Genomic DNA, 72,089 nt, shown 5'->3' with positions numbered 1-72,089 from the left:
CTTGTCTGAGCTTGTGAAGGCCTTTGTTGGGTTTCACCTCCTCTCCCCAAGGACATCTCCTCACCCCGCATAACCCCGCTGTCACATCAACCCCATCCTGCAGAATGGAATATTCCCTCCCATTCCCATTTTGTGTTACTATTTCATTTCCCTGCTTTTGTACTCTACGCTCAAATCCCAGCTCTGGGGCGGATCCCGACATAACAATGAGCCGTGCCGCTATCTGTGTTTTAACTGGCTCTGCCGGAGGAACTCTCTGGATCGCAGCCAAAACAATTCATTCACTCGGAGTTCCTCGCACGCCCATGTTGTTTCACTCCTTTATTTTGGAAACTCAACGGAACGGACTCATTCATCACCGCTGGACGTGGTACAAATATTGTCTTTTCTTTTTAAGGACACAACGCTGGTGTATATTTCACAGCACCACCTGAATATATCACACATAAATAATTTAACCAACAGCTATTACATTTGTTGTCAGTAGTTGGGGATTATGACAGTCATCACGGCAATAATGGTTATTTATTTTTGGAGTCACCATAAGTTCAGTGTGGGTTTATGTTTATCCTCTGTAGAATCTGTGATAAGTTCACTGAGTTCAAGCAGTGACCGTAAACACTGCTGTCTGTTACCCAACCCTTTCATTTTTTTAATCAAATCTCTCCATCCTCAGCTCTCGGCTTCCGCCTGTATTTCTACTTCTGTGGGAAGAGAAATACATCTTGATTTCATAATTAGTTTGCTGTCTCATTCTCAGTCTTCACCTTCCTTCCTGTCCACACTGAGCACTCAAACTTTATCAAGCGTTGATATGCTTCTCAGTGGAATCTAATATTACTCATCTGTGTACTTTTATATGACTGCTGACGTCACTGATGAGCCACAGACTGTCTGGCCTTCATCCCAAGATAAACTCAGAGATAAAGCAGTGTGTGGGAGTGTTTGTCTCTCCACACACCCATACAAAAGTCACACGGCTATCAGCGTTAAAAGGTGGGATGGCTCAGCCTCCCGGCAGATCGCCAACATTACTGACATGTTCAATATTTTATGCCTTTTCTGATTAGATAGCATTTAATTGACCCTTCACTCGGCCCCACCTTTCTAAATTACTGTGGCTACATCTGTCAAGCTTTTGTTCCTAACAATGCACATATTCAGGTTACAGTGCTGACAGTGGCAAAGAAGTGATCTTTGATATAACACAGTCAAGAATGTAAACAGCTACAGCTGAAACAAGACCAACTGGTTATACAATAAAAACCACGTTAAAGGGTTTCAGACACTAGCATCACATACATGAATGCTAACTAAAATTGTGGCTAAAGCTACATGTGCCAAGCAAAACATTAAAGCATCCTCGACTCGAAAACAAAATATTCACTGTATTGAACTGTGTACCAACCCTAGCTCTGCACAACACAGCTGATGGTCTCAAACACATTGAGAAGGCCAGAAATTCCACGAATGAACTCTTGACAAGGCACAGCTGTTATTGAAAACCATTCAAGTGAAGTGTGCAAAGCTGTTATCAAAGCAAAAGGTGGGTTCTTTGAAGAACATAAAAAATAAAACATTCTGGTTTGTTTTACACTTTTGTGTTTACTGCAAAATCCCATATGTGTTCCTTCATAGTTTTGATGTCTTCAGTATTAATCTGCAATGTAGAAAAAAATAAAAATAAAGAAAAACCATTGAATGAGAGGGTGTGTCCAAACTTTTGACTGGTGCTGTTTATCATCATGCATTGCACTGAAGGTAAAAAACAAATGACCCGATCAGTGTCCAAAACTGTGTTTCACCTGTATACTCCCTAGGTGGTGAGTAGGGAGCAGTGAATGAGTGGGTGATTTCGGACACAAGCCTCGTCGGGGACCACCTGGACACGTCTCTGACTCCAGCAGGGCTCATAAATGTGTTTCATTCAGTCAAAGAAATGTGGTGCAAGCAAGAGAGAAAGTAACGAATGTACACGAATCCTGTAGATTATATTTCATGTTCTGCTGGACAGACACATAATTATTGTATAACCCATTCCTCCTGTCGTGTTTTTGGTTTTGGAAAGGTGATAACATATACACCATTCTGTAGGATCTTGAGAAGATAAATATTGATGTTATAACAGAACCGTGCACACACCACTTCAACATATGGAGAAATCCAAAGTTTGACAAGCCTGCTGTGCCCAGTTCAACATCAATTACAGTCTTATCTTGCATATATTCAGACCACAGAGAAGTCGGAGCAGAGCTTTTCTCTGCTCTCTGGATGCATGTGAAGTCAGAGCTGGTAGCCGTGTGTAAACACGATATTGTAGCCTGCATACCAGACTTCATACCTTCTTTGCACTGCAGTGCTAATTTAATCTCTGTTACTATGGAGGTACAACATGAAGACAGACCACACACGGTCATTCGCATGATATGGCTTCAGGCCAAGATCTCACATATTGGACTGACATAGATTTCCTTGTTTTCCATTAAGCGAAACCCATTTTATTTAGTAACATCACAATCCATGCGTGACAGCGGTGCTACCTAATTTAATTTCAGAAGTGAAATCAGTGTGAGATATGGATCGTCACCTCGGTGTCTTTGATCTCGCAGAATCTCACATTTCTGCGGTCAGATTCTTATTTGAAAGGATAATCTGTTCCACAGGCACAAACCTTCTCTCAGCATCCTCTTTCAAAAGGGCAAAAGTGATCTTAAAACTTCCAGTGTTGATTGGTTTTAATGAGAGTATGACCTTTCAAGGAAACCCAACAATAAGTGGGATGGCTGATTTAAACAGAATCCATATCAAAGAAGCCCTGGGTTGCAACAGTGAGCGCGGCTCACCGCAGGAGGATGAGGAACTCATTATTCTGTGATTCTGTGACTTACACAGACAGAGAGGCTGAAGCAGAGAGAGAGCTGGAGAGAAGAGAGAGAAATGGGAGGGAGAGCGGAGAAAACAAGTGTGAAAGAAAGATTTTAAATGATCAAAATTCCAGTCACAAAACATTAGGGCTTAGGCCGTGTCTTTTACTTGGAGCAGACAAGGCTCTGCAACTCTGCCAGCTGCCAAGCATGTTGCATCATGAAAACACACTAAAGCCTCAGAGGGAAGTGTTGAACAGCAGGAGGGATCTGAGCAGCATCAAACCTCCGTCCTACTGTTCTGTACAGTGCGCTTGCTGTTTTTTCCCAACAATAGACTGTACACAGTACATATGTTGCACTGCAGGTTTACGTCTCAGAGATCTCTGGCAGTAATGAGCTGCACAGGTGATCATGAATGATAATAATGTAGCAGAGTATCGTATAAATTAGCCGTTGCTGTGATCCTCGTGCGCATCGGTGCACACGGCGCGGCTCGAAGTAGGAATGCAAATGGCATTTTCTGCATTAATCCGAGACACAGTGATTGAATTGCAAATGCTCTAAAGTAACTGTTTTTAAATTCATTTAAAGGCTTTGAATAGTAATCGCTTCTGCCTCCTCCTGCAGTGCGCTGTTTAACACAAAGAGTTGATTTTACCTCCGTCAGTGCATGAACCATTGACCACGACTGTCACAGTAAAATGAGAGGAGCTCGTGGGACGCTGCATGCAGCACTTTGATGGAAATTAAAATACCGGCCTCTGCACTGCATTTTACATACACTGTATCATTAGAACATCAGGAGCACTCATTATGTCTTTGAAGAAGAAGCATCTGACTGAACAGAACAACATGTTTTAGGTTAACTGCAGCTGGTTTGATAATGCTGAAAAATATAAATTCTTTACTGCAGTATATAATCTACCCTAAATGTTAACACTATCATGAAAAGATGCTTACAGTGATAATGTTAAAACAACATGTAGCACATGTAGCTTCTTTTTTGGCATAAAACGATGATGGTACAGTGTCTTGTAACAGGGTGAATGGTGTCTGTCTCAGCCACTCCACCCGCCCATCACTTGTTTCTGCGCTATGTAACTTCAGGGAGAGCGCCGGATCACAGCGTTACATACATGTTTACTGCTAGATACATGCTGTCAAGACATAGCATTGTTATGATATGAGCTGTGTTTGTAGTTAGCAACTATATTAGGTCTGACATGTTGTTACAGATCTGGGGTTTGTATTTACGACAGTAGTGTTCCACTCAGAAGCTGTAGGGGGCGTTAAATCGCACACAAAATGCCAATTTCCATGTCGTGTTGCTTTGAAATGCTGATGTCAGGCAGGTACGGTGTTTACCAAATTCACTGTTTTAGTTTAGTGTGTTAGCATGAGCAACATTTGCTAATTACCACTAAGAACATTTGTTAATTAGTAATAACCACAAAGCACAGCTGAGGCTGATTGGAATGTAATTTACTGACCAATTAATGGGCAGATTTAAAGGTTCAGTGTGTAGAATTAATTGGCAGAAATGGAACTTAGTATTCATAATAATGTTTTCATTAGTGAATACTCACCTGAAACAAAGAATTGTTCTGCTTTTGTTATCTGAGAAGTCCTCCATGTTGCACTGCCACGTTTCTACAGTCGTCCAGAACAGACAAGCCAAGCACTGACTCTTAAAGGGTGAATCCACCAATTTTGCACGTTAAGTCTTGGGGAGTACTACTGCATATGTAGAGAAAAAAATATATAAAGCCTTTTGAAGCTCCAGAGGAAGCTGTAACTTGCCTTACTTGCCTCCAGTGATGTCAGTCAATGGATAAGTTTGCGATGGGTAATGTAGGCACCAGTTCTGAAAAGGAAGAAGAATGGTTCTGCTGTATCTATTTTGATCTGTAACTGTCCACAATGAGTCCGACCGTGTTATAGAAGTGCAATGCTAGACCACAGGACTTCTTTTCAAAACTTGGTGCCTACATTACCCATAATTAATTAGCAACTTAGCCACTGAGTTACATCACTGGAGGCAATTTATCAGATTACATGCAGCTTCCTTTGGAGCCACAAAAGGCTTTATACGGCTTTTTCAGATATGCAGTAGTACTCTCAGCAGCACACACACTCTAACTAACTCTAACTCTAAAAGGGATTTACCCTTTAACGATGAGAAGAGGGGTATTTCGTTAGTTCAAACCCTAACCGCTAGAAGCCAAATAATTCTACACACTAGACCTTAAATATGTGCATCATATCTGCACCAGATCTGATGGCAATCATTTGAATAGTTATTTTTCATTAGTTTAGGTGAAAGTGGTGTCGACCAACAGACTGACCAATACTGCCTACGCCACAAACATGTCTAAAAATATGCTGCATAGTCTTTTTACCTCAAACATTAAATAATTCTCTGTCTTTAATAGCATCTAATCCAATGAGCGTCACCAGGGCAACCAAGGATAATGTATTCAACAGTTATATAAACATACAGTGAATATTAAGTCTTATATCTGTGACATCTGTTAACTCGTCACCATGACTGGACCTCGTTTTACCTGCTGTAAATGTCACAGTGTGCGTGTTTCCCTGGCAGTGGTGCGCAGTGTGGACATTCTCCACCTTCTTAAATGATGACACTAGTCGGCCCAGGGTCTATATCTGTCCTACGCAGAACTGTAGCCCCACAGGAGCTATTTAAAGCAGCTCTCTGTCTACAAATTACATAACAGACATGAAAAAAAAAAAAAGTACGTGCTTCACTTACATCTTGTATCACTTATAGAGAGAAGTCAGCTGTTGGAGAATGTACATATGTGGCTGCTTACAAGCATGATGCAGTGACAGTGTCATATGAAACCGAGTCTTTCATCCTCGGTGGTCTTACATGGCTCTTTGATGATCCTCAGTTATACAGTACCTACCTTAAGCAATGACTCTTTTTTGATGTTCAGGTACAAATCACCTCCAAGTCGTTGTGAGCCACTTCTTTCTCACATTTCTGCTCTAGAGGTCCTTAGGATGTGAAAAATGCCGCATAATGTTCATCACTTTTCCCATTGTAGGTTGATAGCACCTCAGCATGAGGCATCTTTTTGGCAGGCATATCTATAAATGTAAAATGTTAATTAAATCCAGTCAAATTTCAATTTAAGTTTCAGGCAGGAAGAGGGAAAACTTGGCTTGATATCAGGTATCAACGGAAATCAGCATTCACTTCAGGAAATGATACTTTTAAATATGTGAGTTTGAAGATCGCACCCCAAATTCGATCATTCATCCTTGGGATGGGAAGGAGGAAATAAAAAAGGCAAGAAATGTGATGAAGTGAATGAGGGGAAAAAGCGACAGCCAGTGCTGGTATTTTCCTTTAACAGACACTTAAATCCTCTCACGTCTTCTTGGATGATTTGATTCCACACCTGGCAACTTTTATGACCTTTCCTTCTAACCAGGCAATATCCTGATAATGTTCTCTGTCTTTAGTTTTCTAGCAGTGACATAAACTCAGTCTGTCTGCCCTTTTTTTCACCTGACCTGTTCTATAAGGTGCTTTACTTTTCACACAGGTTAAACAGAAGCAACAATAAAACTAGCCTATACAATCTACCGCACAGTTTAGTTTGACTGTGGCCGTCCTAAAGACTGTAACAGAAATAATCCAGGGATTCCTGTCGTGTATTCTTGTGTCAAAGGTTTCTTGTAAGGGAAATCAGGTGCAAGGAGTAAATGTTTGCCCTCTTGTTGACTCTAAGAGGGAAAAGAGAAGCTGATTAGATATAACAGGTGAGGACTTGAAAAATGGGCGAACCCTGTGACTTATGGCAAGTCAGGATCTGAGGTTATCTCAGCAAGCTATGAATACAAATATTTAAGAGGTACAGTGTGTAATATATCGAGCATTTAGCGGCACCTAGTGGTGATGTTCTAGATTGCAACACTCCCTCGCTCACCCCTCCCTTTCCGAAGACGTTGGAGAAGCTCCAGAAGCTACGGTGGCCCCTCAGGGACAAGAAACTCATTTTCTAAATATGGACTCGTCCACGACAGCATCAACCATTTCTAGAAAAATATTCACAGAATTTATTAACCCTGTGGTGAGCAGACTTATCCTCAGTTTATCCGTCACACTAATCATTACTTCGACTGTCTTTTCGACTGGCACTCCCAGCCCGAAATATCTAGTTAGTTATCGCTGCATTTGTTGTCTTACTGCAACAGACATGAATTAAATCGAAATAAGATTGATGCAATGAGGCTACCCACAGCTCTGGATGTTAAATAAGCTTGGCCAAGCTGATAAGCTAACTGCTAACAGGCTAGCCAGCTGAAGTCTGACGTGATGAGGCTGCCTGTCGAGCTGGTTGTTAGACCAGGCTTACTGTAGCTAGTGAGCTAACTGCTAACAGGCTAGCCAGCTGATGGGAACTTGCTAGTTAGTCACAATACTGTAGCTGTCTGGGTTAACTGGCAAGCTAGCTTGCTCCAATTGCTAATAGGAAGTATTGTTTTATCGACTCTTGTGTCTTAATTGCCAGTGTTTTGCAACACAGCAAATAAACTATGCTAGCTACCTCTGTTCTGGACTTTTAAACTAGGCATACACATATTCCCTTAAAGGTCAGGACTCGCAAAGACAACATGCTGTTGATCAGTACAGTGTCAGTATGTACCAAGAGAGCAAGCAGCAAACACTAAAACACCTTTGAAATAAAAAATACAACCCCATTTCTTTTTTTAAAATGGACGCTGTATAAAACACAAGTAAAACAGAATGTGATAATTTGCTAATCCTTTTGACATAGACTCAATTGAAAACAGTACAAAGACAATATATTGAATGTTTTACCGCATCAACTCTTTTGCTTATTCTGAATTTGGCGGCAGCAACAACGTGTTCAAAACAGGTTGAGACAAGCGACAAAGGACCTCAGAGGTTGAGGAATGCTCAAAAACACCTGTTTGGAACAACAGGTTCATTGGTAACAGGTGACAGTATCATGTTTCTGTACATGTCAAGCCATAAATCTTCCAATGCTGTGACAATAACAAGGAAAAAAGAAAAAAGTGGCCGTATTCCCATAACCAAGTTAGTTCCCAACAGAAACTGACTCAAAAGTAATTCATAGCAGTCCTGATGTGCTACAGTAACACCACCTGCTCCTATTATGTGGAGTAAATACATACTGTATCGCTGTGATTGAACGATAAAAAATATTTATTAACCTCTTTATAATGCCGATGTTCATTTAACAGCATTTGTTGGTATTTTAAAGGCATATTAAATGTTATGCAAATGCTGCTTGTTTGGTTTTATTCCACTTTATATGACTATCTTGTTCATTCTCCTCCAGGGATTGGTCGATCTCGATATTAAGTATTCTTTCTCGCACTTGTGTGAAGTTTATATAACGGCCTTTAAGATAACAAGGGAACATAAAAAGGTAAATAAAATGAAGGCCTAAGTTTCTCATTTGCTGAGTTTTATTTATCAGGTTTGGATCTCATGTGATTGCATATGTTATTGCTTATAACATCTTGCCCGGCTATAAAGAAAGATATTAGTTTTAATCATTATAAATGGGACGTCTGGGTGTAGAGAAATAAAAGCACCAAATCAACTGAAGCCCTTCTGGTTAATATGCAGGAGGATATTTTTCCATATACTGTACAACAAAAACGATGGAATAAAAGGAAAACTTCCAGCTCTGCAGAAAGCATACCGTAGCACCGACACATCTCCTGGATGTCCCTTTTTCCAGCACTGGGGAATACAGGCTACTATCAAACCTAGCCTTGGGCTATAACCTTTGTTCTCTGATATCAAACCCATACAATAGTGCTGTATGGGATCAAAATCTGAGAGTAACATTGATATTCAGCCAAAATAGCAGCAGTGGCCTTTGAAATAATGTTTCCCATGCAAGACCATCCCTTTTCATTCCAAATGCACTATATTAGGACACACTATATCACAGAGGAAAACAGTGGGGAATTCAATCGATGTTCACTTTGAAATCCAACCCAGTAAAATTTCTACTTTGCCTCAATTCGCCAGGCGCGCTGGTGATCTGGCATGTGTGCGTGCACGTACGCGTGGTGTAAGCGTGGATTGTGTATGTAGAGCGTGCCGTGTGTTGCAGTAAATCATAGCAGATTCCTCCCAGGGGGACATGAGGATGAACCGAAGGGAGAGTGAAGCAGGATTGGGGGGGCTGGTGTGTGTGTGTGTGTGTGTGTGTGTGTGTGTGTGTGGTGGTGGTGGGGGGGTAGTAGCTGAGAAGCTGACAGAAACATTATTCAAATGATGCTCCTCTGCTTTCTTTTTGCTTTTTTTCCCCACTGCACACTAAAACCTGACATTTAGTCGCAGCGAGAGAGCGAGAGCTGAGACAATTGACGAGGATTTTCCACCTTCCTCGTCTTTGGCTCTTTAACATCGAAGGTCCCCGAGTCCTCCAGCGGAATTACATGCACCTCGGCCCTCCTCGACTCAGGAGGCCCCGGTGTTTATGAATCAAATATTTGATTTGGAAGGACTCCCGTCCTCACCATTGCCAACTACCATCTGAACAATAGAAAGGTCATAATGAATCCGGCTTATCAGGGCGACTACGTGGCCTGTCCACTCGCAGCCTGCTTGGCCAAGAAGCTGCTGGTGGTGGTGGTGTTGGTGGTGCTCAAGGAGGGAGAGGGGAGGCAGGAGAAGGGACGGATGGGGAAAAATGGATGTGGAGAAGAGAGGAGCGAGAGTAAGACATGGGGGGATGGGAGGAGAGGGGGGAGATGATAGCATGTGGGTGAGGCGGCGGGAAGGGGGGGGGGGAGCATTCTGCAAAGCTGTCGCCTGGACATATTGTGCTTTGATGGGTTGGCTTTCATTTTTACTGCCGTTTTTCTTTGCTGTGGAGGAGCAGTATTAAAGTCTTCAATCTTTAGCTGATATTACAGGACTCACGGCAGATTGTGATAAACAGCACTGCGCCTTCCTGGGCACTTCCTCTCTGAACATCTGTTGGAACATCACACGGTGACAAAAGCAATGTAATTATAATGTACCATCTAAACCTGCATACCACACAGGACCTCATGGGCTCTCTTTCAAAGTGGGTGTCACTTTGGCAGACGTACACTCAGGCTGGTAGTGTGTGTGTAGGTGGGAGGATGCACATAGCAGTGTGTCTGTGTTTTTAGGAGCTCACAAAATCCCGAGCGACTGCAGTTCAGGTTTTACATGTTGCGCCATGAAATTACAGCACTGTACTCCACATTCAAGTGGGCTGAATCATGTTCTCATACATGCAGGCTGATGTTACACAATGGAGCGTTGTGGTGTTTCAACACCTGCGCTCCATTTGCTTTACATACCACGGCAACAGGTAGGGATCTTTTTAAAAGTGGAATTCAGAAGGTTTCGCAACACTTCTTGCATGATAAGCATCATGTTCTGCAGTAATGAGCTGGTTCTGTGGCGGAGTTTCATTATCCCTCTGAACATTAATACAAAGCATAATCACCATTTTACCAGACTGCGCTGTTGGAAATTCAGGCTGATAACTTCAATATTGGACCTAATTTAAAACTTCAACTAGGTGAAATGTTTCATCTGGATTCGCCCGTGTGATCAGCCCGACTCACAGAGTGAATGCGCAACGGAGAAGAGCATCCCAACCTCAACCCAGTCGCCAGAATAAATGTTAGCAAAGTACGTTTCTGTAGGTTTAATTTTCTATTTCTCTCTTGGTACAAAGCTGTGCTTATGCTCTGGTTAGGTTTAGGAAAACATGTTTTTTTTGGCTTACCTGTTTTTAGTTGCAACAAACACAGCTGGAAATGTCCTGAGGCCTCTTAAAAATATCTAGGTGTGTCACGATTACAAATTTGGAAACACAGATACTGTTGTCCCAGGTTTGGCAGCCTCGTCACCTGAAACTTCACCACTGTCCCCTCCACCTCCTGAGACCAAAGTCAGGTAATAACATGTAATGTGAACATTATCTGATGGACATGTACATATGGATGTATCTGTGGTTTTCAACAAAGACAATCTCTGCTGCCAGTGTATCACACTCCTTTCTCACCCATACTGTTTTATCTTGTCAGTGATCAGTCGTGGTGTAAAAAAACACAACGATTTCAAGTTTCCCGATTACAAGACAGACACAACAACAGGATCTGTTGCCTCTATTTTCTTTGGAATAGGGAGAACTTTCTCATAGCCGGACTCCTAAACATGAGCTTAAAGCCTCCCCTCCACTCAAACGTGTTTAGTCACTTCATTTGGATGTTTGAGCTTCACTGTGAAGAATGATGTGTGTGCAGGACATCAAAAGGCTGTTTGCACACTCTTCTGCTGAAAGAGCGAAAAACTCGTGTACGTACCTGCAGGATTTTGTGACATCACAACTTGCCCGGAATGGTTCACTATGCAGCTTACACAAGTGTGATGTGGAAACTGCAAACCCCCACTGCAAAAACACTGAGAATCAAGGACTTGACAGTGAAGTGGGAGACATCCTGTTCAGGAGTTAAACCTTTGAACGACAGTCGCATATTCATAGATTCAGGATGTTTTCAATGACGGCGAAAGAGAAAATGTAATTCTCATAACTTTTAATTTGTTTATTGAGTTTCAGGTATTTTTATGTCCTCAAACACTTCAGGAAGTAATCATTAACCTTGGTTACTATAAATATTACATCTTAGTCAACTTTGATTACTCAAGCTTATCTTAATTATAATTGACACTTTATTCTTGCACTCACTCTCATTTAATTTCAGTATTTTTTACAGCACAATATTTATTTGATTTGGCACAAACTTGTGGAGTCCATACCAGCTTGAGTGCATACTGTCATTAAGGCAAACGGGGGACCTGTGACATTTTACAAGGGGTCAACTTTTTATTCAAATTGTGAAGCTTATATTATCTTTTGTAATCAAATAAATTAGTATCACATTCAAAACAAATGCAAAATGAAAGTATTGTCAGTGGTCGCAGACTTTTAGATCTTACTATGTGTAACATTTTCTTCATGTCATAGTTCTACCTGTTAAACTTTTACAGTTGTGAGCTCCTGTGCTGTGTGTGTGAATATTCTGGCTAAAAAAATAATATGGTGCTGCCGTTGTGCAAAGCTGCATCATCAAGCTTTAACAGTGAAGTACAATGCATCCATGGTGACAGTGAATTCCTCACTGACATATTAAGGAATGAATCCTAGATACAGACGAGATAGGAGAGCGTGGGAAACAAAGCTCAGGTCAAAATGTATTAAAACATATTGTCCAATCCCATATGAAGCAATGATGAATTTCCATTGATACCACATACCTACGCACAGCAACTTCCTGTCTGTCTCACGCTGACGACACTGTACACGTACATGAACTGTATTTGGTGTACAGTTGTGCAGCACTTCAAAAACACAATAGCTTGTGGCTGACGTTACACAACCCAGTGCCCTAGAAGCCTGAGTCAGCCCACATGGTGCAATAGTGGAGATCGTGCAGTGCATCATTTCCCAAACAGGAAGAGGGTGTGGACCCGCATTTACATTCCCAGGTACGTGATAAGTCCAGGTCCCCTCCTAGGCCACAAATCCTTCTGAGAGCTGCCAGGGTTCATAGGTCAACATGTAAATGCACAATGTAATCTGCAGACAAACAGCCCGGCCCTCAGTACAGTCATCAAGGTAAATATCGCTGTGCTCATTCGTCTCGTCTCGCCGAGCGTCTAGTGGCCTGTGTTGTTTGAATGTACATTTCATAAATGCTGGTGATGACTGGCCAGTCGATGACTGTTACACCAGCAGTTACATGTCTGGGCCTATTGTTTGCGATGGGAACACCCGTGATTAATTCAGTCACACACTCAGCCACTTGGAAACGCCGTGTGGAGGAGGATTACAGTCAAGGTTGTTGGCCCGGTGGCTGGAGGCCAGGAGTGGGAGACAGATAGAGAAATGCAGAGGAGAGGGCAAAGAGGGAAAAAAATAAATTACCACGGACGAAAAGAGAGACGTATAAGACCCCCGCAGTGAATGAGACTGCCTACTTATCAGCCGTGAGCGTGATGTGCAAACAGAGGCCTTTCAGGGCTGCCAGGCACACAATAGCTTTGTTTGCTATGCAATAGAAACCAGTTGTTCGCTGCTGAGTCAATATTTACCGCCTAATGGAATGTGTGCTCTGCTACTACCCCTGCTCAACAACACCAGATTGGAAGAGGGACTTATTGCCTCCCCTCTCTGTCTTTCACCCCCTGTCATCCTCTGTCCCTCTTCGTCCTTGCCTCCCTCTTCTTTATCTCCCCGGCGTCTCATCCTTTACTTCCTTTACTCCCCCTTTGAGTTTTGTCACTCCCTATTCCCCGTCATCCTTCCTTCCCCTTTATCATATCTCTTGCATCTGCACCACCGCTCGTGTGGCAAAGGAAGAAAAGTCTAGTGGAAACTCCATATAAGGCTCCGGACTGAGAGCATTGAGAAAATCAGTGCTAAATAAAAGATTTGGAGCTCAATAATCATGAGAGGTTCACGGAGGAAATCCACAGTTGTGAGTGTTCTTTAAAAAGAAAGAGGTGAAAAGAAAAACAGCGGAGTGGACAATCTTCTGTTTATGGAGGCCAATATCCTACCAAGGCCGTACAGAGGGAGAGAGATAGCTCAGCGATGAGATCACTTTGCTGACAGAATGATCCCTTTGTGCCCGAGCGCAGTGGTTGGCAGTGAATGCATTACATGTGGTATTTACACCGTGCCTGCTGATAAACTGCAGCTGATCACAGGCAGTTTTCTTAAAGGATATCTAGAACGCTTCTTCACTTTCCTTCGGTCTTTTTATTTTATTTCTTGTGCATTTAAAAGGACTTGAAAGTTAAAAAGCTCAAAGTCCACCGAAACAGGAGCTCCTCTCTCCCACAGAAAACAATGCTCCTGAAGTAGTCAGTAGACTCGCCTTTAATTCCGTGACTTTGTGACATCACATATGTCATCATGTCACACATTTGCATCATTTATGCCCAGTAGCTAGTTTGGCACGTAAGAATTGATTTTTGTTCCGTTGTTGTTAGTTGTGCTTTGTCAGGTGTGTGGAAGACGACCAATCAGAGCAGACTAGGCTCTCGGGAGGAGCTAAAAAAGAGCATTTTAGACAGAGGGGGAATACAGTGCTGCAGCAATGTACAGTGTGAGAAAACTGGTGTGTTTTTGGAGCATTAGCCAATTCTAGTATCAACCAAAAACAAAATGATGAACCTGAAAGTAAGCATAATACGTCTCCTTTAAAGGTGCGTGCAGGCAATCAAGCATGCCTCCCTGGTTGGACAGTATTTCTGCCCACACTCTCTATTGATTCTGCACCTGACACTTCCCCTCACACACAAACACACACACCTTTGCCCAGGTGTGGAGGGATAACTGGAGGCATGACACACTTGTTCGAGTCCTTTAAAGGTTTTTTTTTTTTCCACCAGCCACCCCGACAATCCATTCCTTTCAGTCATGCTTCAGTATCGTATCCTTACAGCCCGGAGGATTACTGAGGAGAGGACAGTTGTGGGAGTGATGGTGCCGGTGGTGTGTGTTGGGAGGGAGGTTGGGGGGGGGGGGGTTTCCATAGTGACACCAAGGCAATGAAAAGATTGGACCAGTGGAGTGTGCAGTGGGTGCCAGTGTGTGTGTGTGTGTATGTGTGCACGGTTTGGGGAGTTCAGCTCTATAGCTCTAGGTTGAGACACAGTGGAACCATTCATGATCTACTATCTGGCCCCCAATGGCCTTCACTCTTAAATCAGGGCCAGCTTGCAGGGCTCAGATCCCTGCAGGGTTTTCTTTTAGCACCCAAAATCCATGGCACTATGTGGCGAAAAAAGAAAAAAAAACACTACTCTAATAGCGCTAGATGATTTTCTGTCATCCTTTCCCTCCCACTCGTTAGACTTTTTCCAGTTCTGTCCAACAACTTTCCCAAAGTGACGAGGTCGTATTTAATATCCTCGTCATAAAGGAGACAAATTGATGGCTTTGAGTTGTGTTTGTTAATGCTTTCATGCTGGCCGAGGGATAAACAATTAGGAGGAGACATATTCATTGTCTCTAATTATCCTTTCTGAGCGCAGATTAAATGTTTTCATAAGTTTGGCTCCTAACGAGCCAAATCCTCTCCATATACGGGCATTACATCTGTCCACATTCCCCAAACAAAATCACTTAACTGCAGTTGTTATCAACTCGCAAAGCGCTGCGGAGCTGGATCCATCAATAATATTTAACCAGGGCAGTTAGTGCCTCTTCTAATTGCCTTTTACAGCCATTTTCCAGTGAACTTGACCTTCCATCGAGTCCATCGACAGGCTACTGATTGTGCTTCGGTGTGGTCAGAGTACATTTAACGGCAATTCGTCAATGAAATGACTCAAAAACGTGTGCAGTATTTGTAAAGATCCCCTCCCTCTGCCCCGAGCATACATTACAAGAGGAATAATTTTCAAAGGGGCCTTGATTGTGTGCAGCCTATGTTAATGAAATCTGTGGTCTTTCATACAATTGACAGTTAATAAAGACTATAATGTGGGCACAGATGTCTTGAAAAGAAGTGCCTCAAATTAGAGCAGAAATTCTAAATCTGGTGTAATACCTTGAAGAGTAATTTAAAGATAAGACAATTTCTCATTTGGCATATGAAATAATTAATTATCTCTTTGGTGGAAATATCTTAACAAGGCTACTTAGTATGCATATAAAATTTGGAATTGTAAAATCAAATTAGCATTATTAACTTATAGTATGCTCGATTACATCTTTTCTCTTTCAAAAGGTCCCTCGGAGTTGAATTGATAATTAAGTAATGAAATGAAAATTTATGATCTAATCAATGGTCCGTATTAGCTCAGCGGCAGTCTTTCTAAGGTTTCAGGGAGCGGTGCTGAGGGGGCTCGAACCCCTGGAAATGACAGGGGCCCTGAAGGATTGAGTTACAATACAATGGCAATATATTAGCATGAAGTCCTATTGTGAGGCGCTCAATGCAGCTCAAACAAAGCTGGTTTGAGCCTCGCAGGGTCTGTTGATTGTCAATTTTCATTATGGTGGCTGTCAATAGGTCTCAAACTTACTTAGGCACAGCGGTGCTTTGAGCCAAACGCAAACACCTGCATGCGTAAATAAATGTTCACGACGACATTGCTGGTGCTTAGCATGTGTAATGTCCACCATGTTGACCAGTTGAGCATGTGAGTATGCTAACATCTGCTAATTAGCACTACACACAAAGTAAAGCTGAGGGCGATGGGAATGTTGTCAGTTTTGTTGGCATTTAGTCATTACCCAAAGCACTGGACAGATTCAAATTTCAGGATTTCAGTAGAATCCATCCTCTGGGAATCAGTAATGACTGTACAAAATGTGGGCCAATACATCTAATTGATCTTGAGATATTTAACTAAGTAGACCCAAAAATGAAAACTCAGGCATTATCTTCTCCCCCCAAGCCGATGGAAAGTCGGGTGAAGTTTTGTAGTCCACAAAACATTTCTGCAGCTTCACAGCAAAACAGTGTTGCAGCATTCTCCTAAACAACTGAAGATGGGGACTTGTTTTAAAATGTATGCTTGTCCAGCATAATCCAAGGCTCAAGAAGCCCAGAGATCCCAAATTAACTTTCCATCGGCATGGGGGTGAGCAGATGATGACTGACCTTTCATTTTTGGGTGAGCCTATCCATTAAAGAGCCTTTACTATAGTGTCTACATTTAAAGTTAAATTGAATTTAAATTCTAATTTTCAAAGTGCAACCCAGTCATTGTTGATCTATGTTGGATAACATAGAGCAGCCAGTCATTTCCTTTCATTGTTCATTATGAATAATCCTCTGGGAACCATGAATGTTTTGAAGATTTTTTTCCCCAATGCGTCCAGTAGCTGCTGAGATTTTTCACTGGAGAAGTGAGAGATCTGAGGAGCCTGTGGCGCTAGACTCTACTCAAAGGCTCACCAAAGCACTAAGGATTCAACCTCCGGGAATCACTGATTTTTTTTTTACTACATTTCATGACAATCTAACCTGATAGCTCTCGAGATACGTCACTAAAAATCGAAAATTTCAACCTAAAGATGAAAAGTAAGGCATTCACCAGAGTCAGTAGGGTTCATCCTCTGGGAACTATGAATGACCGTAAAACATTTTTAGAGCAATTCAGCCAATAGCTGTTGAGATATTTCAGGCTTTTACCAAAGTGGTGTTCCAACAGAGTGACATCCATAAACGATTGGACCTAACACAGTGAGGCACAGTGGCATCAAACATGAAAAAAATGTATAATGCAAAGATTATTTATTAGCAACTGTTTTATTGTAAAACAAAGATTCATTGCCTCCTGCAGGTAGTTTCAGTCCTGGTGGTTTCGTCGATATATTTTAATATTTGTCCTGATGCAAGGAGACACAATGACATAAAAAAGCGGTGCTTCAGCTCCACTGCCTCATAGCGGGTTAAATGGAGCGGAGGGCAATGAGCAATTCTCCGACAACCCCCCCCCCTCCTCGCTGCTGCAGGTTGTTCTTCTCCCTCTAAACCCATCGCTTCCTGGTGTTCCGGCTTAAAGCTCTACCCTGTGGGGTCCCAACAGGCTGGAATAAAACACAAGTGGATGCGGCAAGTTGCCATGGAAACTTAATAAGCCAGCAGTTGTAGTGAGAGAGGGAGTCAACTACAGTAGTCAGTGAGGCGTGCATCTGAAGGCAATAAATTGAATGCTGTGGAGGGGAAGAAGACAGAGAGAAAAAAGAGGCAAGGGGGACCGCGTGTTATTGTGAAATAACCTTTTAAGTCGGAATTAAATATTTTGTCAGGAGTGTGTGGCTCTGAGCTGCCCCCCCGCCTCCTCTCCGACGCGCCTGGCGGGGGCTAGAGGTTAAACGGCTGTCTGCATTGTCACGAGGATGCTCTGGGCCGACCGGGGCCGCCGTCTGCCGCGTGTCACAACCGGTGACCGAGGGACGCCTGGCTCATTTTTTTTTTTTTGGCAACATTTTTTTCCTCATCCTCACCTACAACTGTCATTGACGTGACTGTCGGGCCATTACGCACACACTTGTCTCCAGGGCGCAATTGATGCACTGTTGGCTGTCAGAGCTCAAAAGCCTCCAACACGGCACCTGATTGCCAAGCATCCTTTTTGCCGCATAAATCTTTCATTAACCGACAATCTATCATTAATTATCGGCTCCTGGCATTTATGGAGCGGAGGGGAGATTGATAGCGGGGGGAAGGGGGATAGATTGGGAGCTGGTGTTGACTGTTTAGGGAGCCAATCCATAATGACTCACAACAAGGAGGATCCCGCTTAACTTTTATTTATAAGGAGGGCCCTGCTCGCCCCTCGCCAGAGGTGTTGTTCATCTGTCGAGCTAACCCGATAACATTAGTCCTCGCCGCGGCTGGAAAACAGCTTTATCTTCATTCTCTCGTGTCTCTCAGGGTCCGTCTCCATATGGTTTTGGACAGCTCGATGATCATCTCTCTTTAACTCCACGGGCTTTTTTTTTCTCAGCCCCTTTAAAGAAACAAATTAATTCCCCTCTGAGGCTTAATCCCTGAACCGACCGGTACGTGCTCGTCGGCGAATGCGTGTGCGTTCCCCCCGTCGACTTAAGGTGAGGTGAGGCGTTTGCTTTTGATTCAGGGGCAGTTGACAGCTCCGTTGCCCAGAAAGCCTTCTATTATCTGGCTTTGCATAGGATTAGCTGTCAGCTACCTGCTGCGGTAAACAAACAAATAGGATGAGCCCAATTATAAGGGCAGTGTCCATGACATCCTTACGTTGCCATAGCACTCAATAAAAACCGGGCCCTGTGCGGGTCTATAAATCATCAGGAAACCTTGGCCTAAATGTGCCAGCGAATGCATCTTCCTTCTCTCTTTACACCCTAATCTCTCTCTCCGTCCCCCCCTCTCCCCGGACCTAACACTATTTACAGCTTTTCAGATGCTTAAGCCACCAAAATATAGCGTTGTTTTATCTTTAGACAAGTCGATAAGGCAGCATATTGGTTTTCTGCTAAAAGCTACGGATTGTGCTGCTCGTATTGACTCATCAGTCGGGCAGTTCAGACTACAGCCCAGGGAGACACATCCACACACACACACACACACACACACACACACACACACACACACACACACACACACACACACACACACACAGAGTCCTTGGGTTGCTCACAGCGTTTCATTTTCTGAGATTCACCTGGTGGAGAGAAAGATATTAAAACTAAGAACAGGGATCAGACCTCGGATAACACAATGTAACAAGAAAAGGGGAAGCGAGCGAGCGAGCGAGAGACGGAGACGTCGGAAGAGAGAGAGAGAGAGAGAGGGAGTAAGACAGGGGAACAGGTACAGACGTGGAATGAAGCGCTTTATCCTGCATTGTCACGCTTTGTTATCTCAGCGGTCTACTTGATGTTTAGTGACAAAGACTAGATTAGGGGCTGCCTACCTATCGCTCGCCGTCGCCCCCCCCTCAACCCCGCGGTGCACACAGGCAGACGCACAGAAATGTCCCGCGACGAGCCGCTGAAAGTGAGACGCGTCAGGTCGAAATTTGCATCGCTTTCAAAGTCGAAGGTCGAGGGCCAGAGGAGGAGGGGAAAGGGAAGTGATTCACAGGCCCGCAGACAGACAGACTCGTTACATTGGTCATTATTCCAGCTCATGTCACAGTGGAATGGGAGAACTCAGCAGGTTTCATTAAAGCCCCAGAGTCGGCGAGCTGCTCGGTCGACTGGTTGGTGGATTTCTGGGAAGCGTTGAATAGGGGGTTATTGGAGGTGGTTGACAGAAAATGACCTCTGTGTGTTTTGGCCAACACAGGTTATTATATGTGAGGGCTCACAAAGGGCCAGCCTGGTCTATCCGTTTATTATGAACTGGGCTGATGTAAACAGAGCAGTCTGCCAGTCAAAATACTGCCTGGTTGACTGTCACTGGGAACAATGCTTTGGATCAGCCACGATCGCTTTGCCGTGCTGATTTTCAAAAAGAAAGGTTTGTTGTGGTACATTATTGAGCGCCGCGATGATTTCATCACAAATAAATGCCTCGCGAAAAGATGAAGATCAGCCTCCAAAGACTTTCCTCCGTGTCAATCTGCAGGCAGCACACTCCTGCGGCACCGACTGTGGAGAGTTCCCGTGTTCACCGAGGGAAGACAAGTATTGAGCTTTCAGCAGAGAGAGACACAATAGCAGAATTAGGATTCGTGTAGCGTGGCTTTACAGGTACTCTTCCAAATGACTCCGCGGAACCCTTCAGGCTACTGTCAGCTGAAACCCTCACAGGAGACGTACAGCTAATATGCCCTTGGTGTTTCACAGCACTGGAGCAGATGGTTATGATATGGATTACACTGACAGTAAGTCAATAAGACCCAGATCCTGGGTTTGCACCGGATTAGTCAATTGTCTCCGGGCCCTCTTTTATGATTTTGTTTTCTGATGGCTCACGCCTCTCTGCTCTTCAGCTCAATTTGAAGCAGCGTTGCATTTTCTTCCTTTGGTGTGGAAACAAAACTTTCAAAAATAATAAAACCAGGCTGCGAGGAGACACTCTCTGAGACGCCCGCCTCGTGGCGGTGCAGTTCTGGCCTGTCAAGTCCGAGTAAACAGAGGACGCTCCTCCTGATGCTGAAACCAAGAGCGCCCTACACAAATCTCCTTTATCGCTCCCATCCCATATGTTACATGTCCACACGCTTTTACTCTGATATATTATATATGCGCCCGGCTCGTAGCCCAGCTTTGGTTACAATTAACCAATGCTCCATCCAACCAGGGCGCAGCAATTAAACACCATCCAATCAAATTTGTGTGACAACCAGACCCCTTTCATCACAGCGGGGATCCAGACGGCTCCTTACAGCCCACCTGCCCCGAGCGCTGTCTCAGAGATGGTCTGGAATAACTAATTAGGCAGCGCATCCAGCAAGGGACACTCGCGCCAAACCAATACAGTAAAAATTCCACTTGATCTCGTCATCAAGCCTCGCTGTTTTTTATGTGTCAGCATTCTCGCTTTTGATCCCTCGTCAGCGCGGGCGGCGGAGAAAAAGGAGCGTTTTCGGTTTGTTTAACAGAGTTTGAGTGTAGTTTGCGGGCACCTGCTGTGCACGTCGCGCCGCACGCTTTTCAACTGCTGTCCCACTCAGGGGGGGAGGGGGGGTTGGACTGGGACAACAAAATACTTTTTCTTTTTTTTTTTTTTTGTAAACGTCGGACTCGTCGGCGCTCATCTCCCGCTCGTCTGTTGTCATGTTGTCGAGAGAATATTCAGGAGGTGATCGACTGAGCAGCTCCGCGGCTTTGAGCTGCAGGAAGTACACTTCAAAGAATGTGTCTCAGCGGCGAGGCTCTTTGGTTACACTTTTGTTAAAAGCGAATCCATTTTTAGCTATTATTCCAGGTTTTGTTAATGCAGGAGCGGGGAGGGGGGTTGTTTTAACCACGGCAATGATAGAAATATATAAATAAAGAAAACAAAAGCAGCGAGCTAAGTCGCCTCTTGCGAAGCTGCAAACAGCCAAAAATTCCTCTCTTTCCTGATGTGAGAGGAGAGGCGTTGAGTGTTGAGTACTCTCACAGCTGGAAAACAATACCACAACAAATAATGTATGAGGGGCCAGCAGAGGGGGAGCACACCACAGCCTACACAAATAGGAATTATTCATTATACGTGCTCTATTCACCGGGTATGTGTGAGCGAGCGAGCGAGCGAGCGGGCTCAAGCCGGTTAATATGCAGTGTTTTCCATAAGTCAGCCAGAGCACCTCACCTTCAGTGCTCGAGAGAACCCACTGAACCCACCTCTCTCTTAAGCTTTCACTTTCTGTCTTTTCTTCCAACCCCCCACATCCCAGTCTCACAACACACGGAAAGGAATAATATTTCATCATGAGAACTGTTGTACATTGTTATTGTACGACAAGGCGCGTGCTCACAGTCGGCAAGTTAAAACGCTCTTTCCTTGTCTGCCGTTCCCTTAATGTCTGTGGCCTTGATGGGCAAAAAGCATACGTTGGGCCTCAAACTGAAGAGCTCATCAGTCATGACATACCATTAGTGTTCAAAAGGCCAATTACAAAAAACCTACAAGGCACTCAGAGTCACTAAACGCCAGACTTCGATTAGAGCTTGACCTCACTGCGATTTGCGTGCACAGCTAAGCACCAAATAATAGATAGAAGATCTTTAACATAATTACGCCTTAATGGACGGCGAAGCCACGTTGTCAAAAATTGATATGCAGGCCTCGGCGGCGTTTGAGAGGAGACGGCAGAGCACATTTATCTCCACGTCAAAGACAGACTGAGAGAGAGAGGACAGATGGAGGAGTGACACGCTCGGATGTGGATAGCACCACCCTCTCTAAGATCATCTCCCATCAAGCTATTCAGTGGCAAGTGCTATCTCGTCTAATTGCAGTGAAAATATCTCCCCCCGAAACCCTTTTATATTTAATCATACCCTTGCTATTCTGTTGACAAAGCCAGATGAACATCATTTCCACCGCGGCTGTTTCTACCGGCATTATTAGCAGCAATGTTGACCAACTCCTCCAAGGTGACCGCCAATAACTGTGGTCAGCTCCAGTCTGCTGCATTTAGCAAAGACTTTTTGTGAAGTCAGCCCCATTAAGTCAGGGATAATTGTGTGTGTGTTCTCCATGGTGAATATTTGATCTGCTGTTTGCCCTTTGCCGGCCACACAGTGCAGAATAATGGCTCTCTTTGAGCGGGCGCGAGGCAAAACCTTGGGCTCCTTCGGCCCAGGAAGAGGCCAAACCAATTACTCTATCAATTATTAATTCATCATAAAGGTCGTCCCTTTGCTCCATTATCCACACCAGTCTGAGCATGCCAATGTCACGAGTGTTAACAGGGCCTGCAGGTCAAATACCGGAGACAGACACAGATGAACACTATGCACACTCCAGAGGACTCAGCAGACTCCTTTTACTGTCAGAATCGGTAATGGTAAGATTTCTATATGTGTCTAATTAATGGTGGCTGTTAAACTTTCATTTTAGAGTGGAGCAGTATTGTGTCATAAGTGGTCAGAATTAGCATTTCATTGACCTTCATTGAAACTACATCATACACTAATGGACATGCCTAATTTAAATTACTAAAATTGTTGAATTTGCAGCATGTCACCACCAGAACAAACAACAAACAACAACAATGGTTGATTGTTGAAGGGGGTGAAAAGGCTGATGTTTAACGAGGCAGCACCCTCTTGTGGCTGTAGTAATCATGACGGGAGCAAATGAGGAAGTCAGGTGACATAGTATAAAGAGTGAGAATAGGGAGGAGGTTGGGGTGGACCAGTGGATTAAACATAGGACTTTAATGTGGGACGGTTGTCAACTTTGACTTATTATAAATTTTACAAATACATAATGTAACATTACATATTTATTTTAACCCTAACCATGATCTTTTCCTTAACCTAACCAAGTAGTTTTGGTGCCTAAACCTAAACAAGCATTTACAATGTCAACTAAACATTTTCATAAATAATAATATAGTGTTAATAATACACACATGATACCTTCCTTTGTCCAATCTAACACTGGTTGCCACCCGCTATACAACGGAAAAAAGCAGAAGAACATGCACTAGCTAATTAGCTAGCCACTACTGCAGCATGTAGCCACACAAAATCATGTTGGAGGAGAAGAGAGAGAAAGACACTCCACCTGTAGTGCAGGTTGATACTGCTATAATATTAACTAGTGAACTAGTAGACAGTTCAGGTGTGAGAACCATCTGTCTTGTGATTCTTAACACATTTGTTTTGATTGTGTTATTTCGGAGATTGAGCCGTGAGCTTGTAAATATTAGCATCTGTGATGTTGTACGATAAGGGTTACGTATGTTAGCTCCTTTCGCTACGTTCACACAATGTTGGCAGAATGGTAAAAGAAACAAAAAAACTAGTCACACCAGTAAAATGACCTCTTGTGTTATGTATTTGCAGTGGTTGTGTTATGTGACACCAGACAGAAATGTACTGCTGTGGCTCCTTTTAAATTAACATAGTTAGTGGTTTTGGAATATAAATGCAATACTGGATTAAATTTAGATGTAACTCCCAGTGAGACACTTAGGAGAGGTCATAGCTGTTAATCATCTATCTCCAAAACAGAAATACGACTGAGCTAACATGTCTGTCCCACTCAGTCGCTCATGATAACTGTCTGAATGATGTTACCACAAGGCAGTACAGTCATTTGTTCAACAGCCACAACAGTCTTTCATACCAGATTCCTTTTCATGTGGTTCTGCATATATGCCTCTCATCTAACAACAGGATTGAGGAAACAGTCCATCATTGTCAGTGTCCTTTATTGAAGTGAACCACATAGGCCTCACCAGCAGATCAATCTGCTTGAACCATGACCGGCGGTGGGTTTCGTGGTCCTGTGTGGTTACATGTCACTGCCGGTGGAGCTGTGGCTAATGTAAAAATGTGTCGTCTGGTTTGACCTTTTAGCTAACGGCGGAGGTACTCCTTAGCAAAGGTCACGTTCTGCATTTTAACCAATCACAACTCATTGCATCGACCGTCTGCCCAATGGTGACTGAATGAAACAAACCACGGAGAATCAAAATACTAGTATGTCCACAGATAATAATGTGTTGGATGTGTGATGGGGTGATGGTGATAATCAGTTCCGTGGTGAATTTAATGGGGTGGCATGACATGACCTTTATGGACCCTGAAATGTATGAGCCCCAGGTCAAGGTTATATTACAACATCAATATTTATGATAATAACATCTAAGTGTGTTATTACCCTCTTACCATCTGAAACAGACCACCTGTATTTTTTAGTGTGCTGTCAACGGTGAATGGAGTTTGCAGATTTGGAAGCCATTAAAGATTAAAACCAACAGTTTTACACACGTTGACTGCAAAAACAGATTTTCAGTTATGAAGCAAAGCAGTCTACTTTGGTAAATTATAAATCGTCAAGGCTGTCTTCATTAAATTGTATTATTAGTCGTATTAGCATTAAGTGCATAATTGAATATGATTATCTGTAATTATTCCCATAAATTACATTAAGGCCGCCGATCGCCGAGGAAACAAACACAGGGAAGCGTCTGTGGTGTATTTTTCCTGCTTCTAAATCGACTGTCCCGTTTAGAAATACATCCCCCAAACAAAGCTAGCATTAATATTCTATTCCCACAGTTCCCATCAGTTAAAGAGTTTACAAAGCTCCTCTCAAACTTTCTTGTTCTCCTCTATTGACAGTGCAATACACCATTATGTTCTGGAGCCGCAGAAAATGTGGTGCTCGGGCAATTATGAATAAGTGTCAGCACACTGCTAAGTCGTGTTAAGACCTGACGGCTTAAATAGCAAATGTTATTGTTATTATTATTATTTGTCATGCAATGTAAAAATGGTGTTGTGAGTTGCATTAATGGTTTCATAATTTAACAAGCAGCATGCTGTACATCATGTTGATGGTGAAGGTGGTGCCAGTAACAAGAGGAACAAAGAATAATGACTGCTTTTACAACAGAAAACAGAGACCTACACATCTCTTTCAAGTCATTTATGCTCATTTGGAAACAGGAGAGGGTGCATTTTCATGCAGTGTGTCGGATCGTCATGGCAACATGGGAAAAGAAAAAAGGCAACACGTTCGAAACAAAAAAAAAAAAAAATGTGCCAGATCTTTTTGGGGACTTGGTGAGGTAGCGGAACAGCCTGCCAGCCACCGGTGGGGGAGACAAAACCGAAACAAAGTGTGAGCGTGAGTGTCAACGTGCACGTATGCTTGTGTGTGCGTGTGTGTGTGTGCCCGCGCGTGTGTGTGTGTGCGCTTGAAACTGCTGACTGGAAAAATGTGGGTTTCTTCAAGAGCTCACAAAGCCATGAAAGCATGTGATGACAGAGTCTGGTGAACACACTCAATCACTCATGTGGGCACACATGCCCACACACACACACACACACACACACACACACACACACACACTGAGGCACATTCACATTCACAAATGCACACTCAGTGAAGGCTGTCACAGCAGATGGAGCCACTTAAATTTTGTTACAAGTACCTGCCTGGAATATGAGAACTGTTTGAAATGTGTGATATGATCTTGTACCCGGTGTAGGTGTTTTGCATTCTCAGATTATATTACTGTTATTATAACAAACGAGGCGATGCTTTATACAAAAGCTGTAAGTATCCTTTAAAAAACTACACAAACATGTTTCCGTGCAGTCATTAATTATTCCAAAACTCTCATCTATTGAGGCATATTTATTAACATCTTTTGTAGCCTCTTTAATTGAGACAAAAAAGTAAAAAGTACAGTCTTGTGTTTATATTTAGACACCTCGGGCTGTCGACTGCGTATTCCTCTGTGATGGGTGGGCCAAGAGTACCACTTTACATAAAAGCCCTGAGAATCCTGTGACTGGCATGTTGCTGCACAAGAACCATTTTTAATAATCAAATTCCCCTGTGGCTCGAGTAAGAAACATGTCTGCCTGTGTGTGTGTGTGTGTGTGTCTGTTTGTTCCTGTTCTCATTAGGATCTACACTACAGGGCCCTGCTTCAATGTTGTTTCCTGTATAGCCCATTACTGCTACCTGCCCCGGGGTTGGAAGTTGAAGCCTGAGACAAACAGCGAGCCGTGTGCAGTAAAATGCACCCGGGAGATTAGCGTGGTGAGGAAATCGGGGTGTGTAAGAGGGGTGAACTTAAGGTTGAGTCAACCTGAGGCCACAATGGGCTGTTGTTGGAGAGACAATTTCCAGCCAGGCTTTTAGCGTGGAGGGCAGGGGACAGAAAGGAGGGGGGCGTGTGGTAGAGAGAGGTAGAGAGACAATTTATGTAATTTAATTCTGGAAACAGAGAAATACAATATATTTTTTAAAAAATCATATAATTGACCTCGAGGACAGCACAATGAAATGTATTTTTTGCACTCTTGTGTCACGCATACATAAACATTAAGAATACCATCAGTAAGTGCGATTTCTTTTTATATTGACAGAGCAATATTGTCACTTTGATATACAAGAAAGGACAATAACTGAGGGTGTCTGAAGGTGAATCCAGACTGAATACTAAGTCAGTTTTCACCTCTTGTGTTATGGTCTTGTTTTTACTGTGTGTGCGGAAGTTAGCTGCAGCTAGTTAGTAACTTCACTGTGTGTGGGGAGTGTTCTTATGTGTTCAAGTGAAACCTCAGACTCTAAATCGCTGGTTGCTAGCCTACAAGGAATTGCAAGGCCTTCTTGATTTTAAAGGTGCAATGTGTAAGAATCGGCCACCTGCCGAATTCATACTCCAAACAGATAGGGGGCAGCATATCACCGGAAAAACCCAAGCTGAAATGTTAGCTACAACAACTGGCAACCACTGGAGGGGGCAGCTGACATAATAAAACATAATACAGACAGAAAATTGTATGAAAAAAACCCTGAACATACTCAAATCACTTGTTTTAGACAACTTTCTATAGTTATTGTGTTCACTATTTGGGATAAAGGGTAAGCATGTAGGCTTTAGGGTGATTTAGTAGCAGAAATGGAATATACTATTCATAATAATGTTTTCATTAGTGCATAATCACCTGAAACTAACATTCATTGTGTTTTCCTAAACTTAGAATGAGCCTTTTTTATCTACAGAGGGGGAGGGTCCTCCTACGCAGTCTGCCATGTTAGGCCTTTCATGTGGGTGCTGCAGAGGGGGGGTGAGATGAAGGGTGCTCTGCTGGTTACAATCTGAAACCACAATGCTGGTTGCCACCAAATTCTGGTCACTGGTCCTTTAATTGTACAGTTTATCAGTTGTTATGTGCCGTTATTTTAATGTACTGGATATAATCTGAAATATCAGGGGTTGTGAGTGTACTATTAGCTCTTATTTCTGTTTGTTAATTACATGAAGTCATACAACCTCAGATTAGAAGCAAACATTTTGCTTAAGTTATGTGTCGTCGCCTCAGTTCTCGCCATCCAGCCTGAATGTGCGTCCGTTTTGTCTTCGCGCTGAACTTACAGTATGTGTAATCACATCACCTCAGAGACTGAGTTTCATCACGCTGTGAGAGAAGGTAGATAAAGTCATGATCACGTTTCCAAGGTTTCGAAAATCAAAAGAGCCACCTCTTAAGTAGTGTGAAGCATTACTAATGCTGCATACCTACTATGGCTGTGACTTCGGTGGATACAGGCACCAAATCCATTATTTCCCGTAGATGCCTCACATAACTTAAGCTTCCTGGGAGACAGAGACTAAGCAAGATGGGGTGTAATGCAACAGGAGGGGGAAAAAATGACAAAAAAAGGTAGGATGGGAGAAATACTGGATGTTTTGGTGCCAGAGGAGAACTCTACCATGCGCTAAAAATGTTTTTTGTTTTTTTTTAAGTCTGGTTGTTATGTACCTTTGTTATACTGGTTGCAACGGCCTTGGCTCAGAAATTACTGTGCGCTCGTTACATCCAATCTGATCAGACAGCAGCAGTTTACAAGGTGTTGCAAAATGACACGCTTTATACCACTGTGTTAAACCTCAGAGCGGCTCACAGTCAGAAAAAACAAAACAAAACCTCTGCTTTTCCTTTTCATTCTCTGCTGTGTCCTGTTCTATTTCCCTCTGGGTGCTCACAAGTGCCTGAGAACCCACGACACTCTGCACCTGTGCCGGTCGGACCATTTAGATCTGCAGGGTCGAGAAGGTTAATTCAGAAAGGAAGAAGAAAATCAGCATGTCTGTGGTGACTCATGACATTACGCTCCACACAGTCCAATCCGCCCCACATTCTTTCTGTCCCAAGAAACAAGCAGAACCTTTCCGTGTGACTATGAAAAGCCTCGTCCGTCTGTCTTGCGTGACTCGACTCGTACTACGTCTGTGTTGTGCCAATTGCAATTTAGCAGGTGTTGGTGGGGACGCCTCACACTGATACTGTCAGTCACCATGTTTTCCAATTACCATAGCCTGCACACCAACATGATTGCCTGATTGGCAGTGTTATTTCCGTGGCAATTATTATGATTCTGATTATGTCAATCATTTCACTCTCTGCTCCATGTTGCATCAAATAGCGGCAGCTCGAGCCGCTCGCTTTTTTTTTTTTATTTCTCCTCATGTGTCGGATGGCTGTTTGAGGTATATTCTCTCTTTTTTACAGTAGAAAAACTTTTTAAAAATTCATGCTCTGCTCCCCTCCAGTGCTATTACCTTTGAGCTCAGTAGCTCATTCTAAATTACTAACGGCCTGTATATGGTCCCCATAATGATCATTTTCGCTCTCTGTCAGTAATAATTGCGAGGTTAGTTCTATTTTAGTGCAAGCTCAGGGCTTCTGGTTTTATCTTGCTACTTCTTGTATTATTCATGTCATCCTCGTGTCTTTGACTTTTCCTACAGCGCCCTCCATTTAAACCACAATTACTACTATTACCACCTCTACACTCCTCGGGTAAAGAAAAAGGGAAGAAAAAAAAAAGCCATTTTCTTCATTATCATCGTCATCGCCACCTCCACCATCATCATCTATTTACTACATGATTCAATTAGTGAGCCATCAGATAAAAGGTCACGGCTGTAATCAGTCCCTTTGAGAACATGTTTTTTTCTCTCTTTACACCTTTCCACTGTGCCTGATGTTACATCTAAAGGTGGTTAATGACCCTGCGTTCCCATTTTGTGACCAAGACGACTCGGGCCCCTGAACTTTTGAACTAACAAGGTTTCCACAGCAACTAACGTGTCCGGCTGCAAGGCTTTAGTAGTTTTGGAAGAAAGAATTAAAAGAAAGAGTTAGAAGAAACGCCGACATCGGCATTAAAACGCGTTCCCTGAGTCTTACAAATGGATCGGACTGACTGAAGCCTGCTGCAAATTATGCACGATATTCAAGCTCATGTCAGCACTCCAGGCTGCGGTGCATTTAGGTGTACATGCTAATGTGCCAAGTGGTGGTTGTGTTATCTTGTGTATGGTATCTGCTGAATTGCACTGCGGTTTAAACAGGCTGAAACAACCAACACTGCTATCTCTGAAGATGTTTGCTGTGCTCAGGTGTGGTCAGTTTGCTTTCTAGCTATTAGTTATCAGATCCTGGGCATGCACTTCACTTCATGTACGGTACTGCAGTGCAGACTACACAACATGATCTGCCAGTTCCAGATACATTTTGGTACATGTCAGACAAAAACTGCTGCATCAACACTAAGAATCTGCACTTGTTATGTTGACATTGAGCAGAACTAGTTTTCCCCAAAAAATGTGTGGCCTTGTTTGACATTTATAGTCCAGCTCGTGGCACAAATGGCAATGCCAGTACATGACTTTAGTCCAGACTGAAATATCTTTACAGCTATTGAATGGATTGCCTTTAACATTTTATTCATGGTCCCTCGACAATAAATCCTAATAACTTCAGAGACACCTGGCTTTTCCCCTAGTGCCATAATGAGTTTGACATTTCTGTTTTTAGTGGGATGTCTTGACAACTATTGCGCGGATTTGCATTGAAATTCAGTACTGTAAATGACCCCGATGCAAAAGTTTGTGTTACTAATGTATTTGCATTTTGTTCTTATCCTGTTACTTCCTGTGAAAATGTGTAATTTATTTTGAAAGGACGTATGTACGTAGTGTATTGTTTTGTCTTCTGTTTGTTTCATTTCTGTTTAGCTCTTACACTGATCTACTAAAAATATAATAAACAACATAAGACCATTAGTCCAGATTTACTTATGTTAACTATGGGTACAGATATTCATGGTGCCCAGAGGAAGCATCCTAATCACTTTGGTGATCCTCTGGCTACTCGTCTAGTGCTGCCAGCAGGTCCAACTTCTTACGCATCCTGTAAAATATCTCAACAGAGAAAAATCTGTACACATGCATGGTCCCCTGATGATGTATCCTAACGACTCTAGTAATACCCTGATCTTTTGAGTGTAATATCTCCATATACAGCCAGTCATTTCTGTAACACATTAGTTTTATGATCAAATATCTGCAAAACTAATGACTAGTGATTACCATTAGTGCTTACTAACAAATGTTAGCATGCTTACAAGTTAAACTAGCATATATCACACCTGCTAAATATCAGCATGTTAGTGTTCCCTGTAAACATGTTGCCACACTAACGTTAGCTTGTCGTTAGCATGCCAATAATGCAGTTGTAGGCTTTTGTTACGGGACTCAACTTCAACTTTACAGAGATGTAGCCAAAGCAGATGGACTTACGGTTCATACAATATTATCCTTACTGGGAATTGAATAATTATAAATCACCCCAAGCATCTTTTGCTGCATTATAATCAAAAAAAGTTTTGTGATAGGCCAATAATATAGTCTTACGGAAAACAAATCATCAGTCAAGAACCACCAGGCCGTGAGCATTATCACTACTTAAGTGACTTACTTAACAGGCTCACCATGACCCCATCCCCCGGGCCTGGTCCTTCAGAATGAGTCTGCCAGGATGGGACTTCTACAGTCGTCAGTATACACAACGTTTGAAATAAGTGCAGCCCTGCAGCAAACCAGCGAAGGAGCACAATATATCAGACATTGTGCCCTTTACACTGACAAATCTGAAATCCATCTAACACAATACCAGGGCTCAAGTTAAAACTGGCTAAAATGTCGGTCTGACTTGTGTTAAACGCCAGAGTGAAATCTAAAAAACATCACGTTTGCATGTGTTTGGCCTTCAAGGTGTTTGGAAATCAACACGGCTGAGAACAGCACCATCAGGCTCTCTTTTGTTCCTGTTCGCAATCCAGTGAATCCTCCGAGTGGCCTCCCTCATACGGACTTTCCACAAACACATCCAAGCTGTTCACCCACATCCATGTTTCCCGGTCAATTCTGGGATTCAAACTTGTAATCAATTAGATGATGAGTGATTAAGTTATGAGTTTTACAAGCTTCAGTAAATGGACGGCTAATGTAGTTCTAATTAGCTATTAATAACGCCATCTTTTTGACTCCGAGACTATTTCACGCAGCGGCTAATGACGAAAAGAACCTTAAGAAAAGTTTTTTCATTATGTCACGGGGCTGGGGCTAATCAGCCTAATGCACTTATTTGAAGTGTAATACAACCGACACACTCGCCAGCACTGACCTATATCTGAATGAAAGCCGACAGACTGCTCCCGCTCACACACCCACATGGGAACACACACTCGTAATCACCTTAAACATCACCGTCTTATCTTTCCTGAACTCACATACCGTGCGCCTGCTTGATCAAAGAGGAAAACAGCAGACTTCACTGTGCGTGTGTGTGTGTGTGTGTGCGTGTGCGTGTGTGTATGTGTATGTGAGGCCATCTCAGCAGCTGCTCTGTCAGCATACTCTCAGTCCGGGGAGGGGGGGGGGGGGGGGTCCACACAGCATGGCTAAAGAACTCATCAACAACCCCAGGCGCTGTGCTTGGTGTGTGGGATGATGTGCTGCAGACTCAGCCTCTCAGCCCAGCATACACACCCCCATCCCATACACACACACACACACGGATCCAACTGTACACACATTAACATGCTTACTGTCTGCATTCATCCAGCAAATATGCTTGTTACCCACGAGGACGGGTATTTTTCAACGGGGGTTAAAGATTCGGGAGTACGGGAGCTTGTTATGAGAAACTCGAATTTGATTTGTTATGAATGCAAAGCGCACTGCTAAAAAGCTCCTGGGGTATTTAGTCTCTGGCTATAGGCTTAATGAGTTTGTCCGTGCACGCTGCATTAATGTGTGCGCGCGTCAGGGATCCGTGCGCGCTGCATGTATGTTTGTTTTTGCGCTTGTCAAAGAGGGGGAGGTCTCTCGAAAGCGTAATACAATCATGTGATGGCTAGTGGCTGGAGGCGGTTGGTCTAATTCACTCGCAGAGACTAATTCCATGCTAACAAGTCAGCGATGCCACATGCTTGTCCTTGCCCACAGCCCAGTGGGCCAGTCTCAAAGCAAACCAATTAGCTAGGCTCACTCCGGGTCTGTCAACCCCCCCTCCTGAAAAGTCACTCTAAACTTTTTTTTTTTTTTTCCTCCTCTCTCCCCTCGGAGGCTTTTGAATGAAGGAGGTCCACGAGGGAGTGTAAAGGGGGCCGCGCATTAATAAGCCTGTATCACTGACATGAAAGACGCCTGGCAAGAAACATCAAATACACAAGGCTAAGCTGCCTTGCCAATTAGCTAAAATAGCTATTTAGTGACAAATCTTCTAACCCCGCGAATGAAACCCCCCGTCTAATGTACAAGTGAGGAGATGAATGCAGTTTTAATGGACGCATTAGCACGCTGAGGGATTCTTTGTGAAAACTTTCTTCGCTCTATCACTGTGAGTTTGAGGCGAGCGGCAAACATGAAGGTGTCAGGCCTCGCTAAGTGAACCGACTTGACACTGTGCAGTATTGCAGCAGTTCCACTGTGGGAGTTGCTAATTGGATGGTAATTAATGGAATGGAGGCCGATAAATACCTTTGTGAGCAGGCTTGTCAAGGACATGGAGGTGATGGGAGGGAGTCTGAGAGCCGGAGCGAGCGAGCGAGGGAGAAAAAGGGAGAGAACGCTACAGGACAGGCACCTTTTCTTCATCGTGACAGCTAATCCTCATCCCTTCATCCCTCTCCTCAATTCCTAAATGAAAGTACCCCTCCCTCATCAGTCCTCCCCTTCCACTCCTCTCTCTTCCTCCCCTTATCAGGCCCCCTGCCTATTCTCCCCTGCCCCAACTTCACTCGTTTCCATGGAAACACAGGATAAAAAGAGTTACTTCTAGATTAAATCAAAGATTTTGAAGTGCCGAAAATATTACAAGCTCTTTTGAATCGTGTTCCTCGAGTTCAGGATGATACTCTATTTCCTCCTTCCAGATAGCGAGTGTGTGTGTGTGTGTGTGTGTGTGTGTGTGTGCCCCCTTTTCTTTACAGAGCAGCACAGCCTATTCACTCACTGACGCAAACTATAAGACCTGTCTGTCTCTGTGGGACCAATGAATAGCTCGGGAGTTGACAGTTTTTCTTTCTTCCTGTTTTTTTTTTCTTTCCTTGTATTTCAAGGCTTTGTAGGTGTCCCACAAATCTGCTTAACCGACCTGTCAGGCGTCGTCGTGGAGGTCTAGAGGAGCATTTGGCGCATAATTGAATATCCAGGCTCGGAAAAAAGACAAAAACCGGTGAGAGATCCTTGTGATGTCGCTGCAGGATACTGCAGTCAACAGTGTGATAAGGTTGCTTGTCTTCAAACATACTGTGGGTTACTGTAAACTGTGTTGTCTTAAGCCGCCGTCTCTTTGATCCTGATTACCACTTGAGCACACGACAATGTGTAGCTGGAAGCTCACTCTGCTTAAGTCAACAGTGGCTTCATGCTTTGCTGCCGTGCTCACTAGCCAGCAGGCAAATGAGAAAAAGCAAATGACTCTCTCCACTCGCTCCTGCCACCAACACCAGAGTCTGAGATGATGTTTGTGAGCAAAGACGTGACAATTACATCATATACTGAATGTGAAAAATGTAGCTGTTGTGTTAAGTAGAGCAAAAATTTGGATTCTCTCCAATTATTGCATAAAGACGTTTAAACTGTAATCACACTGTAGCTATTTAGCCCAGTTGACCATAAAAAAGCCTGATTATTATCCATAATAAACTATTTGAATTATTAACAATAGCAACAGTGTCATGGTTCATCACAATGTTTCAGTATGACACAATTAAAGGGGCACTATGTAGTTTTGGAGGAGAAATCCAAACCCAGACTTACAAGATTTACAATATTAAAGAGGTAAAAGTCCATTCCATAAGTGAATAAACAAGCTTTTCTCAGAGGAAAATAAGGTCCCCAGAACACTGCTGCAGCTAGAAAGGTGGCAGGGTCCGCCACATGTAAACAAAGTAAAACAGAAAGTGTGTTGTCCTTTAAGGTCACTTTGTTTATTCAGTCATGAAAACAAAGATAGTTTGTTCATTTAGTTTGTTCAGGCATAACAAATGAGTGAATGAAGATCTTTTTCTCTTCTGATTAAAATGTCTTCCCCCAAAAACTACATAGTGCCCCTTTAAACAACAATTCAACTGTTTACAGGTGCGCTAGAAAACAGATAGAAGGCTACATTGCACAATGCAACTATAAACTATCTTCCATTTCTGTCCTCTGTCGAATTAAGAAAAACAAAGGGACAGCAACAGTATAGGTTTTATCAAAATTGGTAAACTGCAGCAGGCCTTGACAGTTGGCAGAGAGACAGATGGATCAAGAGAAAAGAAGAAATATGTGTGCAAGCACTCTCAATGCTGTATGAAGGCCAAACAAATAATGATTTGCAAGCATAGATATTTCTGTTTGCATAACTGAGTAATACAGTTTATGGATATATTGACAGTATACTGTACAGTGGCAGAGGCAGGGTGTTCGAAGGGCAGGGGCAAAAAAACTAAACCTCACCTCACCTCAGGATGTCCCAACAAAAAGACTAGCACGTCGACCTGTTTTGACTTCCTCAACAAATTTAAACGCATGCCAAATGTTGACCAACAGAATCTGAAGGGGAGAGATATGATGCTTTTGGTGCTGCGAGGAAGAACTGTGAAACAGAGGTCACGAGACAAACAGTATCATGCACATCGCCTCTCTTTGTTTACACTGTTGTTCCCTCAAGTTGGTAGCCTGAAGCACCTCTTTCCTGGTGACATCGCCCAGGATGTAAAAGGGCAGGCAAGCAAAGATCGGTCGGTCAACGTCTTGACTGTCATGTCTCTTGGCCAACCTATGACTCTATTACCACTCAAGCATAACAGGTATAAGCTTCTAGCCTCTGTGTCAGAGACACTGACAGTGTGTAGCCTCAGTTGTTGTATGCTCAGTTGTATCTATACCCCTTGCACCCTGTTTACACCAATGTCGGGCCGCTATTACTATTATTAGTAGAAAAATAAAAATACTTTAATTTCTTCTTTTTGATAAGTGTAATTATTACCGAATAAGAACACAAGTCAAAGCAAGTGTTGAGCTTTAACAATCAGAAAGAGACAGCAGTGCGTTAGATTCAGACACACAATCAGCTCATCACAGGAGCTGACCTCCAACGTGGCTGCGAGAGAGCGCTTCAGGACGTCACCTCGAAAACCTCTGCACGAAAACGACTGCCGGCTGTCCATTTGGCTCGGTGCAGATGAGTGACACGAGATCCATAGTGACACCGGTAGCACGTAAAGCTTTTACCAGCAGCAGAGTGAGCGTGTCCCTCCTTCACACATGGCCGAGTCCTGAAGGAGATGGGAGTTATACCTGACTGGGGGCAGACATGTACGCATGTACAAGGACACACGTGCGCACGCACGTACACAAGCATGCGGTGGTTTAATCCCAGGGGAGAAGTTGGGGGTCTGGACATCAGTCTTTACAGCGGAAAGCACGCTCCGTCAGTCCACGGGGAGACCATTTGAGTAGAAGCAGTCCACCTCACTCACCGTCAAACTTGTCAGCCTGCTCTGGTGGAATTCTTCCTCCCTGAACAATAAGTTTAATGGATGTTCTTTTTTTTTTTCTTCTTCTTCAGACTGTATCCCCTCCGAGTGAAGAAATCATAGCTGTGTGGAAAATCTTCAATAAGGCTGCGATTAAATGCTGCAGGACTTAATACATTTTTTAATGCATACATTTTTTATGCATGTTAACAGGGTTGTATAACTTACATCCTCCTCCTTTGTGGCTCCATTGTGCTCGGTTGCTGAGAGCTATAGCGCGCATCGAGGAGAAAGGATTTTTGCAGATTGGGTTACATTATTCTGCCTGTGCCACCCCATAGTGCAGTGCAGTACAGTGCTACCACCCACTGGAGTGTGATTTATGAGGTACACACTCACCAAATTGCACCTAATGAATTGTATTGCTACTGACTGAATTTAACACCCCCCCTTCATTTTAGTGCCTTTGTTGAACATGGGTTAACAATCAATGCTGAAATGGTTAATGAGTAAATGGTGTGAGATGGAGAATATGAAAGATTGATTTGCTCTTGCCCCTAAGTGGGATTTATAGTGTGTGTTCTCACGCCGGGGCCTAAACATTAACCCCGCCGCTCTGCGCTTCTGTGTTTGTGGAGGTCTAGGTTCATGTTACTGTATCCATATGTTCAGTCTGGTGCCCAGGAGGACGGCGTATAAACAGATCCCACACATCTGTCTGCATGTCTCAGATCTGCCTCGACCTCCTTCCCCCTGTGACTGATCGGGAGGGGGAATAAATTTTAAGTTTAGCACACACCTGCATCAAACCGTTGAAATTCGGTCGCGCCGGAGGTCAGCATTCCGTAAATATCCTCTCGCTCTTGTTAACGTGTCACGGCTTTTTAAATGGATCGACAAACAGCCCACCTGGGACTCATGGGAAAGAGAAAGGGAGTGGGTGGGAGGGGAGTAAAAGAAGAAGGAAAGAAAAAAAAAAAGAACAGAACACGGCCCCGTCCTCGCCCGTCGTTATTTTTACAAGTCTTTACGACTCAATTTAGCGGATGGGAAATAAAACAAGCAGGGTGTCGGAGCTCCGGGGGCTGAGATGAGTTAGTGGGGCTCCCTGAGCTGTCAGAGAGCTCGCCACGGCGGCATTGGGGGTTGGGGATCAGAGGGAGAACGGGGAGGGATGAGGAGGGGGGGAGAGACGCCCTAATCAAGCAAGTTTATTCAGATCAACGTCAGTCTTTAACTTCGCTTCACATCTCAGCAACTTGAAGCATGAGCGGTTAGCTGAGGAAACCAGGGACTTCTCAGATAAACAGACAGGCCTTACTTTTCAGCGTTGTTTAGCACTGTAGATTTAACACATGCAATATCTTTTCCCGTCAAATTCTCCATGCTTTTACTTCTCCACTAGAATAAGGATTAAAAAAAATGATTGACATATTTTTTTCCCCCCCTTTTCTCATTGCATTCAGGTGGCTGAATTGCTCCGCATGGTGTTAATACCGCGCTCTGATATTGGCTTTTTGCAGCACGCTCTGATAGCGCCGTGCTAATGGCACCGTCTACCCCTCAGAAAGGCCTCCTCTTCTTTCATTCGCCTCTCTCTCCCCCCCCCCTCGCCGTTATTTCAGACCAATTGGGAGCGCACACGCGTGGAAAGGGAGGAGAGGGTCGGTAATTAAAATTCTGTTCAGCATGACAACGCTGTTTCATGCCTCATTTTTTGTCACACGTGGGATGAATGCAGGATAAGCGCGGGAGAGACTTTAATAGGTAAGTCGACGGCGCCGGTGTGTACTCGAAGTGCACACCCCCGGCACACAGGTGGAAAAACAGACGCGAACCCTGCGAGCTTATCAGCAACACGGGTGCACTGGTATTATTTGGTAATGGCAGAGGCTTTAATGTCTAATGTGTGCTTAAAAAAGCGGCTTTGTGTCCCCTCTGTCCCTCAATGACTGACTGGAAACTTGTGTGTGAGAGCATGTTTTCAAGGATTTGTGTGTCTGTGTGTGCGAGTGCGTGTGTGTGCACCACGCACTTGCACCGCATGCTTGCATGTGCTGATTCTGTGATGTGTTTACTCATTGAGAGGAGGGGGGTGAGGGCAACACGAAGCCTCCTGGGATGCCGTCCACGGGGCTTGTCAACTACTGTCACTCAGACATCACCCACCAACCCCCACCATCCCCATATCCCATACTCCCCTGCTCCGATCTACCCCCCCCCAACCCCCTGCAAAACAAAGACAGCGGCAGCCACAGCAGCCGCATCCAAGGGGACCATCACTCCGCCAGTATTTAACCTCTGCTACAGCTTCTTTCTGTCTCACTCGCTTTCCTCTGCCGTGCTATGTCTCTCTCTCTTTCTCTCACCCTCTCTCCTCCCTCCTCCTCCTCCTCCTCCTCCTCTCCTACTCTCCTTCATCAAAGCATTTCTGGCTATTTTGTTTCCCAGCTCTACAGAGAGTTATTGCTCATGACAACGATCACGGTCGTTTATTTTCTCTCGGCAGCCCGGCCTCTGTATGCACGCCGGGCTAGTATTACCCTATGATATTCAAGCGCTCTCTATTAAATATGCATGAACCCTGGAGATGAAAATTAATTTTGGGAATGTTCTCTCCCTCTTTTCTCCCCTCGCTCTCTCTTTGAATGTTCAAATATGCCTTCATCTGCCTTTGTGTCAAGCCATGAATTCATTATTTCATTTGCCGGTGATGGTGTAACATAACACAATACGCGAGGGTACAGCGATGTGGCGATATTGATCTTGTTAAAGCAAGGGGGCACCGAAGACAACTCCGGCCGAAACGCACGACGCAGGGAGCAAGTTTTCTGAGATTCCGCCAAGTTTTGAACAAGTTCGCCCTGAGCTCTTATCATTCATGAATATTTAGGGCCATAAAATGTGAAAATATTAAATTGAATTATGCATGTATGAAGCGATGGAAATCTGCAGTAGGACACTGCAGTTTTTCTTCTGTCTTTTTTGTGCTACATGTTCTTCGTAGCAACCCAATCCCTCATTTCTGCTCGTGACGCGAGCCCCGACGACCTTCAGACTCCAGACTCGGGCATGTATGTGGGTGCTGCAACACTGCTGTCCATTCCGCTGCGCGGTAAAATTACAGTATTCCTCGGTGGAGACTGTGTGGAAGAGTGGAAACATCAAAAACATGGCAGACACAAACAGGCTGGTTGAGCAGGTTGTGTGGGAGGTGAAGCCAACACAAGTTGAAGGATAAAACAAGAACTGCTTTAAGAAATAGTACACAGCAGTAAAAAGATGTTCTGCGAGGCGCCTGTCGAGGATGCTGCTGCCATAGTGACACCGTCTTGTACTGTTTGTTTTAATTCTGTAAGACATTTTAAACATCAGTGTTCATCTTAAATCCTGAGGTCAAAAACTGGTATAGTATATATCCAGTCAACTGTATCCTTATTTCTGGTTGACTAAAGCAAGGGACAAGCTTTCGGTATAGGAAGTGTTCTGGTTTCCATTTGTAGTCCGTTTGTAGTCCAATTAGTGTCGACCAAACATGTTTCAGCGGGCTTTGGTAGAGTGCAGGAAAGGAAAAGCGCCCATGTAGAGAGCAAAACATGCAGAATGGGTTGCCAACACGCAGCCTTGGAACTCATCGATAATTTCGCCTTTCATTAACTTTTAAGTTTTTCAAAGATGGCGTCTAGTCTGACGTTAGACATTTGGAGAAATAATGAGTAGTTATTGTCTGTATGGTAAATGTGTAGCTGGAGCCAGCAGTGTGAGTGGAAACTGTCTGTGACGGTAATAAAACCCTCCTACCAGCATCTCTAAAGCTCAATAATTAACACATTATATCAGATTATATTCATCTGGCCTAAAAATCTAAATTGGCCATATTAGGGGGTTTGGTGGCGAACATTAGCATTTTCATTTTGAGTCGTGTCTGGCCACCAGGCGAACTGTCCTTTTAGCTGTGTTTTTAGTCTCTATAAACTCTTGAGGGAAATAACTGGCTCTTAAAACGCTAAATGCTCCATTATGCTTACTAGCTAGTTGCTACCTTGGCCTGTCCGTTGTTGAGGCTGTGTGTACTGCACATACTTTTGAAGAGGTTTAAAACAACTGCCTGCTGCAGTTGAAAACAACACTATGAGACCAGCGAGAGTGAACCACAGTAGAAGAGTTGTGGGCTGTAAGATGAAAGTCACTAAAAAGCTTTGTGGGAGCAGAGTGGAGAGGGGTCTGCAGAGTCAAGCTTTAATTCTCTGTGGGTTCACCAACATAAGTGTGCTTTCACGCACAAGTAGTCAAATGATAGATACTTAGACAAAATCATACAGCGATTAAGACCGGTGCCAGTCTTCCTCGTCTGTTTTACGAATATATTTCTTCAAAATACTTGCTGACGTAATTATCGCTATGCACTATTGTATTTTCGTGATTTAATGTGACACTGGAAGGTTTCTGTCGCCTGGAGGAGCTGACCATTCAGCAGAGGGGGGAGCTTTTGGCTGGTGTGGAGTCCACACCAGCCCCCTTATGGCCTGCATTCACTCACACTGAGTCAATCTGAATAACTGCATTTTTCATGAGGTTTGGTCAATGCCCAATCCATACTGTATGGGCCTCTGTGTATGTGTGTGTGTGTTTGTGTGTGTGTTAAAGTGAATGTGTGTGACCCTGCATGTTGTTTCTGCTCTGGCACTGCATCTTGCCTTAACATTTTTGTGTCTATCCGTGTTACGTGACTGTCAAGTTTCGGTCTGAAACAAAAAAAGGAAATGCAATACTTTAAGATAGTTTCTGAATTGAATGAATTTCTGAGTGTGAATCTTTCAATGAAGTAGATTCTGATGTGTTTATAGAGTTTATAGATATTGAATGCCAACAGGCCCCCATCAAATCTTCAAAATCTACTAACATGGATGGATTATGAGACAATGGACACCAGGGCACTGACATGCAAAAGGCCCCCCCATCCGTCCTCCATTACAGGAAGGCATCCAGACTCAAAGAGACACGAAATGACTAGAAATGATGCAGCCATTTTGTATCCCGTTACTGTCATTTTGTTTCCATTTGTAGTCGTGGTTCATCTCTTTGTAGTCAGTTTGTGTCTCTTTGTGGTCGTTCTGCATCTCTGTGTTGTCAGTTTGTGTCTCTTCGTGGTCGTTTTGCATCTCTTTGTTGTCAGTTTGTGTGTCTTTGTGTGCATTTTGCATCTCTTTATAGTCAGTTTGTGTCTCTTTGTGGTCGTTAAACACCTCTTTGTAAACAGTGTGGTCTCTTTGTGGTCATTTTGCATCTCTTTGTAGTCAGTTTGTGTCGCTTTGTGGTTGTTTTGCATCTCTTTGTAGTCAGTGTGTGTCTCTTTGTGGCTGTTTTGCATCACTTTGTAATAGTGTGTGTCTCTTTGTGGTTGTTTTGCATCTCTTTGTAGTCAGTATGTGTCTCTTTGTGGTTGTTGTGCATCTCTTTGTTGTCAGTTTGTGTCTCTTTGTGGTTGTTTTACATCTCTTTGAAGTCATTTGTGTCTCTGCTTCTTTTGCATCTCTTAGCAGTTGCGTGTTGGTGTCTGTCCATGTTTTAATCGTGTGTTGTTGTTGTGTTCTTAATGTTTGCGACACACTCATTGCAATCTGTCGTCGACTAATCATCCAGGTCAGCAATTGAGTGTTCCAGCTTTCGCTTTGCCACGAATTAGCACTCTCACCTGAATCCCTCCATCACCTTCATGGTTCCTACTCGTGGCACCTTGTTTAAGCCTGCTCAATATCAGCGAAGAGGGATGTGGGTGACTGTGGTTGCTAGACGGCCACTGCAGTTCTTATCAGGTAAAGTGGTTTTTGATTAGTGTTAATGGCCGGGACTAAATAGCCTTCAGCTTTTCCTACTGGCTACACCTGTTATGTGTGTGTGTGTGTGTGTGTGTGTTTGTGTGCTCCACTGCTCAAGGGCACGATAGCAATTCATCAAGTTGAAAAAGATACATCCGCTGTGCAGTGACAAACAGGTTTTACGTGTAAACCTGCTCCCTAAACTATAACCTCTATCCAGAACGGCTGCTTTTAGCTATTTCAAGAATGCTCCTGGACGGTGGCCGAGCTGCAAAGTGTGTCCCTGCAGCCACAGCAGAGGAGTTCACAGTATGTCAGCACCACTCTGCTATCCAGACAAGTAAGAATGAGGCTTTTCTTGTTTGCGAATTCTCCAGCCATGATACACTCGTGGCCCAGAAAGACAGACTGCAGCACCCGCTCTCCGGAAAACGCTCGGCATCTGGTGCAACAGACAGCCTTGCATGTTAATGCAGAGTTAATATTATTATTATGAACTGCGAGTGACTTCGCATGTTAGTGAGCGCTCTGTCAAATTAATGTCAGTTCCATTAATGCCGCCGTCTATTTCGTGTCACAAGTACGCCGGCGTCAGACTCCCGCTCGCCAAGGCACACTGGGGCCGGCTTTGGAAACACACAAGGGAGCGCACACACACACACACACACACACATGCTACCTCATGAAAAGATTCACACCCCTGCATCTCAACAGTAGATACATATTTACGCATGCACTCACACATGCACGCACACACACATCTTGTCTCTGCAGAAGCGAGACACGAGGGGAGGAAAATGAATGTCCTGACTCATTTATCACATAGGCCCAAAAGTACAGATGAATCTAGTGATGAAAATCTGTCCTGAGAAATGTCAGGAAGATATTAACTCCAATACATCAAAGTGGAGCTGCAGTCTCAGAGCTGACTGCCAGCCGATGCTCCCAGCCTTTAGTTAAATAGGGGGGAGCACACCAGCGCCGATGTAATTTTAGCCAACTCTCGACTATTTGTCACACAGAAACGAGTAAATAAAGACACAAGTCACTTCCATCCGAAGAATAACATCCGAAATGATGCAGAGCGAATTGCATTAGCGCGCAAATGCCATTCTTTAGATCTGTCTGATCTCAATGAAGTGTGAGAGAGTGAAGGGAGAGAAAAGGAGAGGGAAATTGCCTTTTCATGTAGATTTCACTAATCGCTTTCCCTAACAAAATACGGCAGACTTGTACTAATAAGTAAGTTAAGGCTCAGTGGACAGATAGAGTGCAACAGCACAGAGGCTAATGGAATTGAGAGCTTTCCATGCCTCCATGGGTGTCTTAATTGTCAAAAGGAGATTCTCACAGGAGCATCTCGCCACTCGCCTGCTGGATTGCGGGAAGCCTAAATTGGAGTGCGACTCGCTGGGCTTGTTTTAAGCCAGAGCTTCTCTGGTGTTTGCGAGGTGGATCAAATCCCTTATCCAATGTCTGGAAACAGGTCGTGTGATTCACTCTTGTTTACTTGGCAACCAGCGCAAAGTATATGTTTTCAATGCAGCCAACAGGGACTGCAGCACACTCATATCTGAAATCTATAACTTCCACTGTTCTGTGCTTTTTCATCTTGCACTCTCTCCTGGAATTTATTATGGGCTTATTTTTTTATTTTTTTATTTTTTTGCATGGGTGTGTTTATTCATAAATATTCATTCTGAATGTCACATGTGATTCATTTGGAAAGAAAATATTGCTTTTCCAATCTCAGGCAGCTACGAGTTATTGGCTCTTATTGCTATTGTTATCACAATACCTTTATAGTGATGTATTTTTAGGATTGCTGCTTTTCACTACGGCACTAGAACTTCCAACCTCCGTGGTTCATTAGTAGGGAAATTGGACTGTATGGGATGGGACTCCATGAGACATAGAGAATGTGCTTTTAATCTAAAAAGGTCAATGTGCATGGGCTATTTTGGAGATTCACTGCAAGCTTATAATTGGGGCCTTGTCTGAAGACGACGCAGAATTAAATGAAGACAAAGTTACGGAGCGTGTGCTTGGCCTTTGATGAGAATCAGCGAGTGAGGACCCTTCATTTGCAACCTTTAATCAGACCAATGAGATCAGATTCGCATGTGATTTCTAGAAGAAAAGAAAGTGGGGGGAGAAATGAAATGGTAATTAGTATTGATTACCTATGGGCATATGACCCTGCAGTCTCCCCCTTGCATTCTTAAATCAACCTAAATTATTGGATTTACTAATTTCATAGTAGCCAGCCACATGAAAATGCCTCCACAATGAACCATGTTCCAATCGGAGTCTGAGGGAAATTATAGCGATGGGAAACAAGGCGCCTTTTCAGTGCCGAGGCGTGGGTGTGAGGCTGAATTAACCACACTGGTTTAAGTTAAGGAGGATAATTATTCTAGGAGGGTCTGAAGGGAGTAAAGGTGAATCAGGTAGCTTTTTCTTTCAAATTACATTTCTCGTCAGCGCACTGTCGCTAAGAGATGTCCTCAGCCCGGCTGCATATGCACGTAATTACTCCCGCTTAAGACGGGAAAAAAGGTCCATTTAGGCGGGAAAAAAGCAGCCCAATTACATGTATACACAATTAATACACCCATGGGAAATTGAAATTTTCTCTCAAATGATAAGATTAATTCCTAATTATGGCGACAGACACACACACATGCACGTTCCGCACAAGGCCTCACACAGTTAATCTACTTTAGTGGATTTAAGCCACCATATACTGAAATTGTGAAGAGCAGAAGTGGACAGCAACTGATGGAGGGAATCCGTGTCATAATGCACCCGATGAACCCGGGCACCGGGGATGTGATGGTGCTCTGCCGCCATCTGCTGGATTCAATGAAAACATGTCAAACACCAGTACTAGTTCACAGTCCGGGACTCTTTTCTGAATCTGGTTTTAGATCATTATTAAATCACAGTAGTCCTGCTAGGTCTTCAATAAAACACTTCAATAAAACATTTACTAGAAGATGCTTCTGTAAGATTCTTTCCCTGATTTTCTTTAAGGACAGAACTGTTTTGCGTCACAAATCCAGTGATTTCCCTTATTTTTAAAATATAGTTATGCTAATTAAATTCATACAGAATGGAAATTATTTTACATTTGCTGTTTGTATGCATTTATCCTGAGTGTTTATAGAGTTACTAAATTGAATGCCAAAAGGCCACCATCAAGAGCTTTCTTCTTAAAAATCCACTAACATGGACTCATTTTGATACAATGGCAGACATGCAAAAGTTCCTACACAACAGTAAGGCAGACTTAAAGAGAGACAATATCACTGCAGCTGTTTTGTGTCACGTTACTGTCATTTTGTTAACCTTTGTGCTTCTCTTTGAAATCGTTTGTGTCTCTGTTGTTGTTTTGCATCTCTTTAAAGCCAGTTTGTGTCTCTTTTTGGTCATTTCGGATCAGTGTGTTTCTCTTTATAGTCCTTTTGCATCTTGTTGTAGCTGGTTTGGTGCCTTTTCTGTCATTTTGTTTGTCTTTGTTGTTGTCTTGCATCTATTTGTGGTCATTTGGTCACTGTAATTATTTGATTGACTTTGCAACAAGAAATGTTAAAGAGGTCATATTATGCTTTTTGGGGTTTTGCCTTTCCTCTATTGTGTTATGTAACATTTTTGTGCATGTAAAAAGGCTGCAAAGTGAAAAAGCCCAAAGTCCACACCAAAGGGAGTTACTCTCTCCCATAGAAAACACTGCTTCTGCCCTGCCTCAAACCCCTGGTTTGGAGTTGAGCCTTTACCTCCGTAACTTATGCGTGTCACTATGTAACTGGCATTATATAAATATATATATATACACGTTATATATACACTCCAGCCAGTCAGTTCGCAGACATACAGTTGCTACTGCTGTAGCGGTGTTATTTTAGATCACACTACCTTGCTCATCATTACCTGCCATACTCTGCCTCTGATTAGCTATATCCTGCCTGTTAAGTAATGCGCATTTGCAACTCTCACCAAAGAGTTAACAGAGGCGAGATGTCTCACTCTGTAGCTGAAACGGAGTGTTCAAGACACCGTGTGAAAAGGCATGCTGCAGCAATGCACCATATGAGAAAATGTTTTTCTGGAAATTAATGTAGGTAAACCTATTCTACTCGAACCCCCAAATAAAAGTATGAACCTGGAAATTATGACAATATGACCTATTTAAGTGTAATAGTCACTGCATACTGAGGCTCTGACCCAGTGTTTAACAAGACATCTAGAATATTTCCATTAGATTGAATGGTGTTGCTGTAAAGAATATACTGTACATGATACTGTCAGACAGAGTAGAATACGTGACTTTTTCCATCTTGAAAGCTTCTTAAAGGGAAATAAAAATAGAGATAAAAAAGTGAGGATATTAAGGTGTTAAATAAATGAATAAATCCAGTGACACAAATCAATGAGGTACACTTCTCAAGTCTGATTTTTATTCTGTGGGAAACATTAGTCTCTTACACATCTAACTTGTTGGTGCAATATGACAGACAGCTACTTAGTACAGCAGTGCCTACAGATAATAATATATCCATGTTTACAAGCAAAATAAACAATGTTAAAAAGATAAATATTAGTCTCAGTGTAAAGCACAGCACGCAGTTCTCTTGACTTGCAGCGGTAGAACTGTATTGCATCAGTCTCACATAAATATGCTGAACCTCACACTGGTTCTAGGCAGATACACACATTGGTTTTTACAGCAGATGCCGTGTCTATTCTGTCCTCGTGCAGCTCTGGGCTCAGAGCCTGCCTATGCAACTGCAGACAGAGAAAGTGCAATTTAAAAACAACAGTGACACTAAACATCCAGGGCAACAAGGACACACAGATGCAGGGCAGGACAGCTGTGCATGTGTGTGCGAGAGTAAGTGTGTGTTTAATATTAGAAACACTGCAGAGGCTAGTTTACAGTTCGTGAGTTTGTCAAGACAAAACATGGAGGAGTGACACTGAGGGAAATGACAGACAGGAAATGAACACGGTATGTGGCCAAACAGAGACGGCTGTTAACGCTGTTACTGGAGCTCTTACAACACGGACTGGTGCCTCACAAACTTTCAGTCTTACACACAGACTTTGCAGGCCACCTTATGTACTGGCCTTCACATGGCTACTGAAGCGTCCGACTCTTTAGGCCGGTTGCGTACAACGTGCTCCAGCTGTCCGGAGTCCGAGACGTCGTAGCTCGTCTTGTACTTGGCCAGGATCTTCATCAGAGGACGCAGCTTCAACCACCACTGCTCCTTAGGGATCCTGTGACTGCAGACAGACGAGGAAATGTCAGCACTGTAGTTGGCTGAAACTTACTATTATTGCTATTATCAATTAAGATCCATTGAGATTATTATTTCTGGATCTGGAATTATTTTTTTTGTCAATAAAATGTCAGAGATTTTTAAAAATGCTCATCACAATTTCCCAGAGCCCAAAGCGATGTCTTTAAATTGCTTCTTTCGTCGAACCAACAGTGCTAAGACTCATTTCAGACACCATTTACTGTCATAAATGACAAATAAATGCAGCAAATTATCACATTTTAGAACCTGGAACCAGAAAATGTCACAAATGCCCCAATCCTAATGTTTACTCCTGACTGTCACCTATCTAATATGTTCTCATGTATGGGGAGCAGTGAACAGATCAAGTCCCATCTTATGGACCACATGAAAACATGATCCAAGAGTTCATTTGATTCCAAATCATTAAAGGATTAGCTCGACCATAAATAAGAATATTTAGCAGTATTTATTTTATACACATGATCTCAGTTTTGGCACCACAGCAGTTTGGGTGAGCCAAAATTAACATGGACTAATTAGAAAAATAGAACTGCCAGCGTGCGTCTTTCTTTGCTTATTATCAAATTTATTATCTTAAGCACTCACTACCTGGCTAATCCTTCACTTTATCTTTTCATCTGCGGCTGCCCCAACATAATTCACCCACTGACATCCTTCAAGTTTGATCTAATCAAATCTAGCGTGCACGGCGTGAATGTGGATTGAATACAGCTTTAGGCCACTGTCAGCAGTCCTGGGAATATTAAACAAGTAAAGCTGGGAAACTCAAAAGAGACTGATTTAAAAAGAATGCTCAAAATCAATGCTGCGTAGGCTGAGATATCCTGGGTTTAAGTTCTTAATAAAATGGCTCAAGCTCCAAAAACCCTCACATCTCCCAAAATGGGACTCAATAGTGTGTCAATCGACTGTCCCTGCCTCCTAAATGCCCAAAACTTTCATGCAACACAACCCTAGTTTATACTTGAGGTTTCCTGTCAAAAAACGTTAACTAACTTAATCTCCCATTAAGACCAAAGTAGACATTAACAAAGACTTCCTGTGATGACTAAACTAATCTTTAATGTCCCTTAAAGTTCAAGTAGAGTGATACGTACACAAAGTCAGTGTCGTCCTTGAGTTGTACAACGGGCTGGAAGACCAGAGCCCTGCGTCGCATTCCCAGCAGACAGCAGGAGTCCTCACTGTTAGCAAACACTCGGCCTGCAGGGAAACACAGTAGCATCAGAGGTGCAAACACAGGAATGTACTTTAGCTGTCCTTGTTTTTGGTTGCAAACAAACAGTGGCATAGAGCAGCGTTTTGGCAGTGGGTATGGGAAGTTGTGGTGTAGGATGATGATGAACTCTTCTTGTAGCCAGTGGCTGTAAATTGTAAATAAAATGAAACTATTTGTATGGATCTACAGGAGGACTACAATGAGCTAGTGAAACAGAAAATCTAAAAACAAAAGAGGTGATGATACAGAAATCATGACTACTACAAAGCAACATAAAGCACCATAGACGCACACAGAAATGCTGGGCAGGGTAAAGAAATATGTGGTTTATTAATTCAGCCCATGCTCACATTTCCAATCAAACCATTTCAGATGAGTCATGAACTGGAAATAGTGTAGCATGGCGACTGCTGATTAATTTTTGAAGGCATAAACACATCCTAGCTACGCCCAACAAGACAGGCTGTGTGCATCTATAATATGGCAGAACAGTAGAAATGACAGACAGGGACATGGAGCTAAATATAAAGGTGTAGATGGTCATGGAGCCAGCATAAAAAAAAAAAAAGATTTACCTTCATCTTATGTCATCCATGTGTATGGGAAATAGACATAAAAAAGAGGAGTTTTAACTTTAACCCTTGTGCACATGCAGTGTGTATTGTTCAGAAGTACAAGTCACTCACAGTCGTTAGTGTAATCTATCAAAAAAGAAAGTCGAAGTACATTCAAGTCACTTTCTCATTAGGTTTTTCTACTGATGAATGTAAATGGTCGATAAATAATTTCCGCTGCGAGGATAAAAATACATCAAAATGTCAGACGGAGTGACTCCATGACAGATCTGGGAAAAGGTTTGCTTCACATCGGTCACGCCTCTGCAGGGAGGGAGGATTGACTACCACAGGTCATTTCACTGAGACTGAAGGGGAACATTAACCTTACCTTGTCTGAAGGTCTCCAACAGCTTTTTGCTAACCCACTGCATCGCCTTGGCAGAGATCTTGGTCCCAAAGTTACGGTCAAATGGAGACGGTGCTCCTCCCTTCAAAAGAGGCAAAATGTGTCAACTTTTTCTTAAAACACAAAACAACATGAGGATAACACTTATTTGTTTCCTATTATGTTATGTTTTTTCCATTTGCTTCAGACTCAGATGTTAGTGTTTGCATTCACGTCTGTATGACTCGCATTGCCATCACGCTCATATATTGGTAGCATACACAATTACATTTCTTTTCCTATTGTTTCATACACCATAGCCTGCACTACATTTTATTTTACTTTTATTTTTTTTAAGATGTCACATCTACAGTCAAGAAACAGGACATGATGATAGTGAGAAAAATATACATTGAAGGCTTTTTTTTTTTCATATTCAAAGTTCACCTAAAAATGACAACTCTGTCATTATCTACTCAACGCCATGACGATGCTGAAGTAGACCAAGACTTGTTTTACAACAAATAATGTATAATCGGCATAATCCAAGTCTCTGAAAGACCAAAGACCTTAAATTGATTTGAATTTGTTTTATTTACAACCAAAGCCGCATCTGGTTGGCTAAAAGTGTTTTGGGATCTCCATAACATGAATAAATTAATTTAAAAAATAAAATTTAAAAAAATCTATTTGGGATCTCTGGGCTTCCAGAGAATTGGATTACAACTTTTTCTTTAAAGTAATATATTTGTCGAAGTTGTTCATCATGCCATGTTTAAAATTCATTTTTTTCTTCCGTCTCCTATTACTTGCTGCAGACACAACCAGACTTCCCCTTGGAGATCATCAAAGTTTTGTTTGATCCAGTTTTATCTGCGCTAATCTCAAGACACACAAAGCCAGAACACAACAAAGCCCGTCCATGTAAAATGGGGACGTGAATATTCATGATACAAATATAGAAAATTGTTCATTAAATCTGGATGAATTGTTACCCCTGACACTGCTACAGGAGGGAATAGTCCCATTTAGTCTGTATGAGATGGGAACCAGTGAGGCTGTGCGTACCTGCTGCATGTGTCCCAGCACATTCTTCCTGGAGTCAAACACTCCTTTTCCTTCTTCAGAATACAGCTGGTAGATGAAGTCTGTCGTGTAGTTTTCATTGCAGTTCTCATTTCTACACACAAACACACAGAGTAAAAGAAAACAGACGTCTGAGTCTACATTTACCCATTATTCCCGAGGTTCTTCTACAGATCCACACTGACTTTGTGCCGATGTGACATCATGATGACTGCAGCACTCAAAATGTCAGCTGTTGAACTGATGACATCAGCACTGGATCCGTTTACTATACAAACAGCTTAAAATCAAATACTGAGGGCAGAAAATAATGGATCACTGCAGCAGTACACCAGTTATGCATCTGTATTTCTCCCCATTAAATAATCACAGAGGGATATAGCCTTAAAATGTACTGTGACTGTGTGAGTAACTGAAGTCATTATCTTACCTGAGTACCAGTCCTCTTTGAATGCTGCCCTTCATTTTCTCTGTCAAGTGTTCAACATTGGCCTGTGGGAATAGACAGTAAGTGTAATGTTTACCAGTAGAGGGCATTATAATGTAAAGGAGTTTAGCCTCAATGCCCTCTAGTGGATGAAGTGACATCCATGCATGTCAGGGACTGAATGTTTCAACTTCAAAATGTATTTTTCTACGAGCTGATGTGTCACCTGCAGGTCTCTGATGTCAAATGGCTCCTCGTAGATGTAGGCAGCATCAGCTCCAGCAGCCAGGCCTCCCACACTGGCCAGGTAGCCACAGTAGCCTCCCATGGTCTCAATGATAAACACACGTCTTTTGGTCCCACTGGCTGACTGCTTGATGCGGTCACAAGTCTGCATGTATGCATGCAAGCTCACAATGTCAGTATACATTAGATGCTTAGTACACGCTGAGCATTATGACACTGAACGTCTGAGATATCTCCAGTTAAATGTCATGTTAACATATCATAGTGTGAAACAAGCACAATTAGAGGTGTGATGATTAGAGGTCAAATACTGTTAAACAACAAAACACTGTTCTCAAGGCCAGCATGCTTATTAACAATCTGTACAAGTGTCAAGGCAGCTTCAGGCTAAAATGCAGCTTGATCTGACAGTAAACCTTCATTTTAATAGTCCAATGCTGATAATCAGCATGATGTCAGGGGAATGTGATGTCAGCAAAGAGTCCACACAGTTTTGGAAGATACAACAGTGTTAAAGGGGCATTCCACTAATTTAGCACTGCACCTCCGTAATGTTAGAGGACTGACAAGAGACCGATTAAAGACAGAACGTTCAAATTCAGAGCAGCATAGGACTTGATATCCTGACTTTTAGTCCCTAGTAAGGGTCAAGCTCCAAAAATGCTGGATCCTACATTTCTCATAATGCAACTGCAGAGCACCTTTCATTATACCCACATCTCTAAAAACTCACACCTGCAGTTTGTAATGCAGGCTTTCTGTTCAACTAATTTCACAGGCTGAACTAAATTGAACTTGATGTGTAAAAAGCTGGAGTGCCCCTTTAAAACAGATACACAGATATTCAGTGTCTGGGTTAATGTTAGTCTTATACCTGAGGTGAATGTTAGGGCTACAGTCAGGGTTAGCTTTGAGTTGGGATTAATGTCAGGTTAATGGGTATAGGAATCAACAGAGCTGCAGCAAATACTCTGCTTTTGGAACCTGACAGTTTGTTGAGTATTAGCACTGGACCATTAACTCCACTGTTACTTGATATAATGTGTTATTTTCATCCTCTTTGCATTAGCACAAAGCGCTCACAAAAGTGCCGGCGGCGGTTCGACTGCCTTACCTCCACGATGGCATTGAGGGCTGTGTCTGCCCCGATACTTAGGTCTGTGCCCGGTACATTGTTACTTATGGTTGCAGGCAGCATACACATCGGGATGCAAAACTCCTCATAGGTAGCGCGAGCCTCAAACAGCTGCAGCAGACTTTCAAACGCCTGAAGCGGCAATACATGAAAACGCGTTAGAGCCACAGAAGGCCGGCCACTGAGAGAGAGAGTCTGATCTCTCTCAGTTTGCTGGAGCGTATCCTGCCATTCCGGCTCTTTCCGTGTGATAGCAGCCAATGGCTTCCCTTTGGCAGAAAGGATGGGAGGACAGAAGTGTGAATGGAGAGATGGATTCGAAGGGAAAATGAAGAGAATGAAAGGAGGAAATGATATTGACAAGGTGGCAGATTAAAGCCACGAAACATAGGGGAAGAGAAAATGTAGAAGGAAGGTGATGGAACAGATAGCACAGAAGGAAGACAGACAGGAAATGATGTGAAAGGAAGAGATGGGACAGAGATCTGTGTGTTTGTGAGCCTCAGCAGCTCAACGCAGTGACACTGCATCTCAACCGGCCATATCTGCTGTGAAAGGTTATATGCAGGCAAGACACGCACTGATCGAGGAGGAGGAGGAATGAAGAAGATGGTGGCACAGCTCGGAGATGTTTTTCTGTTTATATTTGCCTTGGTTCCTTAGTCTTACATGTACCAAGGGTTAAGTTTGTGTTAATTTCAGTGATTGTGATGCTATAAACACAACAGCAATGGCAATGATGCTGTGTACATTCCTGAATGAAGTTAGTGTATCAATTCAAATGGACACATACAACACAGTGCATGTTAACTGTACTACATTTTGTTAGTTCGTGTTCTGTAGCTGTTAACCACTCATCTTGGTGTTAATGATGTGGGAGGACACAAACACACAGACAGGGAGAGGGGCAGGCAGAGCAAACATGGCGGTCACGACACTCGTGCACCTCACGGCATGCCTCCGTGTCGTCACTCACTTACCTGACGGGGAAGGGAGGGACGCTACTCTGTAACTTGGTTTTATCTTTACCAGTCTCACAGTACAAACGTGACTCAATTTATATATCCGCTCAATTTCTGATGCTTGAGTTTGAAGTTTTATTCCAGATGTGGCTAAAATTTCCTCCAATGATTCACTGACAGGATGCGGATTGCGTTGAGTGACTGGTAAAATGACCGAGTGAGCGAATTCCCCCTTCTTGAAACATGATTGGCTGGCTGGCTATGTGACCATGAGCATGTTTCAGTGTTTGCTTGCGTGTGTGTTTTAATATCAGTCTGTGTGTTGCTGAGATTAACTATTCTGGTTGCCAGCCCCCATCACTTACAGTAGTGATGGCGTTCAGAGCCGTGTCAGCGCCAATGCTGAGGTCTGAGCCCGGCACATTGTTGGAGACAGTGGCTGGGACCATGACCATGGGCACACAGAACTCGTCATATTTCCCGCGCGCCGTTAACAATTCCAGCAGTGACAGGAAGCCCTGCAGGGCAGAGCCAAGGGCTTTAGTGTCTGTGAGGGTGGAAACTGTGGCAGGTTGGTTTGGTTGAGAGGTGCTACTTGCCACAAGGAAGGGAAGACAAAGGTGGAGGGTGCCAAGGGGAGGAGCCAGGTCTATCACAACGGACAGCAGCGAAACAGACAGGTACCACTCCACATACTCTGAACATTCTCTCTCTCTCTCGCTCTCTCTCTCTCACACACACTCTCAAACAAACAAACACACATACACACACATGCATTCATACACATTTATACAATCATTTCCTTGCATACATTACAGGAAAATAAAGCTGGTGAGCATGTAAACAGGACTGCATGAAATGACTGGAAAACAGCAGGTGTTCTCTGTTCTCTGTCTCATGTTAAAACCAAATGATAAGATTATTTATATTTCAGTTAAAGTGTTGCTTCACTTTTCATCTGTATGATTCAAATGTATTCAATTACAACTCCTACCTTCTCTTTAATAATCTATTCAAAGTAGTGAAAAGCAACAGTGAACCAACTTTATGCTACAATTGATGCTGTTAACAGGTTTTTTGGCAGAGATACGACTTTGAAGCATGATGATGTATGGAGCCATAAGGTGGTGTACTGACATAAAATGGGATAAGACTGATGAGGAGGATCAACATTACAGTGTTCACTGTCATATACTGACAATATGAGTAATGCTTTAGCAGTTTGTCATTCTTAGATATATCAGCACAAATGTAACTTTTATCATTCTCAAAATGTTGCTAAATATGGAACATAGCAGTAGCTAAAAAGCGCAAGGAAATCAAAGATGACAATGTAAGCCTCAATAGCAAAAGTAGTTAGCAGGGACAAAAGAGTTAGAAACGTACCTCAAATCCACCAACAATTAGCAGTGCATTAATGTTGTGCTCTCGCATCTGCTCAGCAATTTTGTCAACATGCTTAGCAGGAAGTGTTCTGAAGATAAGAAGGAAGCGAGGGAGACAGGAAGGAAGGAAAATCAATTGTTGTTTGTAAAAATATAAAAAAAATTTAAAAAACGCACACATTCATGACATTTTCAGCGCATGTAAAACATATTCAGACAGCAATATGAAGCTGTGAATGTGGTCCTTAAAGCTGGAAGCTGTATCTGAGTCTAGATTCTGCAGACACAATGTTTACAATACTACACACTTTAAAAGTGATCATTAAAAAAACAACTTGGATTTCAGTTTTAATACTGAGCAGCTGCTGGTCCATCAGGGATCAAGACTTTACCTTTTGGTTCCCAACAGAGATCCACCTTGTCCCGTCCATCCTCCCACATCGGCCCATTTAATCTCCTTAATCTGATGAAAGACAACGATAACAACACATCTTAAATCTGAGAGCAGCACTCCACCACATTTTAAATACGTCCTTCCTTTAGCATTTAAATCTATAAATCCTCTGTCTAACATTGTTTCTATGTTGGCGCTGGTTCATAAATTGCACAACTTAATACACCTACAACATCTTGTGTGAGCTACAGCTCTGTATTATCTGACACATCCTCTGGGTCGGGGTCTCGGTGCAGAGACTGTAAGGAGGAGAGTGATTTTCCTGGACACAGTCTCTTATACCTAACAGAGGAACTGGACCAGTGAAAACACAGAGGTGTTTAGCAGAGAGTCCCAGAGCACTCAACTAAAGAAATCCATTACTCCTGCTGCTCTAATCTTCTTAGGGTCAGTTGGCGCAGTCTGATTTCAGCAGGCTGGGGCACACACAGGGTGTTTTACTAACCAGTGATATTGGAGACATGCTGTAGAAGATAAATGGTTTGTTAAGTGTTTGTTCCTTGAATGAACCGGACTGTGGACTAAGGGTTTTAAGCTTTTTCACACGGAAAAGGTCACAGGAGGATAAAGGAAACCAGTTCTACCAGTTAAAGAGCAGGGTAAATAACAGTGACTCAAACCACAGCACAGTCTCCTGCAAAACTGGTTTGCTATCTTCTTTTATCTTTCATTCAAAATATTGAATGAAAGGAATTGAATTGAATTCATTCTTGCTTATTTAAATCAGGAGATAAACAGCCAACTGATTGATTATTCTGAAGCTGTGTTTTGACCTCTGTTGCACTCTACCGGTTTAATGTGGTACTGCAGGGCAGAGGAGGGACAGTCAGAGTGGGAAATTGGTTTACATTAATCTGGACTGATTATCCCCAGGATTTTCCCCGATTATTCTTTCAGTCAGGGAGCTAACACTGATTGTGTGTGGTCAGACTAGCAAATTCCTTTAGTTATTGATTAAAATACACACAACATAACATAAAATCTCCTATTTCCTACGAGTTCTATACACGCAACAGTACAGTACCAGAATATGAGCGCTATGGTACCCACCTGTCCTTTGTAGAATCCCTCAAAGCCATCACTGACAGCAAACATCTTGTGCCCCTCAGAGATGCCCACCCTGACGGCTGAACGGACAGCAGCATTCATGCCCGCGGCAGGGGCGCCGACATTCAACACCGCCACATTGAAGTTGCTCTGAGGGCACAAAAAACGAGCATCAAATGTGACTTCCATTGTCTAATCATCACTGGAAATATAGAGAGAATGTTGCAGTTATTGATGAAGCTCTGCGGAGTGAATCAATAAATGGTTTCTAGTCTGCTATCGGTTCCATGCTGGGCCTACAGTGGTCATTATCACAGATGCAGTGGGGAGCCAAACTCTGAGGCGAGCTCCGCAGCATGGAGTCGGCCCTGCTGATTCTACACTTCACTGATCTTCAGTGTGAGCTGCCTCCGGTGGAACCACAGCTTCTCCTGACAGGGATGAACAAGTCATGCCTCAGCGGGGAGCCAGGTGTCATCTAATATCACTGTAGAACAGAGCTGAGCCACCTGGGCCTCGTGTGAGGCCTATTACTACAATTATAGGCTCCACAGCAAAAAAAGGCAACACAGCAAGCAGGTAAAAACTGCTTATCAATTGGTCACCATAATTACAAGTCACCTATTTTCCACAATAGTAGGAAAAAACTGGTGCACCTGTTTCCAGAGAATTACACACATTTCTGGCCAAACCACAACCACACATTTACAGGAATACTTCTCTCAGTATGTGAGCCAAGGTTGCGTCTGGAAATAGCAGCAACCCGACAGCAGCAGCTGAGTCATTATTTGTAGGCAGATCCTCAGGACAGTGTAGTAAAAAATTAAACACCTCCATGGCTTGTGGAGGCCAATTCAACTCTCTAAATACAACCTGCACTCCAGGCATGGTGAGGTCTGCTACTGTATGCGCAGAAAAAAGCTGACAGCACTGTCACCTTCAACAGTTCCAAGGGAATGTCAACATGTCGTCAGGTGACTTACAGTTGGCAGTTCGGATTCTGGTTTACGATGAGCCAGCAGTTTGTATGTCTTCAGGTTGTTTTCAAAACTCCTGTAATAAAACATTGAACACGCAATACTGTTAAAACTACCCACAGTGTGAAACATTTTCAGTGCCACGTACATAAATATACATGTTATAAGTTTAAAACTGTGTGTTTACTTTTTCATGATCTGCTTGTATATTTTTTCCCAACTCACTATCGACTGTACCCCGTCTACAAACAACAGGCTGCTGATGTTCTAAAATAGCACCATGATCCACTTTCCCTACTACACCTGTCTTCAGTAAGAAACATCAAACTGCTGCGCTTGATACTGAGTGAAGTGAAGGCTTTCATATATCGGATTGGTCCCAGCGGGCCGTCAGTCATACCTGCCCCGAAGTTTCACTGCCTCCTCAAAGCGTTTCCCGTCCATAGCCTTCTGCACCTCCTGAGTCTAAGGGGAAAAAAGGAGAGAATTTTCACTGCTTGGATTCAGTTTTATTTCATACACTTGACTTCCTGTATGGACAAAACAGAGGCGCTTATGTTAATTTATACCAGCTGAGATAAAATATCTGAAGGCGTTCATACTGTAAGCTTTGAAGTGTCTATTATGAGCATGTCGGACTAACCAACAACCTTTCTTGTGTAAAGAGAGAGAACAATGCAAGAATAAATAAGTCATCATCTGCTCCGCCCCAACTGCTTCTATGTAACCTTCTTTTGACCTGTAACACAACAATAATGTTTTTTGCAGTTTTATGGAGCTAGGTTGCTATTACATCACTGTCCTGCAGACAGTCATAACCAACTGTGTCAAATGCTTCAGATAATCATTAACCAGACACAACTGCCTCTCAAACAATACAGCTCTCTTGTGAGCATTAGTGCCACTCCAGGCCCAATGGGCTGTGCTGTTTGTTTTTCTTACTTATGCTCCTCCAGCCTGTCCCCATTGACTCTGCCTCTCTGAGTCCAGAAGAGTCATTTCCCAGTGTTTGTGTTTGTACATGCTTTGAAGTTTCCCTCGCTCCTCAGCTTCCGTGCTTTTGTAGATGTGTGTATTGAATGTGTTGCAGTCTTGGCTTCTTTCCAGCCCAGTCCAGTGCTTACCATCTGTACACACTCCATCAGAGGCAGGCGCACTGATTGGTTGCCGCACAGAGAAACCACGCAGGCTGGCGTGTTGGCTGTGGTCTCCAGAAGGGCAAGAACGGCCTCCACACCCATACGACTGGCCTGTGTGAGCAAACACACATAGAGAAAACAGGATCATCCTCACTATCAAAACCTCTTTCCTGTACACCTGTACCGTTTCTTTACCATCACATCAGTGACACAAATACAGTTAACTCTCCACAACATCTTTTTCTCTGCTTGCGTTTTTAATTGCCATGTTGTGAACGTGAAGGGATCTGTCGCCGCAGTCGGTGATGCACCGCTCCTCATGCTGAGCCATAAATCTGTTAATGTGCTTAACCTAAAACCTGGAGCCATTTCTCCTCAGACACACACAGGATTAACCGGGAAATGCTCTTGACAACTGCCCTATTCCTACCAAAATGCCTTCAAAAGAGCACATAGCAAAACTGTACACTAGGTTAAAAGTGTGAGCACGTATAAAGAAAATGCTACTATTGCTAATCTGCACCAGAAATACTAGTCGGTTAAATTTATTATAATTATCTTTTTAATCTACACATTAGAATTACACATTGACATTGACACATTGAGGATAATGTGCAATGTTCATAGTCCATGGCACAAACTGCCAATCATTTCAGTGGCATCGATTTTTAATGAAAGTGGTTAACCTACCAGGATGCGGTCAAAAGCAGAAGGGGTCCCTCCTCTCTGCACATGGCCCAGGATTGTCACTCGCGTGTCGAAACCCAAGCATTTTACGACAAGCTGGGAGGAAATAATACACAGCTCTTAGCAAAAATGTTGTGGCATTATATTTTTCTATTCCTCTAATGGGAAACCCTTAATGTATCTCATGCATGTTAGTAATACGGCTTTATGTATTTATGTGAACAAGTGCATACATACATGGACAGATACATCACACACTGAAACATAAACACATAAGAAAAGATGAAGAGAAAGGGGAAACAGCAAAGCACAAGCAAGCCATTCTTATTTTTCAGTCATGTTAGCAGGGAGCTCTTATACTGAACATCCGTTGTGGGAAGTGCTGAATTAAATGGAGACTCTGAAAAAAATGCTTGACATGTCTGCCTTCAAATGAGGAACTAATAGTGCGGGGTCATGGCATACAGTGATACTGTCCATGAGGAAATGTACAGTGTGAAAGTGTCCAAAAAAACAAACATATTCAATACAGCTATGTGAGGCAGTTAGTCATAAATGAGGTTTGGTTTAGTGAGGGTATCTGCTCAGAGTTTTACAGCAGTAGTAGAACGTGGTGAAAGCAATCTTACCAAACTACAGCGTGTGTCTGATAGAGCACTCCAGAAACACAGCAACAGAGTCAAAGCCACACCAGGGCAGCAGTACAGTAGTAGAGGTCATACAGGAGGCAGTCAGAGCCGGAACTTGCCACAGGTTTACACAGAGCTCTGTACTTACATTCTTGATATAGTCAGTGGTAATGTGCTTGTTGTTACGATCAATCGCCCCTTCGGCTACAATTATGATATTCAGCCTTTTCATCCCTGCTCGGTTCTACAAGGAGGGGTGGTGGAGAAACAACATGACAGAAAAACTGAGACTGTGGCTGTGACGTGGTCTTTCAGAAGCACGGGGGCCAGACGATGCACACAGCCATGGAGCCGAGGACAGATTCTCTCTTAATGAAAGGGCGTGTTGGCACTCTGTAATCAGCAATATCCTGCCAACCTTATCTTTTGTCTTTGCTGCATTATCGTGGCTTAACGTGCAACATCATAGTTATCTCATCAGGGGCAAGATGGATCTTTTTTCCACTCACATTAACATCCTGTTAAATATTCTGGTGCCAATAATCACGGAAATATTCAGCCATTTGTGGCTCAGAAGGCTTATTTAAAATCAGTCGGGTCTCCATGCTTCTGGCTTCCCCTTTCTTTACACTCAGGTACTCACTTCCTTGACAAAACTAGAGGTAATAGGCTTCCCATGCCTGTCAATGGCTCCCTCTGCAACTATGATTATGTTCAGCCTTGTGCCCCTGGAGCGGGTCTGAATCATAGAACAATGTTTCCAAAGCAGGAAAAAAAACACAGTAAGACGGCAGACTAAATAAATTTCTTCACATCAGTCCTCTCTGATCAAAAAGACAGGAGTCAATGCTTATAGAAAAACTGAAAAGTTTCAGAATTATTACAACATTGTCATGTTAAACAAGACGGAGAGGTTAAATTATATAGCATCTAAACAACTGGTACAATACAGTTCATTGGGTTTACTGTAGGGAACAAATAGGATAGTGTTACCGCAGACAGTTTCTGACACATCTTGTCCTCCCAGCCGTCCTCTGGGGGCATCTCAGGAATCAACACCCAGTCTGCCCCACAAGCCAGGGCACTCACCAAGGCCAGGTAGCTGAGATAAAACACACAGACAGAAGACTGTGTATATAAACACTGCTGATAAAGGTCTCCGTCTCTGCTCTAGGAATTCTGTTTTTCGGTCTTCTATGAACTTTATCAAATGCATTCTTACCCACAGTGTCTGCCCATGACTTCTAACACAAATGTTCGCTGGTGACTGAAAGATCAGAACAGAGAACATGACTTAGCATGGAAGTAACAGAGCATTACAATGATGTATTCAGTAAAAAAGATATTTAAAAGATGATGCAGAATGGAGTCTTAACATGGAGATATATTTGGTGTGTAATTTGAACTTGCAAATGTGACGTTCCATTTTCAGCACTACATGACTTAAATTTGCTCTGAAAAATTGTTAAGTAGTTAAACAGACACATATTTATAGTATTGTAAATGATCCAATATATTTTAGACATCAGTGTAGCGTGCACTGCAGTTAATAGTCTCACCACATTTAACAGTCTCCCCCTCACCTCTGTGCAGTAGTCATAATTGCGTCCACCACCTCGATGATTCTGTGCAGAGCGGAGTCGGTGCCGATTGTCATGTCAGTTCCACAGAAGTCGTTATCAATGGAGCCGACCATCCCCACAATGTGAAGGGCCGAATACTTCTGAATGGCATCAGCTTCGATCGAGCCTGAGAGGATCAGGAAGATAGGGCTTAACCACTGCAGTGCTCTCTGTGTTTTCTATTGTATTTCAACAGTTACTCAGACAGGTTGCTCTCACAGCTTGTTGTCAAAATAAGACAGGATGAGCAGCAGTGGAGACTGCTGAGCTCAGAGAAAAAAACCTAAACAGTTATTTACTGGAAGAAACTGGTTTACAATACAAACCCTTTCAGATTTGTATTACAACCCAGATTCCCAAAAAGGTTAGAGTGCTGTGTCAAACATAAATATAATAATAAAAACAGAATGCGATCATTACGTTTGATTTATGCATTACACAACGACCAAACTCTTTTGGGATCAGGGTTTAGGACTATGTGACTGTCCCTTTGTGTCCAAAAGGTTCTGTTAAGCAACGTGAGGGCCTTTAATAAAAACAAATGTCAATGATGAGCATCTGCTACTCAGAAAGAGCATTAATAAAGTATCACATCTTGGCTTATTTCAATTTATAGCAGAACACAACCTAAAGTCAACGAAGAGTCAACTAATTTACAACTGATTTTTACACAAACAATATTCAATTTCATATCATCTTCTTAAAACTTTATTATAGAAAGACAGTATGTGGCAACAGCCAGAATGAGAATGGCGTTCTAATGTAAAGCGAGTATGGGAGGATGTGGGATTAGAAAAAATATCTAACCTATATACAGAAATGGCTGCTAATACTGGCAGGTACTGCAGTGACTCAGCAGAGTGAACACAATTTAAACGAAGAAGGTAGTGTCAGCTTAAAGCAAAGAGAAGGCTCATCTTCCCTCAGTACCTTGGTCCACCAGCTCCGTCAGCAGCCCACTCCATTCCTCCCTGAAGAGGTTGGCTCCCGTCAGACTGCCATCTCCACCGATCACACACAGGTTGGTGATGCCGTGCTGAACCAGGTTGTGAGCCGCCTTCAGGCGTCCCTCATGGCTGCGAAACTCTTTACAGCGGGCACTGCCAATAACTGTCCCACCCTGAAGACGACAGGTGTCTTTAAAGTTTAACCTTAAAGCTACAACATTTGTCAGACATAATATAGGTGCTTCTAACAAACACAATTCATTATATCATAACAATATTATGATATAAACTTGTATCTTGAAGTAAACATGTATGTAATGCTGTAATGCTACGCTCTCACTGAAGGTACACAGTGGAGAAACTGAGACACCATCCATCCTATTACAAGACATCATACCACCAAAATGATTTTGCAGTTGTTATTTTAAGGTGAAAATAGTTACATAATGTGGCTGTAAATCACTAAGCTTCGCTTTACACCTCAGGTCTGTGTACTTGGCACAGTCAGTGTAGTGTTCAGTATATCCCTGGAAGATACTTTGACAAGAGTAAACACTGCTGATGAACTCACACACACTGGCTGCCGGGATGTTACAGGATAACCTCTCTAACCACAAAACAGCTGTATCTCTGAGCTACATGACTTGCAATTTCCTCTTTATTACCCTGCTCTGTCATTTTAAGTATTGTACTATGAAATGTTTGAGAGCTTTAAAAGTAACTGTATTTTTATTATATTATGTTCAAACACAAATGATTAATTAGATGTGTGGAATGCTGCCAATGATTATTACTCACCACTTGTAGCATGCTGGAGACACTTTCCCATGAGGCCTCTTGGATGTTATCTCCTCCATCCACCATACCCTGATATCCCTGATAAAAGAAGATAAAGCTTTTTCATAAATAAATGCAACAGAGTTTCAAACAACATTAAGCTAACAGCTGCAGCAATGTGGACTCCAAACTGCATCATTAGGTCACCACCTCTCAGTATGAAATACTGTAAATATTTCAACCTAATGCAACACCATAGAACAGTACAAATATCTAATCATGACACTGAAAAATTTAAAATGGATGGTGTAAAGTTTGTCTGTGTCAGAAGGGTGCAGGAGAACCCCCAGAGTACTGTGGTACCTGAGTGGGAGGGGAGTTTCATACGAGGCATCTGCCAAAGCCTGAAGTCAGTTATGTAACAATGTACTGAGCAGAGAGGTTCAGGACATACACAGATGTGCAGGGATCACAGGATGAGCAAGCAGAGCACGGCCCGTGCCAAAGCTCCTCTAACATCTGCTATGTGACAGTAAACATTCATGTGTTCATAGACATAGACTGGAATACAGTTATAGTCAATAAAAACCAATCACTGCTTCCAAGATATCTGATATCAAGTTGTTAAAAAAGTTAAGTTAAACAATTGCACATTTTATCTGTGTGTTCTGTAGGGCTGCAACTACCAATTATTTTCATTATCATTCTGCCAGTTATTTACATCAGTAATCGATTAGTTGTTTAGTCCATCAAATGTCAAACAATTGTGAAAATGCACATCACAAGCCCAAAGTGATGTTTTCAAATTGTTTCTTTTGTCCAACCAACAGTCGCAAACCCAGAGACTCCTTGTTTTCTGTCATAAATGACAGAGGAAAGATGCACATTCTCAAATTTAGGAAGTTAGAACCTGCATATGTTCGACATTTTAATTGGAAGATTACTGAAATGGTTAATTAGTTAGGTATAAGTATGTAGAGATGGCGTGGCTGTGAGTCATGTTTTTTATACTTCCACGCACTTCTATAGGACTAAAAGAAACTATTAGCATGGACAAAAAGGTCTGAATAATGATTATCACGAATCACAAGTATGGGCTCACCTCATGAATGAAATAAACTTTTGCTCCCACATATAACCCCATTCGAACCACAGCACGTACAGCAGCATTCATCCCTGGGGGGAAAAAGAAAAGAATAACAAAAAGTCATTTAAACAATAATAAAAAAAAACAGTGCAACACTGAAATGATGAGCAGGGTAAATAGTTGGGCTTTAAAGAGGGACAACACATGTGTTTCAATTGGAGCAAATCAAACTAAAAACCTGATTTTCATGGCTGCTGCACAGTTGCTGCATGGATATTTATTTCATCTCTTACACACACAACTCTCTCTAAGTATTTATGCATCTTCAATGTGTGACAGTGTACATTAGTGTGTGTGTGTGTGTGTGTGTGTGTGTGTGTGTGTGGCCTATCTGTGTTTGTCTGAGGCTAGAGCCAAGATCTTTTCTCACTTTAGCACACTGCCATTTTTGGTCAGAAGGTTCCCCAGCTCCTCCTACAGCCTCCCAGTTACTTTGTAGTTAGCCAAAGTGAACTCAGTCACCAATAAGCCACAGCTCTGTGACTTGAATATCAATGGCAGGTTAGCTAAACATTGACTGAGGATAATGGATAACACTACAGCCAAAGCAGGCAGAGAGACAGGAACTTGGCTGACTGATATATAAACAGAAGAAAGGACTGGGTTTCCTTTTCTCTGCACATACTGGTGAACACTACAACTCTAACGGCAGCCAAGTAGTGCTGTTACTAAGCAACACAGGTTTAGGCCATTGGGCCAGTGCAGGAGACAGCAAGTTTGTGAAAAGACAGTGAAACTAAGATGGTAAACTATACCGGGAAGAACAAATCCTTCAGAAGGGAATGTTCGTTCACTCCCTCCTTTCCTACATCGAAAGTCAACAAAGCAGCTCTAATTGAAAGTGACCAACTATTCACCATGCTGTCCAGTGCAACAGCCCATGACCTATTGTCTCATTACATAACTATGTTCAAATGAGCAGCCTGTCAGGGAAGAAAGAAGCAGTTTAGAGACTAAGAAACGGACAAAGAATGAAGACTGAGATCAAATTTCAAAGATTATCGAAGAAATGCATCATTTATGCTTCTGTCCAGCTTAGATGTCTTAATCAAAGCTCAGAAATATTAAGTTTTGCCATTGCATTCCGCAGGACTGACACGTTCTCGTGCAGTCAATGAAAAGACTAAGCCAAGGCTACACAATGCCCTCTGACACTGACATTCAGACCCTGTCATGCATGCCACAGCCTCATTGGTTTGCTCTGGGGCCAACTCCATCAGTTTTCTTTCTCTCTGTACGTGTTCCATGTGTGCGCCAACAGTGAACTCTAATTCTAAAACCTCCCACCACCAAGGATCGATTCAGTTCTCATGAGCCATGAGGAGCTACGTAACATGGCTGGCAATTAACATGCCGAAAACTGCACTGCTGCTTCTTGTTAAAGTGCAGACAGGAGAAAATGCCAGCTGAACTAACTCCAGGCTTTTGAAATGTCACAGTAGAGAAGGCACAGGTGTAAATAATGAAATAAACAATGGCCAAATTACATTTAACTGCTGGGTTTGCATTGTGGATGCAGGGTCACACTGCTGTCACACCGTCGTGGCTAACAGTACACTTAATTAGATCAGAGCCATCCTTATTAGCTACACCTGTGCTTTTACTACTATGACACATCAAAATAACTCCTGCGAAAAAGGATTATTACATCAGTTACACTACATAGGTTTTCCATAAATGTATACACTCAAAAATCATTTGGCTAAAAATAAACAGTGACTTTATATTCATTTTGTGTGAAAATTTCCATTCAATTTTTCTTTACATAACTTCAGTGTGTCATAAACCAATGTGAATAAATCAAACAACCACACTTAAATGAACACATTTTGTTTGTGTAGACGTTCCCCCTAACCTATATGTAATAATTTAATGAACACATACGGTTTACGTTCAACTCTGCATTAATTTAATTAAATCAGACAGTTATTTCATGTAATTACACTGACTTAAACACGATAGAAAAACTTTTCATTAAAGGTGACCATTTACATTGAACTTTACTTGTTTAATAAAATCAGGTGGAAGATGTACATGTAATTAAAATGCTTAAAAGTTACAGTATGTAGAAATGTATTAACAGAATATGATGATTCGCCCAGGCCCATCCCTGTCCAAAGCTCCTGTTTAGCGGTGCCACCAACAACAGTCCCCTGGAGCTATGAGCTCCCAGTTTGGACCGCTAGCTCCACTTCTATCTGAGTTGACTAGCGAACGGCAGATACAGTTAGCAGCAGTTAGCAGTTACTCTGTTGATGTGTTTTCCCCTATTTGTCTTGAGTATGAAATGGACAGGTGGCCCATTCTTACCTATCGCCCCTTAAAAGTCACTATTTTAGGGGAGTCTTTTTTTTTTGAGTGTGGACACATATATGTATACAATGTACTATATGTGTTATGATGGATCTAATTAAGTTTATTCTATTAAATGATCACAGTATAACTTATCAGAATAGCACTGGCTGCCTAGGGGGAAGCCCTGAATTCATGTCTGAGCTAAGTTCTGTGTATAATACATTTAGTTTTGCTAAACTAGCAGTAACTAATTGCTATTGGAGTGTGGTTGTTTTTTTCTACATGGTGATATGTGAGTATAATAAGTGATGCAGTCAAATTAAGAGACGAGGTGGTGAGCACGTGACCAGGGTTTCCTCTGTGACGCAAGCCCCGGCTGGGAGAGACGTAGCAGGGATGTATGCAGCTCATCACGTACACAGGATGTACAGACAACCCACCGCTGACCTACTCTGTGACTGCTAACCACAGCATCAACCCTTCTCTCACAGACGATTACATGTTAATAATGCTCTTCTGCAGCCTCTCTCTTCCCTTCTCGTCACTTTCTCATTGTCAGCAGCCTGCACTTTGAGACTAGCACGACCCGCAATGCAGTGGCCTGCACGTTTAAAGCTGCTGTCACCGCTTCATCCAAGTTTAATAGCTGCGAGTTAATTAAACGCAAAACTCTCCGGTTATAATGCACCGGTCTGTGTGAACAGGAAAAGATGGGCACGTCTCGACCTTGACAGCTCTCTAAACTGCTGTCATCGTGCATGGCGACAAACATGCCACCAAATCAATGACAAAGGGTGATGCTGTTAGCGAGTTAGCAGGATATGTCACGTTAGCATGCTAACTGGCGGGCTTCCTGAGTGAACACTCGTAACCTCACTGTTTTACTGCTCCGCAATGCTTTATATGGTGTAACAAGAACAGCCTCGTCATTCCCCTGTCAGCCAAGCATCACACCGTTGAAGACGTGCATTTTCGCCCTCTACGGGCCTGTTCACACTGATACAGCGGTAAATATGTGTGAAACTGTCACCCGACAGTTTACCTTGAGCATCCCCTCCGCTCGTCAGCACTGCGATAGCTTTCCCCGCTCCCGACAGGTTCTCAAAGAAGATTTTCTTGCCGTCTGGCTGCGCCATTTTCACAGCGGTTCAGTGTATATCCCAGTCCACTTCGACAAAGTAATAAAAAGAGGCCCGCAACAGCATAAAAAGTGTGCTAAAATGATGAAGGACAACAGTCGTCCGCCCCCTCTACCTATGAATGCCCGCTATGCTCTCCTCTCCCTGTTCCGCATCGTCGATTAGCATGAACTGACAGTGGGAGGGTGACTGACATTGCAGTGAGCCAATCAGATCCTGGTTCAATTGGTTCTCCTCTGATTCTAACCCAATGGGAAGAACGATAGATGGTATGTGGGCGGGGCAGAAGGTAGGAGGATGCCAGTGTAAACTCCTAGTTCTCGGGGATGTTGAGGGGTAAACTGACCAAACTCAGCTTGTTTTACTAAATACCTGTTAAGTAGCCCTGAATATGTCTACTGTCTGCAGCTGGAGGCAGGGCAGAGCACAATTCATACAGGTAATATGGCAGTAACACACTGAAACATTGTTTCAGAATAGCAGTGTTACATTGTTGAGACAACAGTGTTGCATTGTATCAAATAAATGCACATTGTTATTGCCAAAAAAAAAGAACTACCCTGGCCCTCTTGCTCTAGATTTATTATCACAGCATGTCAAAAAAAGGAGGAAACAGAATTCCTAGTCTTCTATCTCCTCTATTTTCTTTTTTGTTTAGACAAGCACTCTTTTAAAATATTGTTTTATTAATAATAATATTGCTGTTATGATTACTCAATGTCATTTACATTGGGGGCGTTGCATATTAATTTATATATGTCAATAATATCTTTTGTCCTTGTTACAATATTTTCCATAAGTGCTGCTGCCTCATATTGTGACGCTGATATGTGTATTCATGTTTTAATTGTGCAAAATTTAAAAGCTTTCTATTTTAACTACTATTTGTGTTTGTGTTCTTGCACTGTTTCAAAACTCAGCTTAGCTTGGCACTGTCCTGAAATTAAAACTGACTTTTTATTGATTGCCATATAATGATTGTTAACTGTGCTCTTGCATAATTCACCAGCCTCTATTTAGAACCACATTAGTGGAACAACCCATTGTAGCCTTGTTCTGACTGATGAGGAAGTGTTCTCATCACTGTCAGGCCTAAAACCCTGTGACTGAATCTGAGGCTATGACCTCCCAGAAACTGAGATATCCAGAGAGACAACCACTGTCTCCATCCAGTGGCACGAAGAACAAACTACAAGCACAGTGACATCAAACTGCATCCACCACAGGCAAACTACACTAACTAATCTAATTATACTGAAGTAGTAGGTTTAAGAACTCATATCTTTCCCAAGACATTTTTATTCAAACACAATATGAGTATTTATAGGCACATGTGGCAGCCTTTTTTGGATATTCCATCAAAAGCTGAGTCATCATCACCATAATCAATGTCATTCTTCCTCTTCTCATTGATATTTTAACATTTTAATACCAAATTTAAATGTTTAACGTAAGTAAGGGGAGTGGTTATGGTTGAATGTCAAAAAAGCTAATGCTATGAAAAAAGCTATGTTCTAAAGCATATACTAGAGAAGTAGTTTTTCATGTGTTGGGCTCATTGTTTAATCAGCAAATAAGATTTATTTGTGTCAAAAATGTTTCTGCATTTTTTCAGTATAAATCTGCTAATACTAAAAAGTAAAAGATCAAGAAAGTTTCCACATTACAAATAATAAGTTCTCCATTATCCTCAAATGCTACGACTTGCTGGCACTTGTTTTGTTTTTCTGTTTTTTTATCTCTTTCTTCTGGGAGAGGGAATTGCTTCCTTTACATTAGCGAGCCTCCTTCCCCTCAGGCGTTTACAGCAATCATATGGTTTCACTCCATGGGGTTGTTGAGAAGATGGCTTTGCTGGAAACCGCAGAAGAGACGCTGCCAGCTGGAAACTTGAGTAGAGCCTCTTCATGTCGTGTTTAATCTGTACTCGTCAGTTTTTTGCCTTCAGCTTTTTGCTTTACATAACATGAAAGCCTAGTATATGGTAATTATGCCATCTGATACAGTACAGTGTGTCAACTGAGACTAAGCAGTATGCAGAGGAAATTTTAATTTATGTGACAAATGAATGTACCTTTAATACACCTGTGTGTTCAAAGAGCTGGGCCGGACAGATGTTAGCTTCATCCTAGAATGGAAGAGAATGGCTGAATAAACTGCAGTGAAGGGAAATGAGTGTGTTCGTGTCTGTGGGTCTGGTGTTGGTGAGCTCTCATGATGTGTTGAGAGACTACCAGGAGCACAGGGTGCACATGTGACATCTGAGTTGATGTGGTGGCCTGTGGGTACGCTCCCCAGGCATGAGGGTGTATGAAAGATTGTCTTTTTAAAAGTCAGTGCACTTCTGTATTCGTGCACGGATGCCTTGAGAGACGTGTGTTAGATAGTCACCAAAAAGGACAATGTCTAAATGTGGTGGAAGTCCCTTTTTTTGTCTCTATCATTGTTGCTAAGCAAAGTGTTTTTGCTCTGCACTTCTCACAGTGTTTTGAGTTTCTGTTTCTGTTGGTTTATTTTAAGCCACTTCTTATTCTATAACACTTACATCAGCACTTCTGTCATTTCATTTCTCTCAGAGGGACCTTCCAGACACTAGGTATGGAGTATTTTCATGAACTGTTTTCTGTTGTTGTATCAGTTGCTGACAGAGTAAAATGCCCATTGAAAATAAACATCATTAGTGAAGGGGACACTTCCACAGAAAACTAAACCTCACATCTTAAAAAAATGATTAGTATTCACACAGATGTGTGTTGACAAGCACGGGACAGCCAATAATGAGTTGTTAATTTAAAAGCCTCAAACCAGCATGAGATTGCTAATAGCCAGTGTTTCCTGATGATACTACTGATACTGATTTAATATTCACTTTGTTCCAGCAAAAAAAAGTTAGTGTTGACTTCACTGGATTCATTATGATTAGAGTTCCTAACAGAGCGAAGAAGCCTCTATATCAATCAGTGATTGAGAAGATTAAGCAGTAAATTAATGAACTAAAGCTACAAAGAACTTCCATTTTTTTAATTCTGGCAGCCCCTTTGGACAAAAGATGACAACAGTGAAACAAAGTGAACATTGTTTTAGTGCCACATCGTGCCAACAGACTACAGAGCAGCTTTATCCCCCAGTCTGTGACACCCCTCAGCTCATCCTCAGTCATAAAAATGTGTTTTAATTTTATGACTTAACCAACCTGGAGTCAGAATCTGACCCAGTGACAGGCATTAAGAATGAGTATCATAATTACAAAGACACAGCCAACCCTCCTGCTTATTGTCTTGTTTGCTCATGTAGGCCATATAGAGGGGTCATTATAAAATAGTTTAATAAACAGTTAGTACATTTAAATGTGCAATATTATGGATGTATCAATAAAAGAGTAAAAGCCTACAGCTATGCTAGCTGCTCTGTGGTTTTGCTGCAGAGGTTGTTGCTGATGTTCAGCAGGTGTTTACCATGTTCACTATCTGAGTTTAGCATGTTGGCATGCTAACATTTGCTAATTAGCATTATAAATAAAGTAAACAGCTGAAGCTGATGGGACTTGGTCATAAACAACTTAATCTTAACTTAAATATTTGATCTGATGATTGGTGCTGGATGAAAAATCAGAAGATCGCCTAAGTTATTACAATTCCTCCTGAGCGTAACTTGAATATCTGTGCTGACATCCTGACGATACAGTACATCTAATAGTTATCAAGATTTTTCACAGAAAAACACAGTGTGAAACTTCTGCCCCTCGGGGTCTCTCAGTCAACAGACAGATGGAGTTTGATGATGTTGTGAGGTGGTAGAATGACATCATGAGAGTTGCTGTCTTCTTTGTTGAACAACCACCACTGCAGATGAAAATCTATCTGAGGTGACTCAGGCAAAGTTTAAGTTAAGTTTTATTCACATCACATTTAGTTACGTTCGCGGACTTACTTCCCCACTCTCTGATGACATATATCATCCAAAGGAGTCATGGTGACAGGTGACCAAATGAAAACTTGAATACAATTCCTTTGGGTTTAAATGTTGTTGGAAACATTTGGTATGATGTAAGTACACAACAATGGTCGAGTCATTTATAGACATTTGACTGAAAAAATGTTACATATTATATCTTTTACCACAAACCAAGCAATGCTAATCAGCTGATAAGTAATTTGCAACTGAATTATCAATACAGCAGCTAATCCTAACAGATGATCATGCATTAGTGAGACCTACAGTATGAGGCTGACTGTAACCGTTCCCTCCCAGCAGAGGTCACTCAT

At 42.6% G+C, this 72,089-nt stretch overlaps 1 protein-coding gene across 5 annotated transcripts; it reads right to left on the bottom strand.

The window, feature by feature from the left end:
• Positions 1-46,661: 46,661 nt before the first annotated feature.
• pfkpa (phosphofructokinase, platelet a) lies at positions 46,662-67,985 on the bottom strand. 5 transcript variants are annotated; one of them, XM_084340910.1, is made up of 23 exons: positions 67,728-67,985; positions 64,346-64,419; positions 63,265-63,342; positions 62,450-62,639; positions 61,481-61,646; positions 61,120-61,164; positions 60,891-60,999; positions 60,541-60,636; positions 59,272-59,364; positions 58,567-58,692; positions 57,843-57,907; positions 57,449-57,518; positions 56,469-56,615; positions 55,357-55,427; positions 54,966-55,053; positions 53,945-54,097; positions 52,597-52,749; positions 51,463-51,627; positions 51,240-51,301; positions 50,792-50,903; positions 49,727-49,826; positions 48,660-48,765; positions 46,662-47,521 (listed from the first exon to the last, which is right to left on the bottom strand). In XM_084340910.1, the coding sequence occupies exons 1-23, from the start codon at positions 67,819-67,821 to the stop codon at positions 47,365-47,367; spliced, it is 2,520 nt and encodes an 839-aa protein (XP_084197036.1). In that variant the 5' UTR covers positions 67,822-67,985; the 3' UTR covers positions 46,662-47,364. The 5 variants fall into 5 exon arrangements, with proteins under 5 accessions (XP_084197036.1, XP_084197033.1, XP_084197035.1 ...); XM_084340907.1 differs by lacking the exon at positions 52,597-52,749; XM_084340909.1 differs by lacking the exons at positions 52,597-52,749; positions 60,541-60,636 and adding an exon at positions 60,046-60,141.
• Positions 67,986-72,089: the final 4,104 nt, after the last annotated feature.

Source organism: Pagrus pagrus (assembly GCF_965226575.1).
Source record: "Pagrus pagrus genome assembly, chromosome: 20".
Classification (NCBI taxonomy): domain Eukaryota; kingdom Metazoa; phylum Chordata; class Actinopteri; order Spariformes; family Sparidae; genus Pagrus; species Pagrus pagrus.
This window is presented reverse-complemented; position numbering and strand designations above follow the sequence as displayed.

Coding starts and splice junctions, on each gene's coding strand:
- pfkpa (XM_084340910.1), bottom strand. CDS start 67,821: ATGGCGCAGCCAGACGGCAAGAAAATCTTCTTTGAGAACCTGTCGGGA. Junction 52,750..53,944: donor CTCTGAACGCCATCACTACT/GTAAGTGATGGG, acceptor TTGCCGCTTCAG/GCGTTTGAAAGTCTGCTGCA. Junction 51,302..51,462: donor TTGACATCAGAGACCTGCAG/GTGACACATCAG, acceptor CTATTCCCACAG/GCCAATGTTGAACACTTGAC.